Source organism: Amblyomma maculatum, chromosome 6, assembly GCF_055883805.1.
Source record: "Amblyomma maculatum isolate TAMU_Amacu chromosome 6, ASM5588380v1, whole genome shotgun sequence".
NCBI lineage: Eukaryota > Metazoa > Arthropoda > Arachnida > Ixodida > Ixodidae > Amblyomma > Amblyomma maculatum.
The window spans coordinates 53,685,586-53,757,674 of NC_139349.1; the positions used below are offsets into that span (position 1 = coordinate 53,685,586).

The window sequence follows — 72,089 nt, forward strand, 5'->3', positions numbered from 1 at the left end:
ATCGAGGCTTCCTAATTGATATTATATATTTTCTACTCCAACGTGCCCGTTTGGCGCTACTTTTACAGTTGTAGCTCGAAGCAGGGGGTAAAGCACGGAGCGCAAATTGTCATCAGTTAGTTTGCCCAGTAGGTTCAATAATTATGCATATACCGCGCTGCAGCTCGATCCGTGCTACGCTATCTATATCAGGCACCGAGTTTCAGCACCATGCAACCAGCGTGTGGAGAACAAGATGCCGAAAAGGATCAGGCATTCCGTTTCATGTGTGAATATGTTTTTTTTTTTTTTTTTCAGATGGTCATATCTCTTCATCTGTTTTTCTTTTTTTTTTTTGCCAGCTGTATTTCAGCAAAGATTTCCACGTCTCTCAGGGTTCGCCACCACCTTGACCAACTTTCTCATACAATCACCTAAACTTCTCAGACGAACTAGGAAATATCTCTAGTGGCAATATTGAGTTGCGTCGCATCACCGTTCCACGCACCGCACCGCACGGGACGCACTTCGATCTGCGACGCAAGCGGTCATCATGGTTCCCGTTTTGCCAACATTGCCAGGTTGCTAGCCCAAAAGTCACGTGGATAATGTTGGCTACTATGCGCGAAGTATGGCTGCGAATGCGATTAGCAAAAGAGTGGAGAGGACTTACATGGGAGCGCCGTCGTCGCTTTCGCTGTAGTCTTAGTTGTATTAACTCTATGGCTCGAAGGTTACTTGCTTAGTACATGGGGTACGGACACAGAGCATCGTTGAATTCTGCCTAAATGAGATATACATGTCTCAAGCGGCTTTAGCGGACCTCATCTCGTAGCCTCTAATATATATATATATATATATATATATATATATATATATATATATATATATAGCTCAAAAGCAAAATTCAAGAGGACAAAGTTCAAGGCTTTGCATTTCGTCTGTCTGTCAAAACCTCGCAATGGTTTTTTACGTGTTCGTTCTGTGCTTGTCTAATTATTTACATTCCGTTGACTGTTTTTATTCCTGTGTGCCCTGTAATTGTGATGCTCATTAGGCCTGTAATTGCATACTATTGCGCTTACTTATCCCGACTGTTCCGATGTGCTTATGTTTTCGCTCACTTCTTAAGTATATAGCTAGCATAATTTTATTCATTGATATTTTGTACTAAATATGTTGGGGGAGAAAAGGCCCCCTTTGGGCATTTCTGCGCCTTTTGACTCCCCCCTTCCCCTCTCCCCCGCCCCCCGCCCTACACAAGTTATCAGAAATAAACCTTAAATGTGTACTATGGCGCCTGTTAAAAAAAAGTAGCGCAGTGTACTCATCAACCTAAACAACGGTGAAGCTGGGTACTGAACCCATGCAGCTGGCTCAATTAAGCATGACTGGCTGTACGGCCGCGATGCATTTATGACATAATTCAACACTCGTCAATAGTCTCGTCATTTGCACAAGTAACTTGATCGCACACATGTAATACGACCCACGTAGAAAAAAACATCGAATGTACACTTTAGGGCATTCGCCAAAAATTGCACCGCCGTAAGTAATGGTCTCATTAAATTCTCCCCAGATAGACGGAAGGATCTTCCAGATATTACCACCGAATCGAAGCGACTGCTTCGTGGTAGAGCATCCGCCTTGTATTTGGGAAACGCTGGTGCCACGGGGTACCCATCTGTTTTGTACTGCAGTAGCCGTGACTTGTGGAGGAAAAGTTCGTGGTTTTGTGGACACTGGAAATATTTTAGGCAAATCTTACCTGCAGCTGATTACGGCCGTGGTTATCTTCGCGGCAGTGGTGGACAGTAGTAGACCGGTTGTCACTCTTATTACGTACTACAATGAAGACTGCTGCATTTTAATACCAGCTCACAATCGAAGTTGCTTGACCTACAATTGATTCCGAATTACTTTTCATTTCAAAACAGGAAGCTGGAGACATTTATTTCAGTGTATCAAAAAGAACATTAATAATAAAGATATGAAGACCACATTGGCATTGAACAACTTTTATTTTTCATTATAAAATAAGGTATTTACACTCAGCAATGGTTCATCAGCTGGCTAATGTGCGCAATGGATGAGGTCATGGATGAGGTCAATGACAATGAGAAATTTCCAATGAAAGGTCGAATCGCGCAATAGTTCACAACTTCAAGTCAACACTAACAATAAAACAATAAAATATTCTTTCCAAACATCTCGGCACTGCGCGCATAATTATAGCATGCATGATGTCACTATACAGGAGCATTTCAGTACGGACGCAGTAGACGTCAGTGCTGACTCGGCTTACCGCTAACTCGGCTTACCTACCTTGCGCAGTTTACATGAAAAGAAAATGGCGCTTTCTCACGTGCGACATATTATTTGCGTGTTAAAATATTAGGCACCAGAGGCACATGTAATGGATCTGCTGCTTCCAAGTCTATGCTAAGATGTTGGAAGTATAGGTTGCCAAGGTATTCCTTGAAGACCAGTAAACCAGCCAAGTACCTTCGTTGATATGGTTATGAGTGCTTTTTGTACGTTGTCAGCTGATTCACTCAAGAACCCGTAGATTTTTAGACTGATGGTCCTATGGAGGATCTGCTAGCACAAGCGGGCTAGCAAAAAAAGAAATACAATCCGTCTACTTTCACTGCACAGTGAGCAGTAACGCGAAAACATGACCGGAGCAAAAGGAGCAACCTCGAAATATTTCCTAGCCAGATCGTTCTGAGATTGTGTCTTTAAAACAAAGGGCCAATGACTTAACAGAGACTAAAGGATCATATGTGATGTGCCATTATGACAAAAACGTATACACTATGTAGCGTGCTCTCCTTCGATGACCGACTAGGAACAATTCACAAAATAAACAGATATCCTTAAGAAATCATGGCCGCCGCACATACACGCACACAAATGAAGATGAGCGGAAGTAGCCTAATGTTTGAAGTCGTAGAACTCTGCCAGCATACTAACTTTATACGGCGACTATGGTTTTTCGACAGGTTTCTCCGGTAGACACAGTCGACTTGCTCGCGGCCCTTCATTAGGAGATATTGTTTGCATCCACCATGTGTGTTCTTTCCAGTGTTGGTAACAGCGAAGGTGAACGATGACAAACATTTTACATTCCTGTAGTCACGCTTGTCTCCGTTATTGTGCTGCGGCTACGAAACTCGTCTATATCCAGATCATATATTCACGATGAAGAAAATAGCCGGCGCTGCAGGTTACACGTACGCTTTTGTTTCGAACCGCATGTATATATCCGTTTGTACACACAAACATGGGGCCTTCGTGGTGCCTAGTACGGTTCAATTAAACCTTTTGAGGATCATTTGCCTTCCTATCTGGCCGAACTGTAGCCGAGCACAAGAAATGCGATATCTCTGAGAGCTATAAATCAGCAAAGGAACCACATGTGCGGAGAACTTTGCGCCCTCTAATCGCTTGTCGACCTTTTGGAGTACGTAGTTGGGCTGCTTGTAAAGGCACCGCTAAGACTCACATATTCTTTGGGCGAAGTCAAATGTCGTCGGCACATTTTCACTTTGGTGTATGACTGCAGGTTGCGCTTGGTTTAAGTAGAAAATAACGTTTGTCCTCTGCAAGGGTCTGCTACAACTGACTTTATAAAGCGCGGGTGTTTTATTGCGCTGAATGGGCTTGGACTGCGTTGGTTCCGGAAGTCCCATAATAGCATCATTTAGAAATCGTTAGTGCAATTAAAGAGATGAGATATGGAAAACAACTTTAGAGCGGAATTCATTGGTCCACCACGTGTCATGGATGGCGTTGCATTAAACTAGACTAACATAAAAAGAAGAGGTGGGGTCATGCTTGAAGGGTCATGAGCATGGTGTGATAAAAATGTCCAGGAGCGAGGTTCAAGGTAGAGTAAGACGAACCTCGGGGAAAGTCATCGCGATATGACATGAGTCAATGTAAATTACAGGTCCATCTATAATGCAAGCCGGCAACGAGGACACCTGTCACGGTTTCTGTCACATGATGTCTGCAAAACGAGGCGAGCACCTTAAATGATATTGCCTATTTGGTAAACGCGTCTCTCATTAATCCTGTACAGGGTGTATAAAAATCTCCGTCGATAGGTTCTGCCCTCAGTACAAATCAACGCGTACAAAGCGAGGTATACATCAAATGAAGTATATGGTTAAATCACGTCAAATATTAAAATATCACAGTCTTTTTCGGTGCCTACATGGCGGTGTGTTCTGTGCCGTCGTCATTGGTCATGGCGTAGTTCACGTGACCATTTTGATAGTTCATAATCTCATGCGCTTTCTCTGGTTTCTCAGTCGTGCTGTCCTGTAAAATAAGAAAATAATATACTATAAACATAGTCGATTATGAAAGAAGTGATCAAATACAATGCACGAAAGTTTATCATTCTTACTCTTATCACATTTAATATCTTTTCGAGGAACATAAAATTCGCAATATTTCCTCCATAACTCTGCGAATATCATTCGCAGTTATTGCTGCCATATTTGGGACATGAAAAAATAGCGCACTCGAGAGCAGCACGGGTCAGAACAGCGCACAAAAACGACATAGCGATTGAAACAGTATTGTGAAAGCAGCGTGCTTCAAATTATCACACCTGAAGAAACAGTACCGCGATAAAAAAGCAGAGTGAAAGAAGAGCATATAGAGAAAACAAACATTAGGTACGGGGCTTTCTTAAAATGGCCTTTTAGTTGTTACATTTTATCGCCCTAGTTGTGTGGCTATTGCAGCAGCATCAGATTTAACCACGATTAAGGGCACACAACGATAAATGAAGGAGCAGTTGCGCTATCGTCTCAAGAAAATCCGTTCGCCAAAATTTATCTGGGAAGGTGGCTTAGACAGCGGAAGCTGTCCATAGAATAAGCAGGCAGATATCAGGGCAAATTTTATTCCTCGATCTGTTCTATCTGTTGTGCACATTCTGCACATTTAATGCAAAAGAAAACGAGATAATAAAGTCAAGCAGGAGAAGAGTGCTCACAACCATTTGTTTTGCCACACGCACTTCATTAATTAATGAATGAATGAATTTATTAATTCATTCATTCATTCATTCGCTGTTTTGTAATTTTGCATGCATTTTCAGGCTTATTGTTTCTGTGCGTGCCGTTATTTTTTTTTCTTTTCCTGCAGTGTTTGTCATTCTGCTAATTTTTTTTCGTTTCTTTTTTTCCTTTCTTTTTTGCTGTGTGTACTATTATTTCGCGGCTTTCTTGCCACCGCCGTATTTCACTGTACGTTGGGGCGGCCTTTCATAATCGTTACAAAACAATGGATTTCAGGCCAGTGTATACCCCATGATACAGCTCCTCAGAAGCAGTTGCAAAGTAGTCACCTGTCTTGCGCGGAAGGCAGCATTGATTAATTTATTCCCTTTACTTAGCTCCCATGCGAGGAGCGCAATGAGATGACCATGCGCATGATTAATTAGATTACATTAGTCACGTGCATTAAACGTGGCTGTCATACTTGTCAACGAACAATGCGAAGAAACTGCGCATATGTTTAGCCAATAAACTAAGCATTATACTAATCATCACTAAAAATAACGCGATGAAATGACCAATGCCACGATGAGAAGCAGTCGTCTTATGCCTGCTCGCCAAAAATACTTGTCGACGACGCGATCGTTGAGTTTAGATTATAACTTGCTTTCGCATAATTTTTGGCGAGAGTTGAGACTTGATTATTTTAGTGTAGCACGACTCATGAACCTCTTCCGCGATCCGCATGCTCGGACAGCGATTTGCACATTTGCAGATGAACATTTGGACAAGGAGACTTGTGCACGAGCGCGCACCTGCCTGCCACTGAGCAGGGTCTCCGTGTAACGGATCACGGTTGCAGGACACAGGTCGCGCTATGCTGTACCTTGCCCGCACAACGTTATGAAGTTCAGCTCTGTGCACTAACCTCCACTTTCATGGGCACACATTTTTGTTCCTTGGTGCACGACTGTTCTTGCTTAGTCCTTGTGCTCAAGTAGAACTTCCTCATAGCCGGCGTTATTAAGTTGGGGTCAACGTCAGCAGAGTTCTTGAGACCTGCGTACAAACACAGCAACGAACATCACTCGTTACAGCCAAGACGTAGATGCCGCAGTGTTCGACCCCAATGACCCTCTTGGTGCCAAACTTGTTATAGATGGTGAGGCCATCCGCGTGGTTCGCAGGCACCAGACAGTTAAATGACTCCCCCCCCCCCCCCCCCCCCCTAATTGGTTTTCTTTTGTAGACACGATAGCCAGGCAGGCGTATCTGCCAGATTTATTGGGTAAGGTCTTTTTGTTTCATTCCGCCCTGGAATTCTGGATGACATTGAGGGCACTTTATAGCGTTAAACGGGCATTGGGAACAACTCTTTCCAACTGTTGCTGTGAGTAAAATGGGTTCTCTGGCTTACACTGGCAATGGTCACACTTATCTGACAGCAAAAAGAGCCTTTGTAGCCGAGAAATTTTTCATTAAAGAATCTTCTGGCCATTTGACTTAAACTCGTGACGTCATTACCGAAAAGAACACGTAGGCACCGTTTATAGCGAATGGCAGAGTAATATATAGCCTCTGCGATCTCTGTCTGAAAATCAATGCCAGTGAGCGCATTGCCATTTTTTTTGGATATAACTGAAGCCCTCTATTGTTTGTTCTCATTTACATTGTGAATGTATTTTGTATATCGCAAGGAATAATCACTGCGAGTCATATTTTCACACTTTCCACATGCGCTGATGGTCAGAATAGCGCTGCAGGACAGTGTATAAATAAATAAATAAATAAATAAATAAATAAATAAATAAATAAATAAATAAATAAATAAATAAATAAATAAATAAATAAATAAATAAATAAATAAATAAATAAATAAATAAATAAATAAATAAATATCGCTTCCGTAGTCGGTCGGTGATGGCTATATCTATATATGTTTCTTTTTTTATATTATTAGCTAAGCAGTATTGGTAAACTGGCAGTTATCAAACAATTATTACGAAAACAGGAACGCCTGTTAATTTCCAACCGCCACAGCTAGGTTGCTTAATATATTTGATATCAGTTGCAGCTGCATAGCAACATCATTTCCTTCTGTTTTTGTTTGTTCTATGAACACATAACTATTACTATATTTTATACAACAGAAAAAGAAAGTGGGTCGGTACTTTTTGTCTCCTAGAGTACATATTGAAAATGTGCGTGGCAGAAGGTTACCTCTGTGGGTTTGTGGTAATATTGTATGTGTCACAAGGTGCACAAACAATTTATCACAGCGATCTTCATGCGCGCGGTGTAAGCAAGACAGGAACACTCACCAAGCGCGAGTGTTATGAGGATGGCCACGAAAAACGTGACGAAGAAGCTGATGACTGGAATCCACATGTACGATATATGGTACAGATCGTATATGCCCCTGGAAAAGAAGACCGAGCAGAATATCACGTACATGCCGGATTATTTCCCAAGAGTGCATCAACCGAAACCGAAGCAAAGGAACAAAACTGGTTTCAGGCGAGATTGCACGCGCCGGCGTCTCGCCTAGAGCCGTGTTTAATGGCGTAAAGTTGCCTTGCAAATTCTTACGCATGCCAGCACTTCATATTACACATAAAATACAAGACCCGCGTACGCGGCCGCATTTGCGTAAGGTAACTTGTTTATCAGGCGACCGCATAGTTCTGAACGAGGCATCGACCTTCTGAGACGCTCTGTTACAAGGACGGAAGCGCATGTACAGGTGTAAACAGAATGAAAGGGAACATGTGATCGCGTGTCGCGACGGGACGATGGCACGTCTGTAGCTGATCTAAACACTCGAGCCTCGCCTCCACCACCCACGCGTGGTGCCTACGCTAAGTGGGACCGTACTATGCACTGACAATCTCCTTATGCATGCATCTACTGCTGTGTTTGAAACTTGACGCTCTTGTTTTTATTCATTGCTGCCGCTCATGAAGTTTAAAGCGCGAAAGGGTGCCTACAGCTCTTAAAACCTCCACAGGAATGCGGTCAGCCCATATCGGAACAAGGTCGGGTGTGCCCTTTCGTAATGTTTGTTTTAGCTTGCACTATAATGAATAACGCCTCGAAACGACTCCGGCTGTGAACAGAAGCCATAGTTGAGGGCTCTGGATAAATTCGGCCACCGGGGTACTATATCGTACTGGCGTCGCGCAATACACGGGCATCTTGCTTTTAGCCTCCGTCGAAACGCGGTCGTAATGTTCGCTACTGAACGTTTGGCTGCACGTAGCAACCCTTAGTCACCGCCTATGAGAGTTGGAGCTAAGACCGCAGAGGAACATGCATAGAACACTGCCGTATAAATCTGTTGCTAATTTTGTCGCATACAAAGACTCGCAAGCCAGCAACAGTGAAAGTTGCTCTGAGAACAAACGTTTCTGGCATTCTTGCATGAAATGTGCCATCATGCATTATCATGATTGAGATTAAAATAAATTTCGATTATAATTACGATTTTATTTCTGATAAGAAGAAAGAACGTTACAAGCAGGTAAGTTCAGTTTTGCGGGCTGCATCACCGAATTTTTAATGTCAGTTGCTATGCTTCGGATGGCGCTCCATATATTTTCTGCTTGGACGTTGCCATGTGTTATTAAATTAATTTTTTGTTGTCTTTATTTCGTATTAAGCGTGTATTAGTGTGCATATGGAAACAAATATGGCAAGGCTGTCAACGCAGGAGAGCAGAATATAGCAAAAAAGCAACAAAAACAAATACATCGGTGCATGTATATACTCAGTTGCAAGATCACGCTTAATACTTGAATGAAGGGTTACTCGAAATAGAAGCTGCAATGGTCATCAATACTGTTTTGCAAGCGGCTTGCTGTCTCTAAGTGGCCGACAGTGCGTGGGGATGTCATTGTCATAAGTTCCGCTTACCCGGAGTAATATGTCCGTGGGGGAAACACTCTGGTCGTGTAGTTGAAGGTACAATCCTCGAGCGTGGTGCGGGCGGGCACTGGGACGCGTGGGTAAATCATGCCACCAATGGAGACCCAGAAGGCGAGTCCCATGCCAGTGAACATTGACAACAGGGCGGTCTGCAAAGGCAAGAATTAATGATTCACCAACCCGTGTACACCGCATCATGCAGTGCTCACTTCTCGCTATTCGTGTTTACAGAGCATGCACGGTGGCAGTTTGCACCGACTTGTAATCGCAGAAAGCGTATATTAATCATCGCAGATTCAAATGCGCTTATGAAAGAAGCTGCGCTTAAGTCGGGATTGACGCAAAAAGCGTTCAAAGTTTACGTACTTAGACTTCGTCACAGGCGAAATAACTCGCGGGGTGTACTAAATTATTACGGGTTGCTACTACTATGACGTAACCGATAAATGCTCCAGCTGTTTCAGAACCTCAGAATTACAAATTGGTAGGTAATGACCGCATTGTTATTACGGTAATTTACGTTTCAAATTTCCTACACCACGTTCGAAGGCCGCCGTGCGGAAGGGACAGCCACCCATTTGCACGCGGTCAATGCCTCATTTAGTTGAGTAAATGAAAAGAATCGTTTCTTAACCAAGTTTTACAAAGTTTTAATTTTTTCTGCCATTCCTTCTTGAGCAATACGAATGCATTCTTGCGCTCGTCACCACCTCATGTGCGTAAGCGCACGTGTAGAGTTTCTTCCATTTTGCCATCGCGCATCCTGCTTTGAACGTACTGTGCATTGTTCGATGCCTAGGTAAATGAGCGTGAAACGGATGCTGTGCTGCGAAATTTTCGGATGCCACGTGGTACCACGTGGTACCCACGTGGTACCGCGTGCTGCGTGTCTGGGTTTCCGGCGTTCCCACTATGCGCGCTTCTTCGGGCGGGTTGTCCATTGAAGCTGAAGCTGGCCCATGACGCTTGGGCAGGCGATATTTTGTTCAAAAGTATTAACAGATTAGATTACCTCGGGCGTCTGTATCAACCTTTAATTTCCAATTTGGTTGAGGTCGTTTCTTTCCTGAATAAACTGAAATGCAGCTTATATATAGAGAGTATAATGTCTCTGTCAGGCGAGTAAAAAAGAAAGGTGGTTCAGCGCTGAATTGGCTGTGATGAGTGCTTTGAGACGGGAGAGTGTTAAATGGTTGTTTATACCCCGTTTAAGCACCAAGTCACTAAAACTTCATTATCGTCCTCCTGCTACACTCGAGGCTGCAAACCATTATAAGCGTCCCAAAGTACGTTTAAAGGATCGGCACGCCGCACCAAAATTCCAGAATATTTTTGGCAGCAGCCGCTGCAGCAGAAATCTGGAAGTGACGGTAAACTGCGCGAGCTCCAGAACAGGGATGAGATGTTCTCGTTGAACGCGTACCTGCTTACAACGCTACTTGCTAAGAATACCTCGCTTTTATTTTGAGCTGCATGGACGTGCTTGAAGTGTTAAGAGTGGGGGGCAACTCTATCGGATTGTTTATATATGTAGCATGAAAAGGCACAGTAACCGTCTCATTCTCGATGGACACTTGAGCCGCACAGGGAAGGAAAGTGAAGCAGGCGGGAGCGCAACAATGGAAGAAAGAGGCGTGTTACAGTGGGGGGCTCCGGAGCGATTTCGACCACCGGGGATCTTGAACGTAGATTGATATCGCATAGATCACGGCATCTCGGCGCGCGCGGCTGCCGTATTACAACTAGTGCGCTAATGTACAAGGTCGTCCACTTTTAGTTCGAACACTAGTTACCCTATTCAAAGCGTCATTGAACCCGATCTGGCTGCGCACTGAATCCAAGTGGCAGGCCGGGCGAAGCACCGCCTCCAGGTCCCTCTGGGCCCGAGCCACTCTGCTTCGATGTGCCGCCGCATATGAGGTAGTGGCGCTTCGAATAGAGTGAACAGTGTTCGCACTAAAGGTGGAGGACCCTGTACGTTATGCGACGGCCCTTGTCGCACATACGTACTATCGCACTCATAATGACTTGTAACCAGCGAACGTGTGGGCGCATCGATTTCCAGATGCATGGTGGTGTCGCAAGCGGCGCGCTTGGAAACGAAGTGGAAAAGCTGCATCCCCCGCATCGTCTGCTCAACGTAGTCCGAAAGCGTAGGAACCTGACTGCATTGAGCCGAAAATCGAAATCACACAGCGTGTGAAACGTAAGCTACTCTGCTCCCAAACTTGATAAATCACGGGCATAAGATGCGGGCGCGATAAACGCCTATGATAGTATAAACAGCTCAATTGCGGCACGCGCCCTGCATTTTCAAACAGACATCGCCACTGTTACGACCAAGCATCCGCATTTGCGCGCTCTATTGTTCGCCTGTGGGCATGGATAAGTGCTGTGGATATGTGGTGATGGTCCAATGGCTCTAAGTGAGCCTGTTTCCAGGAATCCTGTTTTGTAAGCCTGTTTTGCTTTGTGGAGGCCTGCAAATGCCAAATTGACCCTGTCAAGAGAACGTCTGGAAAAACACAAAGAAACGTCTCCCTGCCGGAAATGCAGGAAGTGCTTTCTTTCTTTTGTTCACCCTTCCAGTCGAGAAGCCCTATCGTCCAGTGAGGAATGTCTACTTTCCAAAGGAGACGACAGAGTGACATGTCCGCTGACGTGCAGGACAAGAAAGGAGCATGACGCATACAGCCATTAAGTGATTTCCCAGGAATGCAGGAAAGATTTGCAATTGTCGAAAACTGACAATGCTGGGAGCGTATGCGGCGCCCACGTGCACTTGGGTTTCTGAGAAGTAAACCCACTTGTCAGAACCAGCCTGTGGTTTCTTTGCTGAAGAATAGAAATGTACCTCCTCTCCTCGCCGTTCCCAAGCTTTTCCCGCCAACAAGTGATCACGCCCAACGAATTAATGCCGGACCAGTCAGTGCTTCAGACCATCAGTGCAGTGATGTGTTCGATTGGATGCCGATACCTGAGGGGCGTGCCCTGGATTTGGTTGGTCAGCATCTTCAGAGAGGGGCTGGACATAGGGGGGTTTTAAGGACGCTGCAGAGCACGAAATGTCGCTCTGAGCCCTGGGTAAACGGCTCATCCAGTCGCTTCTCGCTATGAACTCTTAGCGCTTGTCATTTTGCTGATGTACCCTTCTTTTTCATGTAAATAATCCTGTAAATAAGTTTTCTCAAAGTGCCATTAAACCTGCTTGTAAATATTTTACCAATTTCGAAGATTCAGTCCTTATTCAACCCCGAGTCTCTGCACGCTACCAAGTGAAGGCCGGGACGACGTAGCCCCAGCGTCACGACAACTGGTGACCAGCGTTGGGATCTGAATCTACAAGCTACAACATCTGCTGATTCGAGGTGGGATCTGAATCTACAAGCCACAACATCTGATGACTGGAGGTGGGATCTGAGTCTACAAGCCACAACATCTGGTGATTGGAGGTGGATCTGAAGCTACAAGCCACAACATCTGGTGATCGGAGGTGGCATCTCAAGCAACAAGCAGGCGCAACAATCGGCCAACAAGAGAGCAGCTCGGAACATCGATCGCATGTGTGGGTGAGTGCTTGGCTTTTCTTCTGATGTGGACCAGGTTCTAGAACAGGGTTAGATTTTAGAACTGGTAAAAAGTGTTGAAACGCCTTTAGGTTTGGTAGTTTGCACTGTTGTTTTGGAAGTAGCCGACACTCGGAGCGATCATGGACCTACAAAAGCTGCAGAAACCGGACCTGTTGCTATTGTGTGAGGAATTGGGAATTGATACAAGTGGTTTGGCACGAAAACCCTTGATTATAAAGGCAATCACAGATTTGGGAGCCGATGATGAGGAGCTCAGTGAAGCATGGAACCTCATCGCCCAAAAAAAGGAGGAGCAGCTCAGACAGCAGAAAGAGCGGGAAAAAGAGGAAAAGAGGCGTGAGCGTGAACTTGAGAGGGAAAAAGAGGAAAGGGAGCACGAACGTGAGAAGCTTGAAAGAGAAGCAAAAAAGCTGGACCAATAAATTGAGCTCCGGAAATTAGAACTAGAGTTGAGCAAGAGGTCGGGCAATTGTCCCCAGCTAGCGGTACCTCTTCTCAACAAGGAGGCAGATTTCAAGATGTCAAAGTACATGCAGCCATATGTGATATCAGGGGATATCGGTCTGTATCTGGTTAACTTTGAGCGAACCTGCGAAAAACTGTCCTTCCAGCGAGACACTTGGTCTCAGAGATTATTGACGGTTCTGCCCTTCGAGGCAGCGGAGGTTGTCGCGCGGCTAAGCAAGGAGGACGCGGACAACTATGAGAAGGTCAAAGCTTGCCTTCTGAGAAAGTATAGGCTTAGCGCCGAGGCGTTCAGACGACGTTTTCGGAACGCTACTAAGTCCAGGGACGAGAGTTACCCTGAATTCCTGTACAATTTAAGAGTTAATTTGGGCGAGTGGCTAAAGAGCACTGATTCCTACAGTGATAGGGACGCTGTAGTCGAGCGAATTCTTTTGGAGCAGTTTTATAACTGCCTCCCAGAAAAAGAAAGAAATTGGTTACAGGACCGAGGCGAAATTAAGTCGGCAACTGAAGCTGCCGAACTTATTGAGGAGTATGCTTCGCGCCGACAATTCAGCAACCCAGCAGTGGATAGGCCCCGCAATCCCAAGTTCAGTGTGAAAAACCGTCAGGAAAGACACTTTGCTAGAGTTGGAAACGAAGAAATGAAGGTTTCTTCAGGCAAATTCCCTAGAAAGGACGGCAGTGAGAAAAGTGGGGAAGTGACCAACGTGCAGAACACCAAGAATAAGCTTGAGGCTAGGAAGCCGCTCACATGCTTTAGGTGTAATGAGCAGGGTCACATTGCCGTCAACTGCCGGAAAGAAAAGATTGCTTTCTCGTATGTCAGGGACTGCGATGAAAATATGCAGCTTTTAGAACCCTACCTGCATGACCTAGTAGTCAACGGGAAGCCTTGCAAGGTACTGCGCGATTCGGCCGCAACGATGGATGTTGTCCATCCGGCGTATGTATCGCCTTCCGACTATACAGGACAGTGTGCATGGATCCGACAGGTAGTTGAGGAACAGAGTGTGTGCTTGCCGATCGCGAACGTGGTCATCGAGGGCCCTTTCGGCGAATTAACAACCGAGGCTGCCGTTTCAGGAAAGCTTCCTAAGTGCTATCCGTATTTGTTCTCCAACAAATCGGACATGCTACTGCGAAAGAGGGGCATCCTGTTCGGAGACAGAGTTGTGCAAGCCTTAACACGTTCAAGGGCGCGAGAACTAGCTACACTGCTCATACCAGAAAATTCCACAGCGGAAGAAACGGCAGTTAAAACAGTGGTCGATGTGGAAGATAGCAGGTCAGAAAACTTTGAGAGCGAGGCATCTCAGATATGTCAACTTGATAGTGAGCTTGATGAGACGCGGAATGAGGACGTTCTTGAGAGTAACCTCTTGCCGCCAGTGTCTAGTAATCTCACGAGACTTTTAAGTGGAACCCGAGAGGACTTAGCTATAGAGCAAGCCAATGATCCCAAGATACAGGAGATAAGGGAGCGCCACCGCGCCACTAAGACAGCAAACAATATTTCTTTCGAGATGAGAAAGGGAGTGCTGTATCGCTTATTCAAGGATAAGCGCGGAGTAGAGCGGGACCAATTAGTTGTTCCCCAAAAGTACCGCGGAGACTTACTGCGACTTTCCCATGGCAGCTCGTGGTCATGTCACCTTGGAATAAAGAAAACAAAGCAGAGGCTGTTGCAAGAATACTATTGGCCTGGATGTTTTAAGGACACGGAAAATTTTGTACGGTCATGCGACACGTGCCAGCGGGTTGGAAAGGCGCAAGATAAGTGGAAAGCGCCGATGGTGTTAGTACCAATCATTACCGAGCCGTTTCACCGGTTAGTAATAGATGTAGTTGGGCCACTTCCTGTGACAGAGTCAGGGTACCGTTATATCCTCACTATGTTATGCCCAGCCACAAAGTTTCCAGAGGCTGTTCCGCTGCGCGAGGTGACGTCCGAGAGTGTAGTGGATTCGCTGCTGTCAGTGTTTGCACGAGTTGGATTCCCTTCTGAGGTCCAAAGTGATCAGGGTAGCGTTTTCACGAGTGTCCTCACCACCTCATTTCTCGAGCGATGCGGCATTAAGGTAGTGCATAGCTCGATCCATCATCCGCAGAGCAACAGCGTAGAAAGATGGCACTCTGTTCTCAAACGAGTCCTGAGGGGACTGTGCTATGAAAACAAGCGCGAATGGGATACCTGCCTGCCTGCAGCGCTTTTCGCTTTGCGGTCAGTGCCGCACGAATCCACTGGATTTAGCCCAGCCGAGTTGGTGTACGGAAGGTCACTGCGCTCACCTTTGCGAATGGTGCGCGAAGCCTGGGAGGGGCGCGGAGAAGACCCAACAGTAGTAGAATTCATTCTGAACCTCTTGAATCGCTTACATAACACTAAGGAACTCGTTGAGGCCAGCATGAAGTCAGCCCAGGCTCGTTCCAAGGTGTACTATGATAAGACAGCCCGTCAAAGGACGTTTTGTATCGGGGACCAGGTGATGTTGCTGAGAAGTTCAAGGCAGAATAAGCTCGAAGTACAGTGGGAAGGACCGGCTGAAGTCGTTGCAAAGCTTTCTAACACTAACTACGCAGTGAAAATTCCCGGTAGGCGTAAAGAAGTGCGCATTTATCATTGCAATCTTATGAAGCCTTATGTGCAGAGGGAAGCCGTGGTAAATCTAACGTTAAACCTTCCCGAGGAGATGGGGGACAACTTGATTTGCCTCAGCGGAAAAGGAAGCAACGCTCAGGAGCTTCTCAAAAAGACGGAGCAGAGAGGAGAACTAAAGAAATCCCAGCTGTCCGATCTGGGCGAGATAATAACAGAGTTTGAGGCCTGCTTCGTGGACAGGCCAGGCAGAACTGATTTGACTGAGCACGATATTGAGCTGACTTCAGACGTGCCAGTGCGATCAAGGTGCTACCGATTTTCTCCAAGGCAAAGAGAAATTCTGGATAGGGAAGTAACTCGCATGCTGGAATTGGGAGTAATAAAACCCTCGGAAAGCGATTATGCTTCGCCTATGATCTTAGTAGAAGCTCCAGGTAAAGACCCTAGGCCTGTGGTAGACTACCGAAAGCTAAATTCTCTCACCAGGGATCAAGTGTATCCTATTCCGAATATTGAGGAGAGAGTAGAACAGGTCAGTAGAGCGGCATATGTGACTACGCTGGACCTTACTCGAGGATACTGGCAAGTACCGCTCACTGAACGCGCCAGCAGATACGCGGCTTTCGTCACTCCGACGGGCAGCTACCAGCCAACAATGATGAGTTTCGGGCTCAAAAATGCTCCATTTTGTTTTTCCCGACTCATGGATAGGGTTTTAAAGGGGTGTGAAACATTCGCGGTGCCTTATTTAGATGACATTGCGGTTTTTTCCGACTCATGGGCGGACCATATGGTACATTTAAGAGCTGTACTGAGCCTTTTGCGTCAAGCTGGACTAACCGTAAAGGCCGAGAAATGTTGCCTGGCAAGGGCGACCGTGGACTACTTGGGTCACAATGTAGGTCAAGGTTTCAGGAAACCCAGCGAGATTAAGATTTCTGCGGTAGCAGACTACCCGCGGCCGAGCACGAAGACGGAAATTCGAGCATTCCTAGGTCTGACTGGATACTACAATCACTACATCCCTAACTATTCAGCTTTGGCCAGCCCTCTGACCGACGCTCTCCGCAAGACAGAACCGACAAATGTAGTCTGGGACGAACAAAAGGAAGCCTCCTTCGTAAACCTGAAGGCTGTGCTGATTAGCCGTCCGGTATTGCGAGCTCCAGACTATGACCGAGAATTCACGGTCTAGTGTGATGCCAGTGATCGAGGGTTAGGTGCTGTTCTCTGCCAGAGAGATGACGACGGTAATGAGCACCCCGTGCTCTACCTGAGCAGAAAACTGAGTTCTAGAGAGAGAGCTTATTGCGCGTCAGAGAAAGAGTGCGCTTGCATTGTATGGGCCATTCAAAAATTGCAGTGCTATCTTGGAGGGACCAAATTCACCGTAGAGACGGACCATTGTCCCCTGGCTTGGCTGCAAACTGCGACATCGAAAAACAGTCGCCTTCTTAGGTGGAGCTTGATTTTACAGCAATACAATTTTCAAATAAGATACAAAAAGGGGAAGTTAAATGGGAATGCGGACGCGCTTAGCCGCTCTTTCTAAGCGGTCCGAGATGTTCCTCACCATGTATCGAAATTGATAATCAGGTTTTTTTTTTTTTCGTGCGCTTGTATATGTGTGGCTATGTAAAGCAGCACGTTTGGTTTTCTAGGAATACGTGGGTCCTGAACGTCTTGAGAGTGGGCTTTTCTCGAACAACAATGGCAGTTTTCTTTTAACCTGGTCGCTTCAGACGGGAGCCGAGTGCTTGCTTCGACATGTGGTTGAGTTTCAGACAGCTCGAGCAATTTGGCCTACAACAATCAAGACAACGCGACAAGCAACAGCGAGCTTCAAGCGTTCACGTGCAGGCCATTAAGTCGTCTCTTCATGCAGCAGCTGGGACTGCTGCCCTCCGAGACTCTTCTGGCGGGGGAGGAGGCTGTTACGACCAAGCATCCGCATTTGCGCGCTCTATTGTTCGCCTGTGGGCATGGATAAGTGCTGTGGATATGTGGTGATGGTCCAATGGCTCTAAGTGAGCCTGTTTCCAGGAATCCTGTTTTGTAAGCCTGTTTTGCTTTGTGGAGGCCTGCAAATGCCAAATTGACCCTGTCAAGAGAACGTCTGGAAAAACACAAAGAAACGTCTCCCTGCCGGAAATGCAGGAAGTGCTTTCTTTCTTTTGTTCACCCTTCCAGTCGAGAAGCCCTATCGTCCAGTGAGGAATGTCTACTTTCCAAAGGAGACGACAGAGTGACATGTCCGCTGACGTGCAGGACAAGAAAGGAGCATGACGCATACAGCCATTAAGTGATTTCCCAGGAATGCAGGAAAGATTTGCAATTGTCGAAAACTGACAATGCTGGGAGCGTATGCGGCGCCCACGTGCACTTGGGTTTCTGAGAAGTAAACCCACTTGTCAGAACCAGCCTGTGGTTTCTTTGCTGAAGAATAGAAATGTACCTCCTCTCCTCGCCGTTCCCAAGCTTTTCCCGCCAACAAGTGATCACGCCCAACGAATTAATGCCGGACCAGTCAGTGCTTCAGACCATCAGTGCAGTGATGTGTTCGATTGGATGCCGATACCTGAGGGGCGTGCCCTGGATTTGGTTGGTCAGCATCTTCAGAGAGGGGCTGGACATAGGGGGGTTTTAAGGACGCTGCAGAGCACGAAATGTCGCTCTGAGCCCTGGGTAAACGGCTCATCCAGTCGCTTCTCGCTATGAACTCTTAACGCTTGTCATTTTGCTGATGTACCCTTCTTTTTCATGTAAATAATCCTGTAAATAAGTTTTCTCAAAGTGCCATTAAACCTGCTTGTAAATATTTTACCAACTTCGAAGATTCAGTCCTTATTCAACCCCGAGTCTCTGCACGCTACCAAGTGAAGGCCGGGACGACGTAGCCCCAGCGTCACGACACCACGGAGGAGCTGGTGATGTGATGATAGAGGGTTTTAGCTTACCGTGATCCGCGATCCGCTACCGTGATCCGCCACCGCGCGTTCCACTGCGCATGCCCAGACCCCCCTTGACGCCGATAGATGGCGCCACATACTGGATGTCGGCACATAGACCTGCCGCATCGGGACCAATCAGGTTGCCCACGCGCGGTAGAGAGTCACGGTGGCGGATCGCGGTAAGCTAAATCTCTCTAATGCTTGAACAGTACGGTACATTGGGTACGTTCGATTTTCAGTACCGAGTAGTCCCGGACTGCTTGCTGACGGATGTCCGGCATTCTATTTTACTCGAGTATCCAGAAGCTCCTCTCACCAGTAGGACAACATACGGGCCGGCGGCCATGTTGAGCTTGACTCCGAGCTTATTCTGAGTACTTTTCGTGTTGCTGCAGACGATATCATACGCTAACAATGGCATAAGCTCCATAGCTGGTCTCTAAGCAGCTGCAAGACGTTTAAATCTTGTATCTTCGCTTTCTTGTCCTGAATTTCACTACGCACGGAAGCGTCCAGAGCCTCGAGCCCGGATTGTTTGTTCATGCTGTCCACAAGTTCTTCACCAGTTACCTTTTCAGCGCGCAGGTCTGAAAGCGTCGCAAGAGAATTGCTGTCTGCTGGAGCGGCTAACGCCTGTTGCAATTGCTTTTGCAAACGCTTTCGTCTGCTTTCGAACGCAGCTGGGCCTATGGAAAAACTTCGCCAGCAACATTCGAAAGCAAACCCTGCCAAACTGAGTTCTGTAAGACACTTGGCTGTCGCGCTAAGTTCTTGAAAAGTACCGATTGATTAGCGCCTCTGCTATCTATCTTTAGTATTACATGTATGCCAAAAGATAAACGTGCGCGCGGCGCCAGCGTGAAAGAACTGAGTCGCGGTGACTGATGTATGGCATTATCTGATAAAATCAAGCGATGGAGGGAGCTTGCAAGGTCATAAGACCATTACGATCGGGGGAGTTTGCAAGGCCTTGTGACCATCTACTTCCTGTCAGAACGGAAGCCAACACCTGTCAACAGCCAAGAAGATGCGCATGAGTGTTTGCTGCGCTGGCCTTTGTATCCCTTTGATGAGGAAACGTGGAATGCTATTGGAGAAAAAAAACAACTACGGAAATTCAGAAAAATTGGAAGTAGTTAATGCGGTTGGCTTAGCGCATATATAGGAAGAGTGGGACTCCTGCCTGCTTCGTCTATATTCAATGCCGCAGGCAGCTACGGTTACTATAACCTTGTATGTTTACTAGCCTGGCTTGTTCTGTACAAATATAAACACATAAAAAAAAAAACGAAAAACAAAAGCAGTAACCCCGAATCAGCAAGTCTAAAGCACCGTACAGTCTGGGAGCATATTATTTCCAATCTTTGATTACAAATCTTTAGACATCGTTCACTTCCAAGAGAGCTTTTTTCCATCGATTCTGAAAAACCAAACCGCAAAATACTCTCATATACATTATTCCCTCACGATGCCTGTGAAAAACAACTTGTCTAGCGCTTAAAGGTCAGCTCCGGTGGTTTTTTCATCATTTTGTGTTTTCGGTTGAATTACATTCCTCGGCACGTCCTGACTCCAAACAAAAAACGGTTTTTCGAAATTCCAATTAGAAGTATTTTTAAAAAGGAAAAACAGCAAATCGAAACCGAAACTGCTTTCACGGCCAGAAACGACGTCCCACTTGACAAAATGGTGACGTCACACTCAGTATTAGAAAAACACACGTACGCGCGTTGGATGGTGAAAATAACGTATGGAAATCATGAAGCATTGCATAAAATGTCTGAGGTAGTTCAATATAAGCCTCACAATTTCATAATCATGCGGGAAGTGGACAGTAATGCCGGTATACTGTTTGTGACGTCAGAAACTCAGTGTTGCCGGCAGAAATAGTCTCAATTTAAGCCATGAAAACAGCATATTTTAAAGTCGTGTTGCGCGTGAAGGAATTATTGTACGGCGGCCAAATTTTGTAGAATGCGTCAGTACCGAGAGGAGAATCTACAGTAAAATTTTTATTTGAATATTCGAATGTCGAAAAAACCTCCGGAGTTGCCCTTTAAGAAGAAAAACATTTTGAGATATATCTCTGCGACCTCGGAGCAGTCTTCCGCGTTCATCCTCTGTTCATTTATTTTTCCTCTTCAAGCACGAATACACATGCCCTCACGTGCCCACACTTAAAAGGAAGAAAATCAGCGATGCATGCAGGCATATGCACGCTCCGAGCTCTCACCTGGCTGCCACACCAGGGAAAGAGGAGGCCTAGGAAGAAGATGGCCCCCGAAGCGCCTCCAAATGAACCAGTCGTGATGAAAGTCGCCTGCGGACAGGACGGAAGCTTAGTTTGTGCAGCAGGCGTTTCGATTCAACAGCACATGGAAATTGACAAGCTGAGCGCTGTGCCATTATACAGGAACGTTCGGGATTCTGGCACTCACGCATGCACGTGCACAAACTCAGCAGTGCTTGTGTGTTGTATGTGATGGCTGTTTGTGAATGCCTCACATGACTAATACTTTTTGACTGCGCAGATATTAGAGCCTAGGCAGCCTTTCGTTTTACTAATTGTCACATGGTTTATTAATGTGTACGATGCAGCATTAAGGTGGAATGGCGCCTAAGAGAAGTGAAAATGTTCCTTCGCGTTGCTTCTCAAGGCACACTAAAGTTGCGCAGTTTAAACAACAACAACCACGAAGAAACGCCAATTTAGTGCCTGGTGTCATATATTAGAAAAGAATAAAAACAGTAGCATGCGTAAAAGAAAAACAATAGTCTTCGGAGGGTTTTAGCATAACATCAAACGCTAAGCACTATCCCGATCTCACAGGCGCAAGCGCACACCTTCCACGTGCGCACAGGCAGTTTGTTCCCCACTCAAGTAAGCAGCATAAAGGGCGTCGAGGTTGTCTAAACTCGTTAATTACTGTTGTCATGCTATACAGTCCTGACTAAAATCAAGGGTTAAACAGCGTTGTCTCACCTGAAGGATGGAAGGCAAGCTGCCCGCTAGAAACGCGATCACCACAGTGAGAAGACCGTACGCAGCAGCTGGAACAGAAGAGCAGTGCTGCTGATTATAACCAAGTTGACAGACGTGCAAAGCAGCGTGAAGCACGCCGTTTCTCTCAAGCTACGACATCAAAAAAGGTTTCCAAGAATTTGGGATAACAGAGGGTAACAGAGGTAATTTGTAGTACAGTTGTGATATTGCGAGAGAAAGGATTGCATCTGCTTCCTTCTTCAGAAGCTTAACAGGAAGAGGTGAGAATTGCAGGAGTTTGCCATCGGGGTGCTTTATTTGTGAATCTAAAAAACTGTTATTTTGCCAGTTTGTCCGCGCCAAAAATGCGAGGTTAGAAGGGATTTAATCTGTTGGGGTGAATGTGTAATTCAGGGCCCGCTATTTGGCCCTATAGAGTGAGCGCATTTTGTACTCCTGTGTCACTGGCACATTAAGTGCGATTCTTGTGCCATTACAAATTGAGTAAGAGTAATAGTAATGCCGGCACTCACCAATTGCCTTTGTTGTCCACATGACGGCTTTCGGAGACAGCTTTAACCTAGGCTTTAGGAAATCTTCCCATGTGATGGCAGCCAAGGCGTTGTAGCCGGAGGACATCGTGCTGAAGCCACGAACGTAGAACGATTAGAGCGCATCGTCGCTGGCGTCGGCATAATTTCATGAGTAGCTATGTTCTCTTTCCACTGGTTGTACTTGGCCAGCTGGCAAAAGTCACGCCACAGACTTGTGGAGTTCAGAACTTGGTGCTATTATCGCTAGCGTTAAAAATTTTGGGAGACACTTAAGCTTCCCTTTTAAGGGTGTGAAGCGATAGCGCAGGCTGCCACCCCACATATAAAGCCCCGCTTTAACCAAGCCATTTGAACGTGCCTGCGTGACATATGGGTAACTGAATTCAAGGGAACTGGCAGGCTGATTCTGATATCACCCTCCCAAACGAAAGGAGCTCCTGCCAAGCGTAATGCCAGGCAGCCCTACGTCCATTCAGTGCGTGGCCATGACACATGGCAGCTACAACCTGCCAGCGTTATGCTCTTGATTTTTCACTCACAACACCGAAAACGACGCCAGATCTTCTGGTGAACGGCACCTTGAACGCTATCGCGTTAATAATTCCAAAATGTTCCATCCGGCGTCGAATGTGTATATTTGGTCGCTAACCGCGCTAGTAATATAACACTCTGCAAGTCTTACCTGAGAGATCCACTGTAGACAGCTGTGACGAAGAGCCCAGTCAAGCCTGGCAGGTGACCCATCGAGTCCATAACGAAATACGGCATCAGCTGCGACCAGAAGAGTTCAGTTATCATCATTGCATTGCTGATGGAACTTATTTTAAATTTGAGGTTATTATGAAAACGTCGGCAGTGTTTCTTTTCTTGCACATCGTTAAAGAAATAATTTGCGCTAGTTTATGAGCTCGGGCGCTCGGCTTCATAATCAAGTTAGTGACTTAGTGTCGTCACAGAATTCCTATAAGGTGACGCTGCTGCTACGCTTAAAACTGGCCGCGAGATCTCAGGACGTCCAGCGCTGGCCATAGTATATATATATATATATATATATATATATATATATATATATATTACGAGCGTCCGTTCACTATTCCCAATTACTATTTTCGTTCGAGATTGCGAAAGACAAGCTAATGTTGCCGCCGGTATAATGCGGCTGTAAGTGTAGGTTCCTTGCTGTTTCATGAACTTCAAAAAGGAGTGTCTTCAAAAGGGACTGTTACCGGTTAACCTCCCTGCCTGGCTTCCTCATCTTCCTCCTCCTAAAAAGAGACTGTAATTCTCTCACACTGCAGGTTCTGGCTATACTAGGAAGCCGCCTTCGGACAACAGACTAAAAAGCAAAGGGAGTGAAATCGCAGGCAACTTATCATCAGCGGCAGCACCAGCAGCCAAAGTACTGCAGTGAAAATGCCTCTTACATTTCCGCCCTAGTTAAACACGTCCTGTGAAAACTGCTGTCACCTTCCGCCGCAAAATTCCCATCACTGAGAAATATTTGCAGCAATACTGTCCCCTCTAGGGAAGCGTTATAACCCCTTCACACATTTCTCTCCCCGGGACCCAGGATCTCGATTATTAACCACATCGTGGTACTGTTAAACATCAAAGAAGGCAAAAAAAAAAAAAGCTGTTTTTCACTTGCCTCGTCGTACTTGTTAATGATGGAAGCCTTGACCGGATCGCACTGATGATACAACGCAAAAAGCACCAGGCCGCAGAAGGAGGCGAACGTAAGTGTTCCTGCAACACCCACCATGTTGATGTACAGCGCCCTGCGGATAAGAGCCCGAGGGATGGGCAGTGTTTCACAAATTTCGTACGTGACTAGCCCCGGCGTAGTACCTAACTACACATTCCGCTCAATACTAAAGTGCGAAGAATTCTGAAGAAGGTGTCTTCGAACTGATGAGATGTGAAAGAGGGCTTTATACGTGGTAAACGGGCGTTTCTGAGTAGCACGGGGCAAAAACAAAACAGAACATAGTAAACGACAAATGAGTGATTCCTGCAAGCAGCACGGGGAATGCTAATCGTTAAATGGTTGAGTCACTGTATTCCTGTTGTGATAAGTGCATCGCATGAAACATTAAGTCAACGTCGTAGAACATTAACTCGTTACATAGCCGGGGCATTTGCTAGAGAAAGCCACCCCATCTGCAGGCCTCACTATTTGTGGACAGGCGTTGGCAGGTTTGCGGACGAGCCGATCCTGCTGTGGACAGTAAACGAGACAGAGTATTTTTGTTGCATTTCATTACGTGGTTGTGATACTGTCTTACGGCGCGCTTTATTGTGTTTCATATGTTCGTAGAGGGAGAGGACAACACGCCGTCACAACACACACACACACACACACACACACACACACACACACACACACACACACACACACACACACACACACACACACACACACACACACACACACACACACACACACACACACACACACACACACACACACACACACACACACACACACACACACACACACACACACACACACACACACACACACACACACACACACACACACACACACACACACACACACTCGCACACGCACACGCACACGCACACGCACACGCACGCACACGCGCACACACGCAAGTACGCGCATATTCTAGCTGGTCTGCTGAAAAAGTACTTGCAAAGTTTTAAAACGGTTATTATAAGTAAGCATTTATAATTATTCAACATTTTGCTGTGAACTAAGGTTTTGCCCCTTATTCACATATGTATGTTTAGAAACGGTGATGGTTGACGTCTCTCAGGCATTGTATAACAAGCCGTATTATTCTGGAAAGAGCTGAGGGTGGAAGCATTGCGATTTTATCAAATGCGCCACCTAACAGTGGTACAGGAAGACAGTAGCGATGCCTTCAAATAAACAAAATCCTTAATTCACGTGACTTAGCAGTGCATTTCATAACAAGGTCATTGGGGATCTCGATTTTGAGAGCTTATGTTAACTACACCTGCGCACACTCTGTTGCATACCGATGGAGCACATGTCCAGGGAGCAAGTTCATGAACTCCACGAGCTTCTGACGTCATACGGGGTCGCAACAACGAGCAAAACCGTGGAATGCAAGTGCTACATCTACCTGGAGACATGCAGTAGTTTTAGAGTCTAGCAGAAGCTGGCTGCAGTCAGTTAAGGCGGAACGATGCTCTCAAGCAACATGGCGTTAAGCGTAAGAGGGCTTATCGAGTATGGACTTACACGCGAGCTTTGCGGATGGAGCCGAGGCTGCAGTATCGCTGGATCATGGTCTGGTTAGTGCAGAATCCCATTGTCCAGGTGACTGTGGACCCGACGACCACGCTCCAGAAGGTGAACGTCTTCTGCATGTCGAAGCTCATGCTTGCCGTCGGAAGCAGCGCAGGAGAAGACGTTAGCGTAGGTTCTTGCCGCAGCCATCACCGCGTTCGCGTAGGCACGAACACGCGGCTAATTCACTTCGTGCTCGTAATTCGGTTTATATATATATATATATATATATATATATATATATATATATATATATATATATATATATATATATATATATATCATCATCATCAGCCTGATTATACCCACTGCAGGGCGAAGGCCTCTCCCATATCTCTCCACTTAACCCGGTTCTGTGCTAGCTGCATCCACTTGACCCCTGCGAACTTCTTAATCTCAACCGCCCACCTAACTTTCTGCCGCCCCCTGCTACGCTTTCCTTCCCTTGGAATCCAGTTTGTTACCCTCAGCGACCATCGGTTATCCTCTCTTCGCACTACATGTCCTGCCCATGTCCATTTCTTCTTCTTAATTTCCACTAGAATGTCGTTAACTTGAGTTATTTCTCTGACCCACTCTGCACGCTTTCTATCTCTTAATGTTACCCCTACCATTTTTCGTTCCATAGCCCTCTGGGTTGTCCTCAACTTAAATAGAACTCTCTTGGTTAGCCTCCACGTTTCAGCCCCATAGGTGAGTACAGGCAAGATGCAACTGTTGTATACTTTCCTCTTTAGCGATACCGGTAAGCTGCTAGTCATAATCTGCGAGTGCTTGCCAAATGCGCTCCATCCCAATCTTATTCTTCTTGTTATTTCCTTTTCATGGTCCGGATCTGCGGTTACTACCTGTCCTAAGTAGATATATTCGCCTACTACTTCCAGTATTTCGCTACCTAATGTAAACTCCTGTTCCTTCCCGAGGCTGTTGAACATTACCTTAGTCTTCTGCATATTGATTTTCAAGCCTACCTTTCTACTTTTCCTGTCTAGGTCATCAATCATTATTTGCAGTTCATCTCCCGAGTTGCTTAGCAAGGCAATGTCATCAGCAAATCGCAGATTACTGAGGTATTCTCCATCTAGCCTTATCCCTAACTGCTCCCATTCCAAGTCTCTGAATACTTCCTCTAAACAAGCTGTGAATAGTACTGGGGAGATTGTGTCTCCTTGCCTAACACCTTTCTTTATGGGAATTTTGTTACTTTCTTTATGCAGAACTATGGTTGCTGTGCAGCCACTATATATATCTTCCAGCACTTTCACGTACGGCTCGTCTACCCCCTGATTTCGCAATGCCTGCATCACCGCCGAGGTTTCAACTGAGTCAAATGCTTTTTCGTAACCAATTATTGCTATGTATAAGGGCTGGTTATATTCCGCGCATTTTTCTATCACCTGATTGATGGTATGGATATGATCGATAGTAGAGTACCGTTTCCGAAACCCTGCTTGATCCTTTGCTTGATTGCAGTCTAAGGTTGTCCTGATTCTATTAGCGATTACCTTAGTAAATACCTTATACGTAACAGACAGTAAGCTGATTGGTCTGTAATTTTTAAGGTCCTTAGAGTCCCCTTTCTTGTGAATGAGGATAATGTTTGCATTCTTCCATGCTTCCGGTACCGTCGATGACACCAGGCACTGCGTATACAGGGTGGCCAGTTTTTCTAGCACGATATCCCCCCCGTCCTTCAGCAAATCTGTAGTTATCTGATCCTCTCCAGCTGATTTCCCCCTTTTCATAGTTTCTAGTGCTTTCTTGACCTCGTCCTTCGTCACTGGTGGAACGTCTGACTGTTTTTCCCTGACGCCAATCTCATTACGGTCCTGACTACTTTGGCTACTGTAGAGATCTGTATAGAACTCCTCGGCTACTTTGACTATCTTGTCCATATTAGTGATGACGTTGCCCGCCTTGTCCCTTATCGCATGCATCTGGTTTTTGCCTATGCCCAATTTCTTCTTTACCGCTTTAAGGCTTCCCCCGTTCTTTACAGCATGCTCAATTTTCTCCATGTTATACTTCCTTATATCGGCCACCTTGCGCTTATTGATTAGCTTTGATATCTCGGCCAATTCGATCTGGTCTGTTGGATTGGAAGCTTTCATACTCTGCCGTTTCTTAATCAAATATTTCGTCTCCTTAGACAGCTTACCGGTATCCTCTCTAACTATCCTACCGCCTACTTCTACCGCGCACTCAGTAATGATATCTCTGAAATTATTGTTCCTTGCCTCCAGGGTAATGTCGCCATCCTCAGTTAGAGCTGAATACCTATTCTGTAGCGAGATCCTGAACTCTTCTGCCCTCCCCCTCACCGCTAATTCGTTGATGGGTTTCTTTCTTACTAATCTATTGCGTTCCTTCTTCAGATTTAGGTTAATTCGGGACCTCACCATCCTGTGGTCACTACATCGAACTTTCCCGATTACCTCTACATCCTGCACAATGGCGAGGGTTGAACACATTATGAAGTCGATTTCATTTTTAGTCTCTCCGTTAGGACTTTTCCATGTCCATTTTCGGTTCTTCCGTTTGCTGAAGAAGGTATTCATGATTCGTAAGTTATTGCGCTCTGCAAACTCAACTAGTAACTCCCCCCTGCTATTCCTAGAACCAATGCCATAGTCACCTACTGCCTTGCCTCCTGCCTGTTTTTTTCCCTACCTTGGCATTGAAGTCGCCCATTAGTACAGTATACTGCGTCTTTACTTTTCGCATTGCCGATTCTACATCTTCATAGAAGCTTTCAACTGCCTGGTCATCATAACTACATGTAGGTGCATAGGCCTGTACAACCTTCAGTTTATACCGCTTATTAAGCCTAATTATGATGCCTGCAACCCTCTCATTAATACTATAGAATTCATCTATATTACCCGCTATATACTTATTGACAAGGAAACCTACTCCTAGTTGTCGCCTCTCTGGTAAACCTCGATAACACAGTACATGCCCATCCTTCAGTACAGTATATGCCTCATTCGGCCTCCTAACCTCACTAAGCCCTATGACATCCCATTTCATGCCCTCTAGTTCCTCTAACAGCACTGCTAAACTAGCTTCACTAGCTAGGGTTCTAGCATTAAACGTTGCCAGGGTCAGTTTCCAATGGCGGCCTGTCCAGCGGAGCCAGGCTTTCTTAGCACCCCCTGCTGCGTCACAGGTCTGACCGCCGCCGTGGTCGGTTGTTCCGCAGCCGCTGGTGACTGAGGGCCGAGGTTTTATGGAGCTTATCATAGGAGGTTGTGGCCAATTACTGCACCAGGGTGGCCAACTCCTGTTCTGGTGAGGGTTCACCGGCATCAGGTCGCACCCCAAACCTGTATATGCAATTCCATCGACACGCGGATTTTTTTTTTTTTTTTTTTTTGTCATCCGGTGGAGAATTGCGCGGCACCGGGATTTGAACCCCGGTCCTCTTGCATGCGAGGCGGATGTTCTACCGCTACGCCACCGCTATATATATATATATATATATATATATATATATATATATATATATATATATATATATATATATATATATATATATATATATATATATATATATATATATATATATATATATATATATATATATATATATATATATATATATATATATATATATATATATTCTATTGCGATCAGATTTAATATAATTCCCACTATAGCGAGACCTTACTCATCTGTTTGGACAACAATGACAAATCATTTTGAGTTGTAATACTTTTCATCTCTGCTTTCTGTTAGACAAGTGTTTCTGCATGTTCCTGCTAGGTAGCGAAGCAGCATTAGCTATATACAGATCAGATATTTACGCACCCAATTTTATAAGACTCTTAGCAAAAGTGTTGCCACCTACGCTGTGTATATACATGTTATGCTGTTCAGGCTCTCTATTTATTGGTGTCATTTGCTTATGGTTTCGGTGAAGTTAACTGCCAAGGTAGCTTAAAAAAAAAGAAATACAGACATCCTAACGGCGCTCATGTGTGGGCCGCCAGGTCCTATTATGTAAGCTCTGCAATCTCTGTTCATTACGTAAGTTGCGGCAGCGATTTGATCATTTGAACCTAGTAAATATTATATAAACGTACACCCAATACGCCGAGCATCGTCGTGCTACGCTAAGAGGGCAGAACGTTACTTATAGCACAATGGTTACTCGTTAGAAAACAAGGCTTGCTATTTTCATCCTAGGTAACACAACTCCTCAGATGCTGATATCAAGCGGAAATTTTTTGTACGGAAACAAGACATCTTGCAAGGTTGTTTCCTTTAAAATAGTTTATGCCTTTTACAAATAGATGCTGATGGCTGTCCTGTACAACAAAAGCCGAGAAAAAGCAATGAGTGATACTGTATACAGACACGCTAATTTCTTCAATTAAATGTTACGCGTTTAACTTTAAATTGTTATTTTCTTTGTAGTATACGCTACACTGTTCTGGTATCTTAAAACAAGGGCAGCTCTCGTTTTTTATTTTGTTTTTCGCTGCTCGTATCCCTACAGAAGCAAGAACGACTGCACAAAATGTAATTGTTCCAGCACTGGGACAAACAGCCAGACAGGTAATGTTTCTGAGGCGAGACGCTTAGCAACCATGCTTTAATTATTAAATGACTTTGATTAGGTGCATTGCTTTTATAACGTCTTGTAGTATGAAAATTTTCGAATAGCTTGAAGTGATTAGTCGCCTTCCAATGTCCATTGTGCGATCCTTCTTGGAATAATGTCACATAAACCACGCTACCGAGTTAGAATCAAGAATAATCATTACGTTCATAAAGTGTTGAACAAAGTGCTGCGGTGTTATATGCGGTGCGCATTTATAGTACAGTGGTGCTCTTCGTGCCGTTCTAATTATTTACTGATAGCCCCTAGCGCATCGGTATTGAGTACTCATGATCATAATAATTGTACGACGCGCATTCAAACCGTGCAGTGGTCACCATAAACATCTAGAATTATTTTATACCTTCAAAGGATCCGCGAGAAGTGGTGCGTATATGTACCTACTCAAAAAACTCCAGCAGTCCATGCTTATCGACAGCGCTGTAAACCGCACTGGGCCCACCAATCATGATCAAGCCCTGCAAAACGAAACAGACACGCACAACAATTATCTCTTCGAATACGTAACAAGTGTTATGAGAAACCATTCAGCACTAGAACGCGCAGAGCCTTGCAAAGTTAAACCAGTGAAATAAAAGGCCACGATTAGACAAAAAACAGCGCTACAACGGAGACAAGAGAGAAGAAGACGGGACCAGCGGGACAAAAGGCCACGACCAAGGAAGGAATGGCCGATAGCGCCTCCCTCCATGTGACTCACGATCATTGTTTCATAAGCCGTGCGAAATTTCACTCCTTATAGAGGTATTTCACTATTTGCAATCCAAGCCCCCCATAATGCGCTACGCTATTACTGCAGCTAAACTCGAACAGTCGCACATGTACGCTTCAGATGGTTGGTACTTAATTGCTTTAGATATTTTCGTCTATGGATCATATTTGGATCAAAACACAATTAATACACTTGAATTTATACTTGAAATGCAGACCAATAGACGTTCTTATAGGGATAAAACACAGCGTTTTCCGACGTATTCAAACGTGCACTACGTTAAACAGAAGGGCCTTCTTTGTCTTTCTGCGCACGAAGCGGCAAGTTTAGGTCGTGTCATTGGAATTATTTCGGTGCATTTTTTACAGTGTTTGCTCTTTCTGAAAATGAGTCCAACATTAGGAATGAATATCGCTGCAGAATAAAAAATCTCAGCTCTGGTGCTATAGGCAGCACTTCGCAAGTGAAAGACTACTTTGGCTGAAATGCACAAGTGGCATTGACAAGGTGTAATTAAAAAAAAATCACAAATAGCAAATAGACACTACAGACTACAATGACCTTAGCTCTTCGATATGTATTTCAGGGAAAAGGGAACAATGGTCTGACTGACAGCTTATTGATGTGCTTGTTTCGAGGTCTATCAACATGGCTCACTGACACTAATAATCGAATAATCTGCCATTGTGTACGAGCGAAGCCTCGGTTTCCATCATGTCTTGAGTGCGGCTGAACTTCGGTCACAGTAAGGACCGATTAGATGGTCGTATTCTTTCAATACAACAGAAGTGCTTTTCCAGAAACTTATGTAGGGCATGTACTAAATACGGTGCCTTTTTTTAGCAGGCATTCACGTCAGGCACGGGAGCGATTTTAAAGCTGTAGTGTTAAGGGTGCCCGCTCCGCGGAAAATCCAGCGTTGGAGTTGGGAGTGAAAAATCACAAGCATACCACTGGCAAGGTGACATGAAGGTGACATGGCTGGGCACTCATCGGTCGGTTCGTTGTGTGACATCACACAACTTATCAAGCGAGTAGAAAAGTGTGTGTATGCGAACAAAGAATCACAGTGGGAGCCACATACGAAAGTCATAAACGCTGCTACGCCCTTAAAGGTGGAGTTCGTGTGTTCACAAGATTTATCGTCATGTCTATGTATGCCATTACTGTGTCATCGCTGCGTACTCCCTTAATAAAGACATAATAGCGCACACATGTGGGTTCGTGCAGTGAAATCAGCTTCTTTATAAAAAAAAAAAAAGAAAAATTACGCAATTTTCAACGCAACCCCGCGCAATTAAACTACTCCTTCTAAAAGGAGGTACTCTTTTCCGCTTGTAAAACTATTGCTGCTGCTGCTACAAAAAAAAAAGTTCAAAGAGCGCAGGATGAATTTATTTCCACAGGTCGTAGAATTGAGGGCTTCAGCTGAACGGTACTGCAAACTACAATGCTCGCTTTTTTTTTTTTTTTTTGATGAAACACAGGTCAAGGAAACGAGTCGCATGAGTATGTTTACAAACGGGTCACGTTTATCATCTGGCGTGCAGTGCTGATGTAGTGTTTATTTTCATATAGACAAGGGCTTTGCGGAGAGATAATGCGCCCGAGTTCGTTATCAGAAAATAACGAAACTGGCCCTCCGTGCGTATCTTGTACCTATTCTTGTGAGCCAGTGAAAGAATTTGGGACAGCAGAAATTATCTTTCTCTAGCTGTATGTAGTACATGCTGTCTTCACAATAGAGGGCCTAACTCATATTTAATTGTAGTGGTTGTACTTACACAAAGCACAGCTACAGTTACACAGCTATCAGATAGTCTAGCTGCTCCTAATATTCAGCCTTGACCTTTACAGATATTTGCAGTCCTCAGACAATACAGATATCCTGATGCCTTCTGAGTGACCCTGATTGACGTAGCGCAAGATAAAAATCACTGTTAAGGCACTCTGTCAAATGCGCAAATGGAATCTCTGACGCACACACAAAAAGAGGCCTCGCGTGCATAATCTCATTACAGTCCTACTATTCATAAAAGCCACATGCGACTGATTTTTGATGACAGTATCGACACTATTGTCGCTTGGAATTTAGAAATATCGCTCGATCAAAGATGGCATTTAAACAGATTATTATGGCTCCCAAGTAGAGAAATCAGCAACGTCATCTTTCATTCAAACCTTTTGTTCATATTTTACCACTCTTATTAAGAATAGATCACGTAGAAGGGAAACACTAAATTCGGATTTCTGTATTAAATGAAATCAATCTATTTGGCAAAAAGAAAGGGGGGGGTTGAAAACCCGACGTGATCTGGAGTAAAAGGCACACCACTAAGCCATCTAACTTTTTCATTTTTTCATTCCCTTATACCACAGTACGTCATTTGAAAACTTATCAAAAAATCATTAGAAAGGAACTAGCGAAGTTTTGGTACGGGGTTGCGGGCCGTTAAAAATTGCGTTCGTGCTCTAATTCCACACACTATTTGAAACATTTTCAATGCATTATTATTTTTCCTGGCTAATCCCATATAGCTTTATTCCTAAGTCCTTCGACAATATCGGCTCGAAACAGTGTGTGTCTCGTCCGTTTTGGCCAAATGATTGCGAGCGAACATATTTAGCAGTTAATACATGCATATTTGTGCTAAATTCTAGCACACAGAACGTTTAGGTGCACCATAAGGTGAACATTCATCACGAAATTAATTTTTATCGGGTCTGGTTTTAAACCAATTGCCATGAAAACAACAAAAAGTGTTATGGTGCGCGTTCGTTCACAAACCCATTTTCATCGCGTAATGCATTTTTTTTACTACAAGCCAATTAAATTGCGCTCGGATTCATGCTTTTCTAGCAGGTATTCCGTGACATCACAAGTTTTCATTGTGAGGTCGAGCGCTTGTTCTCCATCTTGTCACAGCTTGGAGCTACCAGCAGCTACGACAGCGGTGTGCGGATAAAACTGGTGTACCTTGATGGCGACAATGAAAAATCCGGAGACCATCAGCACCATCTGTATTACGTCGGTCCAAACGACAGCTTTGATGCCTCCCTGCAAAAAAAAAAAAAGTATGCCATTGTCATATGCGCAGCTGCAGCCACATTCCGTGGGCAAGAACGATAGGTCCGGCGTATGACATTTCTATTGCTCCGCGAATGTAGGAACATTAAATTTTAGTGTTTTCTTTAATCACAGATGCAAACGTGCTCTAGACATCTAGGAGAACATATCAAATTCTTATGTTCTTGCATTCACACAGCCCAGCCAGAGGTCTATATGTGTGCGTATTCACGGGTACATATGCTTGTGAATAATGTGAAGAAGTCAGCGCAAAATACGAAAGCAAGACAGAAGGGAGGACATATAGGAGAGTCACGAGTGAACACAGCGCTCATGACTGTATACGTGCCCCCCCCCCCCCCCCCCCCCCCCGCCCTTGTTTTTCGTCCGTATTGTGCGCCAACTTCTTCACACTATGCAATCCCAACTAGCCCGGCAGCTTGCTCTTCTGAGGCGTGTGTTTGGCAGACATAAAATTGGAAATGTACTCGTATCGCCACTTCTTAGCGGGGTATTTCTCACGCCTCAGAACAGTACGAACGGAATGTGTGAAAAGGGGGTAGAAATTGGATAGTAAACATCTAGTGCACAAGAAGTTTAGACTAACCTGCGCACTTCAAATGAATTTTCTTTATGATTTACCGCATATTTTGGACATTTTATTTATGCATATTTGAATGGTTATCACGAGTGATAATTAATCGCGAAGCAAATCACGAGGTGTCTCCAACCAGCACTGGCCCTAATGTTGTCCAAAGGCAACAGCTTGATGCAGCTAAGTTACCGGTTAGGGTGCTTGTCTATAGGGCGAGAGATCTGAACTAGTGATGGTCAAGGGGAAAATGCGATTATGTCAGACTAATAAAGTACTTACATGCCCTTAGGCAAAAACACAGAGGCTGCAGTGTTTGGCAGTAACACTGCTCTGAGCGTGTCTTTTCCAGCAAACCGCCACTGCCTGTAATCATTCTCATTTGTGGCATTTTCATTAGCTGATTATATAAATCTAAGTGCATTATTTTGCCAGTTTGGTTTGCAGTGACCTTGGTTGTTTGCTCATGATAATTTCAGTGTAAGTTAGGGCTCTTCGCGTATCAAAGTCCAGCGCGCGACACAATATTTTCCGGAAGGCTTCAACAGCGTCATCTTCCCGTCTCGGGGAAGCCTTCCGGCAAATAGTAAGTGTCGCGCGCTGGACTTTGATTGGCGCAAAGCCCTAACTTGCACTGAAATGATCATGAGCAAACAACCAAGGTCACTGCAAACCAAATTGGCAAAACAATGCGTCATCGTTCCGTTTCTCCGAAAAGGGAAGATGACGCTGTTAAATTTCTCAGCTTTCATGCTTGTCACCAGTTCTTTAACAGCCTTCACGATGTATGGCTTGCCACTGCCACAGTATACAGCATTCACTGTGTACCTACAGACATCAATGATCTGATCACTCGATGAACCGAAAATAATGCAAAGCAGTGCTTACGATCGTCGTGTAGAAGGCGCAGACAGTCCCGTTGAGCACTATAGAAAGCCACACCGGGAGACCAGTCACTGCGTACATGTGAAAAAAAAAAAAAAAAAAAAAAAAATGAGGCGCTCTTTATACCACTAATTCCGAGTACTTTTGTAAGCCGTGATATGCCACCTTATCTCAAAAACTTGCACATATGTTGCTCTTAGTGCAAGCAGTGAAGAATAAAGAAGAGAATGTGCCGAGTATAACTGCAACTTATTTATTATTGTTCTTTTTTTTTTTTTTTTTTTGCTGAAACGCAGAAATGTGTAAGAAGCATTCCCTGGTGTCAACAGAAAACCTCACAACTCTGCTGCCCTTAATGCAAGCAGAGAAACTCTGATACGGAACTGCGCAGAATGTAATCTCAATTTAATTCATTTATTTATTCCACTTTAGTTCATGCTGGTCGCACATGAATAAGGAACGTCAGCGTATTTCAGCAACTCACGACTCTGCTACGCTAAGTGTAAACAAAGAGTGTTAAAGAACAAAATGCGCAGGGCATAATTGCAATTTCTTTCTTTGCTGCAACTGCGGCAATTAATCAAAAATTCTCCCTGTATCAGCAAAAACCTTACAACTCTGCTGCTATCAGTGCAACTAGAAAACCTGAAAATAGAAATGCGCATAGAAAAAAAAAGCGTTTTATTTATTTGTTTAACCTACCACAGATGAGCCAGGAAGGTCACCTTTTTCAACGGCTGACGCCCGTGCTGAGTGAGCTCAGTGAAAACAGAGAATAAGGCCGTGGTAGGCAGAGTTATATCATAATTTTTTTTAGCTTCTTAACCGACAGTTCCTGCAACCACAAATGAGTAAGAAATGCCAGCTTGCTTAAACACAGCGCACCTTCACTGCCCTGAGTAATGCTAAAAAAGGCACCACGCAGATTAGAATAGGCCCCCAAAAAGCGTGTAGAGTGCATAGTAAAAAAATGAATAAGCACGAAGCCGAAATACCGAGAGAAGGACAAAACAAATTTCCTTTTCATAGAACAGCGTTAAAGGCAGCTATGTCGATGCACTCAGCGTGGCCAACGCTACGAAGCAGCGGACTCGGAACACTCACCGGACCCAAGAGCCAAAGACGGACCGTACAGCACGACGCCCATGTAGAAACACTGAAAGGCAAATGATTATAAGATTAGCGTTGCTCAAAGTACATGCGGCAGGATGCGTGAAATATTACCATTTGGAATATAGTCATTGCAGAAGCCACCTTTCGAAGCAACACGGATTTGAACCGCCTCTCCAGATACTGCACAAAGAAAGGCAAGCAACTTAATATCTTTAGCAACGCGACTTCTGTCTCGATAATATGTCACATTTGCAGTACTTGCAGAGAAGCTGCAGGTGCTGAGCTCCTAATTCTTTAACTAAACTCAAAATTTAGCAAATGATGTAAGGAACTTCAGAAAATAGTCATTCACAAGGGCCATTTTGCAGAAGAACCTAAAATATACAATAATTAAATACGAGAAAGTTGGCCTAATTTCAATTCTTTAGGAGCAAATAATATTTGCATAGCTATTAAACCTATGAAAGTTTTCCACCCTGCCAGACAGAACTGCCAGGATTCTAGACTGAAATGTCTCCACGCACCGATGGAATAAATGTCAAACTGAGCGTATTTTGGGTATTTCTTCGGTTTTACTCTGCGCTTATGCTACTTGTCAATATATTTTTAAATTAGTGAAGTGGCAAACTAAAGATATTTTTGTGCTCCCCTTTAACCCGATTCTGCGTATGTCTTACCTGGTTCACACTGATCATGTCGATCTCGTAATACACGGGCAGGAAAACATTAGCTGCCAGGAAGATGCCAATGATGACGCCGATGAAGTTGACCATGTACTGGGAGCCATTGACGAAACTTTCTGAAGGAACACCTAAGATGGCTATTGCGGACAAGAAACTGGCCATCATGGACAAGGTCACAGGAAACACCTGTTCAGACAAGAGAAGAGAGAGAGAGATATATCAAAAATTGAATTCTAGGCATAAGACGCTCGGCTACCGACCGGAATACCCGGGCGCCAACCCGGCCGCGGAGAGCGCGTTTCGATAGAGGCGAAGCGCAAAATGGTGGGGGTTCAAGCATGACTTGGACCTATAGGTATAGAAGCGAAATCTCTGTTAAGCATGGTTTAGTAACGTTTTACACGGTTTGACGGTGTGAATTATGGCGATGCTCAAGCTTCGCCTTAGAGTAGACGCGACAGCGCCTTTAACAACGCCTATTCATTCCACAATTTTTCCTAGCATTTTATTTTAATCTCTGGGGAAAGCAAGGCGCACTACCTGCCCCAGTTTTTGATGGACCCCTACACTTAATTGGGTCAAGGTCATTCAGTCCCAGTGAGCTGAAATCCGAAGTTAAGAAGTTGCGTTGTAGAGCTTACGCTCTATAACGATTCTAAAACTAGCAGGTTATCTCACTGACATCCAACGCTGCATTGTTCTTTAAGCCTTCCGGCGTAGCGGCCATAAGGACACCAGAATAGCGTATATATAGGTATAACCCTTTCTATACAGCACAACCAGGCATAGCTCAGTAAATGAAATGCATTTGATGTTGTCAGAATGAAACCCGTAGCACACAAATAGACTTACCATCTCTATTTAATACACCATATAAGTTGGTTTGCTGAAAAAGCAAGATGATTTTACTGACCAGCATTTATGATGTTTAAAATATTTAGAAGAATTAAGATAAATAAAAAATACTGATGGGGTGCGCGAATGACATTTGCGCTCTCCAGCAGCTAAATATTGCATCTGCCACAAATCCAAGTGTACATATTAATATAAAAGCCCTGCTATGTTTTGTACGGTGGTTTTTCAACCATTTTCAGACTGTTCTAACGTCTATCTTAATTCGCCTTCTTACAACAAATCACGAAGCAGCCCTCAAGGTTGAGAAATTAACTATACAAAGCCTAACACAGGGTCATCTTCATAACGCGAGTATCAGTCACACTACATGGAACCCTTTTTCGTGGTAAATGTGTCTGTGAAAGGTATTCATACCCCTTAAGTAATTTTAAAATGACTACGACAGACATAATGCTATCGCGAATGAAATACGATGACCGAGGTGTGTACAAAGAAAACAGAGAATGCAAGGAGTGTTGCAAAACTATTTTATGCTTTACGCTCACAAATAAGGAAATGCGATTGTGCAATATTCTATATTGTGATGGAGCAGCTATTGCAGAAAAATTATTGTTTTCCCCTATTCACACTCTTCTCTTTGATTTTCCTTCTTGTGCACTTAATTGTGGGGATGATCTGTGAAGGTTACAAAAATTGCAGGTCCTTGAAAAGGCTTACCGCAAAAAGGATAGCTCGTGAATGACGAAACGAAACAAAAGGATTCATAGATGTGGCCGCTGCAATAACGGTCGCGGACAGGAAATTGCTGCGACATCCAAGGTCCACACTGCTCGCACACTTAGAGAATGCGTGCAACCTAATGCGAAACCTGACTTCATCTTTAGTCCTTGCTCGCCCCATCAATCTTGCTGCTCACACGTTGATTTCACCTCGAGGACGTTGTGATATATATCGCACCCCTAACGGCGAAATTATTCCAGGTTTATTGCTGCCGTTATCATTAGTACGCAGTCAATCTTCGCAGGTTCCTTCGTGCCTTGTTATGTTCGATGGATGTCATTCGCGGATTCGCGCTCCCGAACTCGTTGTGGGGCCAGATTGTCCGGCGTAATGGCTAAATTATGCTGCGAGAGTATGAAGGCGTAGCGAGCACTCCATTTGTTTTGAGCGATGATTTGCTTTATTGCGTACCGCAGCAAGAACTCGTGGTCGTTGCTTTCCTTGTAAACATTCGGCCAGCATTGTTCACGGCCTGAAAATAGCGTTGTTCTGCGGTGCTGGCGCAGTACTGTTTTGCAAGCAAACGAGTTACTACCAAGGAAAGACGAGCAGAAGGGGAGCCGTTGCGACACAACACGCGGGGAAGTGCGTGTACAGTAACGCAGATTCTGCTGCCATAGCTACCTGCTTTGAGTGCAGCGTTTGAGGGCTGATTTTGGGTGCGTTTGGGAAGCATCCGGTTAATACAAACTGTATACAGGGCGCCTCGCAGGTAGCCAAGAATCCCACAAAGTCAGCACGCTTGTTGCTAGTTAGAAGCGTCCTCTTAGAAATAGAACGATGGCGGGTGCCACCGTTCCCGATTTTTTATTATGCTCATCGTACAGATCTGTCCACTTTAGTGGTTCTACTCTATGTATATATAAAAAAAAATCAAAACATGAAGCGACTTTTCGTTTCCATCTGTAATGCACGCGTGTATTTGCGTTTCTTTGACAAAGAGCCTTTGAACGTAAATTTTTCATAATCATTTATGACCATGCTGAAGCAATCAATATGTCTAACGGGACTGCAGGATCACACGAATAAATAAATAAATAAATAAATAAATAAATAAATAAATAAATAAATAAATAAATAAATAAATAAATAAATAAATAAATAAATAAATAAATAAATAAATAAATAAATAAATAAATAAATGGGTGGTAAAACAAACAAAAATGTATCACTTTCTAAGAAAGGTGAGATTAAAACTTCGAATAAAAACAAAAACCCGCTCGAAATTTCTCGTTTGCGCGGTCAACGAAAATCATAACAACAAACAACACCCCACGCGAGCAGCGATTGCTTCATACAAAGGCTAAGCTGCTATATAAAATGAGGGCTTATTGCAGCTTTTAACTTCATACAGTATTGAGCAAAAAAAGAAGCCTTTCTTGCTTTTTGCAGGCAAACATCCATCAGTAGATCTGTACAGGCCTGTAAATAAACGGATTCAGGCCGATATATAAAAAAAAAAAAAAAAAAAACATGCTTTACACAACACTCAAATTTAGCAATATATTCTCATTTATTTTTACGCACATCCAACTCATGCGTATACGCGTCTGAAATGCGCTGCACTGACATTCAAATTTTGCTTCGATTTCATCGCAAGATGCCTTTTCACATAAACTGTCATGAGCACCTCGAAACATTCATACAAACGATACAAGACTACGTGTGCTGAAGTAACCGCACATTAAACTCGATCAATACACCATTATTCTGAAGACTGGCACTCTTTCATGTGACCATACATGGAACTTTGCTGTGCGTGATAGGGGAACAGAAAAGCGGTTTATACAGGGTGTTCCGCATTGCGTGAACCAAGGATTAAAAAAAAAAAAAAAAAGTGGTACAGCGAAGCTTGGTGAAACCAGAAGCATACTGTTTGCCGGAGTGCAGCCCTCCTCGAAATGTTTTTACATTCCGACCAATTAGTTAATTACCTGAATTAACTGAACTGCAAATCGTTTATTATTCAGCTTGGGGCTAAGTGCGTTTCATAAAGTTGTAAAGGGGTTCGGAAACAGCGTATCCAGCGTTTTTTCTACCGATGTTCCTCCGACGTTCCGGCGCTTGAAAAAAGCTCTCAAATATGGAAAAACAAAAAGATTGTCACGTGATTGCGCTTGGGCGTTCTAATAATACAGCACTCCCAACAACAAACCTGTGTTCTGTCCTCATGGAAGTGAGTAGCCGCCACTCACGCCGCTCACTTCGAGTTGTTTCAGTGCTTTTTCTTCTTTTTTGTGTTTTTCGGAGTCATCATCATCATCATCAGCCTGACTATACCCACTGCAGGGCGAAGGCCTCTCCCATATTTCTCCAATTAACCCGGTTCTGTGCTAGCTGCATCCACTTGATCCCTGCGAACTTCTTAACCTCATCCGCCCACCTAACTTTCTGCCGCCCCCTGCTACGCTTTCCTTCCCTTGAAATCCAGTTTGTTGCCCTAAGCGACCATCGGTTATCCTCTCTTCGCACTACATGTCCTGCCCATGCCCATTTCTTCTTCTTTATTTCCACCAGAATGTCAGTGCTTGAGTTATTTCTCTGACCCGGTCTGCACGCTTCCTATCTCTTAATGTTACCCCTACCATTTTTTGTTCCATAGCCGTTCCATTTTTCGGAGTAATAGCTCGATAAGAGCTCCGTCCGAATTGGCTTTCAGTGGCCTGCCCATTGCTTATCGCTAGTCGTAGTTCGGTGTTTCCATTCGAAGGCAGAACGTGCTGACGCAGTTTTGAGACTATGCTGACAGTGGCGTCGGCCGCTCGTTTTGAGACGGCGAGTGTGCACGCATTGATTCAAAACGCGCTTGGCAGCGCTACAATGCGGTGGCGCAAGAAAACAGTCACGCGGTATTTTTTTTTTATATTCCTCGCGCTTTCTTCAAACGCTAAAAAAAAAATAAATAAATAAAAACGGTTATGCAGGAGGTACAACCTCTGTCCAAAGTATAAAGTCCAGGGGCTCTACTTCTGGGCCGTGTAGTGACACTAATTTAGCAGTAGTGGAAGTACTTCCCATTAGAGTGTAGGACAAAAAATCTTTTCTACCATCAAGAGATTCGGAGCACTGGAAATGCATTACAAGCCTCACGAAGTGACTCAGAAGCAGATCCTCTGGGCTCCACACTTAATTCTGACAAAGATTGTAAGTCGTTGGGTTGCTTATATCTGAACACCCTCTACAACACAATGAAATGCATTGGCCCTGAATTGAATATAAATTATTATGCATAATTTATCTTGGTTAATAACAAGTTGAATGAAATATAAAAAGATATATTCTGAGGGAAAATACATGACGACAAAAAAATATGCAGTTGGTTTCAACCAGTTACAATGCTCCGCGGATGGCGAAAGCACATGATGTTTCACTCCACAAAGCTGCGTGCGGGTTACGAGAGACACCAAAGGGGAGTGCTTAGGATCGATACCGCCCCATAAACTCTTTCACGGACACTGGCTTGGCACAGAGCGCGGGAGGTTTTGCATTGAATCTCTATCGTAATGCGGTTGCTGTGGGTGTTATCGAGCCCCCGTTGTCGGGCTCAGCAGCCAAACGCACTCAGGCCGGACAGTGTCATTACTAATATAAACAAGATATTGGAATTAGCCGAGGAGTCCTATACTGTAACCAAAGTAGTCAGGACAATAATGAGATTGGCAGCGGTGAAAAAGAAACACACGTTTTTCCAGCCATGAAGGAAGAGATTTAGAAAGTTATAAAAGCTATGAAAAAGCGAAAAGCAGCTGAGCAGGATCATGCAACTACAAGTTTGTTGAAATACGGTGAGGATATCGTGCTACAAAAACTGGCCAGCCTTATACGCAATGTCTGATGACATCGATGGTATCGGAATCTTCGAGGAAAGCTAACATATCTTAAATCATAAGAAAGGGGACGCTAAGGGCTTGAAAAATTACAAACCAGTCAGCCTACGCTACGCGCAAGGCATTTACTAAGGTAATCGCTAACAGAATCAGGGCAACTTTAGACTTCAATCAATCAAAAAAATAAAGCAGGTTTTCGGAAAGAGTACTCGCGCAGGTAGTGGGGCTGGCTTATCGAAATAATTTTCTGCCACGTAATATTATGACACTAATATATAACTCCCTATATTCATCTCGGCTTAACTACTGCGGCTTAGTTTGGGGTTCAACCACTAAAGAAAACACGCAAAAAGTTTATGTGTTACAAAAGCAATTTCTTCGGATTATTGAAAATGTCCCACGTTGTTTTCATACTCATGATCTCTTTAAAGAATACAATATTATGCCAGTTACTAAAGCTTACGCCTATCGACTATGTAAGTCACTTAAACGAGATTTCATAAATAATTCTAGATTTCTGCAGTCACTAGCTGAACTGAAAGCAAACGACAGAACGTACGCTACACGCAAAAATGAACAATGGAAGGTACACACATACAGAACAAACTATGGTCTCCAAACATTACACAACATACTGCCACGAACATTAAACGATCTGTATAGAAAACACATTAAACTTGAATCAATCACTTATAAAGAGCTTAGAAAACATTTTTTGTCCGTTTAGAGGTGTGCATTATTATTTTCCTATGCTAGAAGTCTGCACTAGTGATGTATTAGTTTTTTTTTCTCTCATTCTATTTCCCCCCCCCCCCCCCCCCTTGTGAAGAATGTTGTCTGTTGCAACGTTATGTTAATTTTAGTGTGTATACTTTGTGATTGTATATTTTCTGCGCTGCCGATGTGAAGCTGTCATTGTTATTGTTTCGGGGGCCTGCGGCCTTGTCAAGTTGTCATTACGACAACTTTTTCTGCTGTGCTGCCTCATCCTATGTACACATTAGGTGTAAATAAAACATTATTATTATTATTATTATTATTATTATTATTATTATTATTATTATTATTATTATTATTATTATTATTATTATTATTATTATTATTATTATTATTATTATTATTATTATCGATCATATCTGTGCTATCAACCAGGTGACAGAAAAATGCTTGGAATATAACCAGTCCCTATACATAGCATTAATTGATTACAACAAAGAATTTCACTCAGTCAAAATCTTAGCAGTCATAGAGGCATTGCGAAATAAGGGTGCAGATGAGCGACATGTGAAAGTACTGGAAGATGTCTACGGTGGCTGCACAATAACCGTAGCTCTGCACGAAAAAAACAAACATGTAAAATTCCAACAAACAAGGTTGTTCGGCAAGGAGATATGATCTCACTATTCATAGCTTGCTTAGAGGAAGCATTCAGAGACTTGGAATGGGGGCTGTTAGGCATAAGGGTTGATGGAGGATATCTCAGTAATCTGCGATTCGCTGATGATATTGCCTTGCTAAGTGACTCAGGGGACGAATTGCAAAGAATGACTGAGGACCCAGACAGGAAAAGTAGAAAGGTATGCCTAAAATTAATATGCAGAAGGCTAACGTAATATTGAAGATCCTCAGAAAGGAACAGCAGTTCACCGAAGCACTGGAAGTGGCTGGAGAATATGTCTGCTTAGGACAGGTAGCAACAGCAGATCTTGACTACGAAAGGGAAATTTAAAGGCGAATAAGATTGGGATGAAGTGCATATGGGCAGTACTCGCAGATTATGACTAGAAGCCTACCGATATCGTTCAAGAGGAAATTATATAAGAGTTGCATCTTATCGGTACTCACATAAGGTGATGAAATGTGAAGGCTAACGAAAAGGGTTCCACTTAAGTTGAGGACAACGCAGTGGGCTATGGAACGAATAATGGTAGGTGTAACGTTAATAGGTAGGAAGTTGTAGCCAGGAGTGGCAGAAAGAATTAGGTGGACGGATAAAGTTTAAAAAATTTTGCAGGGGTTAAGCGGATGCGGCTTTAGCACAGCTCCGGGTTAATCGGAGGAGTATGGGAGAGGCATTCGCGTTGCAGCGAGTATAGTCCGGCTGATGATTATGATGATGATGATGGCTTTGACAGCTTTGAGTTCTATATTCGCACTCGTGAGGACTGTTACGAAAATTTCTCCGTAGTAATCCCTGGTTCTTGGTAAAGCGTAAAATTGTGATACCAATAAATGTTATTGCATTTCAGATACGTGACGCGCATGAAAGGTATTGCTTTCGTTTCTTATCGTTCAACTTCTTAGTGTGTCCACTTCACCACTTAACAGCACGATCATTTGACCAGTATCATCATGGTTCATGGGTTAAGTCCCTTAATTATCACATTAGATTGTGTTATCTCGCCTCAAGGTGGGCACTGCCTATTTCTGCGGCCAGCTCAGGGCAGAGCCAAGTACATCTACCTTGTATTTCGTATTCGAGACAGAAGGCAATACTGCAGCCATAATTTCCAACCATGCACACATCCACGGAAATGCACTGCAGCTTTTTGCTTTAATCCGTATAAACTGTAGCTATTTATGCAGTTCCTTGATGGTCGCGCCATCCTTTCTGCTCTGAGTTATTCCGTACGTATATATAACAGTACGTATGATCTAACTCAACAATCTTAAAAGCAGTGCTATGTCGTTTTTCTTTCTATCTTCTCTCGCTCTCCACTTTTTTTTCCCTGGTGCGTGTGAGGCAGCGCTCTATTCGATATGCGTTATCTCATACATGCGGCGCCGAAAACAGCTCCCCGTAGAATTAATTCGAGTTCTATCATTGTTTTGAAGTGGACCGAAACGCCCTGAAAGCTAACTGATTAAGACTTTGAAAATAAACTGCGCAGGTCGCTGTGTGCCGGTTTTCTGCAAAGTGCATTTCTTTATGCCCAGCCTAACTGGCCGGCCTTCTTCACGTTTCCACTTTTTCCGCTCGTGCATGTGCGTTTGATTTTCCGACTGTTGCTCATGAATAGATAAATAATTAAAGGAAAGCGGACGGGAGGCGCTGGCCTCCCTCCGTGACCTGTTTTTGAGGCGAGAATTCTTGCCTTGAAAGACCCCTCCGGCCTTTCCTATTTCTGCAAATATAAAACGCGTAGTTCCTATATATTGTCAACGCCCATAGGTTCTAAAGGGATGAGTTATGACCAAACCACGTATGCGAGCTGAGTGGTTGCCGGTCGCATCTTACCGAAAAACAACCATTGTGAACCTAGCCACAACCCGTTTAGCACGCTTAGAGCCTATAACAAATCCTATAACAAATACAAAACCTGCGACACAAGCAGAAAGGCTTCCACGTGTTTACTATTGTTCGCGCTTTATTCAGGGCACGTTGTGTGATTTATCCTCAATTGGCGTAAAAGTAGAGAAAATGTTAGGCGCTGGGAACCTGACCAGAATTTGTAATCCTCCGAACGCTTGCTAATGCGCAATATTCCCTCTACAGAATTATCTTACATAAAGCCTTTGCGAAAAAAAAAAAAAAAGAAGCTTGTTGAAAGAGTCCTAGTATTACGAAGATTATAACCCGGTATTGTTTTCGAAAGAAAAAAAAAGGAGTGATTTTCAGGTTTTACTCAGAAATGATAGAAAGAAATTACTTCTCAGAAGAAGTTACGTTAAAGGCGATATACAGATATTTTTTTCGTCCTCGAAGGTTTACAAGGCACAATAAATGCGCGGCATTCTGACAAAACGGAATTAGCATAAGTACGGATGCTATTCAGTTGTGGGTTTCAAATGACCGGGGCTGATGATGGCAACCAGTGCAAAAGTTGCATTGCAAATACTACCATTGTGCTATGTTCTCATACCGAATTGTTGAAGAATAATAACATGTACCGAAAGATTCTCTTGAGGATTAAAAAAAAAAATCTCTTCTACATCAAGAACTGGCTCGTTGAAATTCAGCCTTGGCGGAATTAAAAATCTTGGATTGCAGGCGAGCACACACGTCACGTTAGAAGCGCCATGCCACAGTCCAGCCCTTCCACTATAGGATTAAGCAGAAAGGACAATGCGTAAGAATAAACTACAGAAGTAATCATTTCAGGCAAGTCGTAACCGGGCGGAGTGTGCGAAACGGATTCCGGTAAAATTTGCGAGATAGGTTTTCGGCTGCCGCCGGCTTGTCAGGGGGGAATTTAGTGTCACTGACTTTATTGATCTTGCATTACATATTATTTTATTGCTTTAGCTTGGATATTGTTCAGAATTATTGCTGCTACCGTTTCCTACCCCCCCCCCCCCCCCCTCTTAATGTTTTTTTTTTTTTTTTTAAATTTTGCAAGGGCCCTCAAGGACCTGCAGTATTCTGTAAATAAATAATAAAAATAAATAAATATAAGGCATAGAATGCATTTTCTCGTGGCGAGCTGTATGCTTATGCGACGCTTTCATCTGTCGGCTTGGAAGCGACCGAAGTTCATACCAAAAAGAAAGTTATGGCACCGAGGACATAGTGACAGCTCCTCGCCTTCGCTTTCTTCGTGGAGGAAAGAGCGCACTGACCACCAGCTTCGCTAGGCGGATGCTTGGAGCGATATGCTTTAGGGTGACCATTGTTCGCACCCTGTTAAGGCTCGGCTTGATCTCCATCGCCTCTGAAACTATAGCAGAAATTCCACACCGTCGTCTCAGGAAGAGTTGAACATCAGGTCTGCGAGGTTGTTTTAGTGACGACTTCTGTATTTGGCGGTTCCCCAGGACTCGCCGAGCTGGTTATAGCCAATATTATCCAGCCGATTAGACCTCTTTTGATGTTTGCTTAATTAGCTGCGCAACTGGGTACGACGCACTCGGTAAATAAACTAGCGGTATGGGATGTCTCCGCAGCGCTTTCTGCACTGCCTGTAATAATGTCAGACATTCGAAGATTCCAGGACCCAAATGATGGTTACATCTATTCACAAAGTTAAGAAAGGATGCAATAAAATGCACAATTTTTTGCCGATGTGAATTCTGAACATTCATTCTTAGAGAAGCTTCTTGCAGTGAGCACATTTTTTTTTCTAAAGGCCGCTTCCTGAGGGACCTGTTTTTCAGGCGGGGAAGACGGTTTTTACCTACAGCTGTGAAAACCACTACACTGAAAGGGCAATTCCAGTAGGTCCTTTGAAGTCGTGTACCCTAAGAAACATGTGCCCTATGAAACATTTATGCAGGTTTTTATCTACTTCTGATAATATTTGCCAATTCTGGGAATCTTGCGGCCATCTGTTACTGCGCAAATCTGTTTTGAATTTAGCCGTTTTTGTGGCCTCAGTTCTGACGATTGCTGAAGGCAACACTGCGTTTGCGACGTCGCAAACACTGCGCGCTGCGCGCGTGAAGAACCGATTTTGGGGATTATGTTAAAACAGCGCTAGGGACAGATAGAAAGACAAGCACACATTGTACTGTCAGCGCAATGATTTGTTTGTCTTTCTATCTGTCTGTGTTTCTAGCGCTGTTTTAACATAATGTCCAACCAACTCGCTCAGCAATCCACCTTGCTAGATTTTGGGGCTTGTATTAGGTGATCAGACGCAGTTTGCGAACCGAGTTCTCGTTTCCAGTCGCTATTTCAGCCATTCAACGCGCCCATGAGTGCTTCTCCGGTCGAATTATATATGTGACGTCATCGCTTTGTCAACCAGAGCATACGCCCAGACCACGAAACGAGCTTCGGTTAGAACTTGCTATTTTTGCCGCTTCAAAATCATTCTACAGAGGACTTCAACCAATGTGATGCAATCATTCATTCAAAATGTTGCAAGAAGAAACCCAATTTTTCTTTTTAACGCGCAATCGCTTGGAACAGACCCATCTGCGAAGCTGCAGTGGAAGACAAAAAAGTCTAAAGATGTTAAGGAAATCAGTTTTTCAGGAATCAGGTTGGTCGACACAACTATTAGCCCCTAAGTAAGCATCGCTGTTACTCCTTTATAGAAAAACTGCAAACAATATCGGTGTCCTGACGAGTTCGCACTCTTCGTAAGCGTACGTCGTGTATTTACCCCATGTTCTATCCATGTTTACCTAGGAAAGCGTCGAAACGACAAGAACTCGAGTTTCACGTTTGATGCTGCAAACATTTATCAAGCTCAGGAATATATTGGTAGAATGCACGCCACGGCGTACTGACCGTTCAGTCTGTCGGGAGACAGACGTACGTGCCAATTGTTTCGCATTCTGCACATAGCAGTAACGTGAAGCGCGGCTTCTCTCCGGTGTAGAATGACAGAAGGCAGAGAAGCTATTATTCAGTCGAGAGTTTTCGCCGTATTTTACATGTGCATATGCTTTGACGCATTTTCTGCGTTGCCTTCCTTGTGATGGAATTTCTTCACGGCGCTTGTCGCCTCCCTGTCGGTATAAGCTAGCGGGCAAGCCCTTAAACCAACTTCTTTTCGCTAGTGGCCGGAAATCGGAGTTTAAGAAGAAGCTGGTTTCTATGAATGCCAAAAGTATTTAAAATATAGACAATATTATCAGCAACGCCGGCAGCCACACACACACACACACACACACACACACACACACACACACACACACACACACACACACACACACACACACACACACACACACACACACACACACACACACACACACACACACACACACACACACACACACACACACACACACACACACACACACACACACACACACACACACACACACACACACACACACACACACACACACACACACACACACACACACACACACACACACACACACACACACACACACACACACACACACACACACACACACACACACACACACACACACACACACACACACACACACACACACACACACACACACACACACACACACACACACACACACACACACACACACACACACACACACACACACACACACACACACACACACACACACACACACACACACACACACACACACACACACACACACACACACACACACACACACACACACACACACACACACACACACACACACACACACACACACACACACACACACACACACACACACACACACACACACACACACACACACACACACACACACACACACACACACACACACACACACACACACACACACACACACACACACACACACACACACACACACACACACACACACACACACACACACACACACACACACACACACACACACACACACACACACACACACACACACACACACACACACACACACACACACACACACACACACACACACACACACACACACACACACACACACACACACACACACACACACACACACACACACACACACACACACACACACACACACACACACACACACACACACACACACACACACACACACACACACACACACACACACACACACACACACACACACACACACACACACACACACACACACACACACACACACACACACACACACACACACACACACACACACACACACACACACAAAAAAGGAAAAGAGCTTATAAAGCCACCAGTCCCATACATTAAAGCACATACATCATTTGTATTCACTTTGCGAGATCAGCAAAGAAGCAGACGCAGAGAAAGCAATCTCAAAGAAAAAAAAACATAGCACCATTAGGAAAATAAGACTTTCCTATTTAGATGGCGTTAAAGTAAGCTGTACATGCCGCTTTAAGCGAAGCAAGTTGAGAGGTTTGAAGGGAAGAACAGACTAAACCAAGCTGTTGTAGTTTGAAAAACACTTTCTTTTTTCATTAAGTAAAAACAATGAAGGGGGAGCAGAAAGCTTTCTCTGCATTCTCGTTGCGCGCAGAATTGATTCTGCCCAGATTGAATACTGCTATAAGCCCATCTTTGGAATAACTGAGTAACTAACATATAGGATTTATAGCATGCCGCAATTCGCATAACTTCTTGGTTTGACGTCCGAAAAAATGTTTCCGTTTACTAAATCAACAACCCTTAACGCTACACTCTTAATCTCGTTCCACATAGATTCCAGTTATAAGTGGAACTTTCACAAAAGTTCCGCTTAATAAGTGGAACGTTTTTAAAAGTTCCACTTATAAGCGGAACGTATGTGGAACCAGATTAAGAGTGTAGCAACAGAGGCTCAACTTTATAGGTTTATATTTAAGTTATAGTTCGCATTTATTGAGAATAAATGACGCTGAAATGATGACCACAATAAATAAACTGAAGCTCAAGTCATCTGTTTACGGAAGACGTACTAGTACGCACTTCAAAGTGTCCTTTGGGATCTCCGGCTGACTAGCATATCTACACTCGTTGGTCGATGGCCGGAGATCTATGTAATCAAACTTTTACAGGCGTGCAGCAAGCGACATACAGTGTAAGCAAAAATTAAAAAAAAAAAGATACATAAAAAAAGTAAAGAATACGAAACCTTGCTTGTATGAGGTGTAAGATGCATGGAGAACGGGCACTAAGTAGGGCCCTTTACACCCGGCCACCCATAAGTCAATCAGTCTTCCCTTCGAAATGTGAGTATGGCGTGTTGACGACCTTTGAAGGAAAGACTGAGGGTGAACAGCTGCCTTGGAAACCCTACAAACGCACATAGAGACGTGTTATCAGTGAGAACATGTTTCGACGGGGCCGCCATGTGTAAACGACTACGTTTCTGTTTTTCCACAGAACCGGGTCGATAGACCAGACTAAATGTCACTCAAACACACCCTGCAGTACGTGGTCTCCACTTGCGTGACAGTAGGATGGAGAAGGTGCGTGAAGGCTAAATGTTCGTGTGTGCGCGCCACAAAACACTTGCTGTGCATAAGTGCTTGCACAATAGATAAGGCTAACCACTGCGCTGGCATCAACCAGTTCCGACGACCGCAGAAAGTAAGCGGGCTACAACGAGCAATCGAAATTCCCGCAGATATTTTGGACGTTCAGCGCAGCGATGCATGTGGTGGCAGCCCCTTTCTCCTAATTCCCCGGGAATAGATAAGTATGTAGTAGACATGTCCGCACTAGCGTGAATGATAATTTCTATTTTCTTTTTTGCTGATGCGGTTGTGAAAAAACCTTTTTTTCTAGGGACAGCATTGTGATAAAAACTGGCCGATAAGGGCGTAGTAGGGATCAAAGAAACAAAATACGTTTCTTTATCGGACACCACAGTGTTTTCTTCATGTGCTGCAGCATACCACGCGAAGGCTATCTGAGGTTCACTATAGTTCTTAACTCCACTTTGAGACAGATATGGAACCAGTCTCTACCGAAATGGCGCCCCTACGTTCGAAGCATCTTTATTCGCGGTCGCTTCCTGCAACTGTTCAAGGCATTTTTCATCCTATTCATGCTCGGACACTTAAGTTATGGCGAAATACATAGTGATCTCACACACGTGGGCAGAAATTTTAGGTGGCACTGTGTGTGTGTGTGTGTGTGTGTGTGTGTGTGTGTGTGTGTGTGTGTGTGTGTGTGTGTGTGTGTGTGTGTGTGTGTGTGTGTGTGTGTGTGTGTGTGTGTGTGTGTGTGTGTGTGTGTGTGTGTGTGTGTGTGTGTGTGTGTGTGTGTGTGTGTGTGTGTGTGTGTGTGTGTGTGTGTGTGTGTGTGTGTGTGTGTGTGTGTGTGTGTGTGTGTGTGTGTGTGTGTGTGTGTGTGTGTGTGTGTGTGTGTGTGTGTGTGTGTGTGTGTGTGTGTGTGTGTGTGTGTGTGTGTGTGTGTGTGTGTGTGTGTGTGTGTGTGTGTGTGCGTGTGCGTGCGTGCGTGCGTGCGTGCGTGCGTGCGTGCGTGCGTGCGTGCGTGCGTGCGTGCGTGCGTGCGTGCGTGCGTGCGTGCGTGCGTGCGTGCGTGCGTGCGTGCGTGCGTGCGTGCGTGCGTGCGTGCGTGCGTGCGTGCGTGCGTGCGTGCGTGCGTGCGTGTGTGTGTGTGTGTGTGTGTGTGTGTGTGTGTGTGTGTGTGTGTGTGTGTGTGTGTGTGTGTGTGTGTGTGTGTGTGTGTGTGTGTGTGTGTGTGTGTGTGTGTGTGTGTGTGTGTGTGTGTGTGTGTGTGTGTGTGTGTGTGTGTGTGTGTGTGTGTGTGTGTGTGTGTGTGTGTGTGTGTGCGTGCGTGCGTGCACGCAGTTAATATATATCTATGCAAGCGTGTGGTAAACGATGCGTGAACGTATGAGATAATTTTATGCTGAACATTATAAGCATAGCCCTCAGATGACAGTCATTTTTATGACGTTGGCATAGTGACGGAAGCTTCAAACTTTGCACTGTCATGTGTTTTTTTTTTCTTCTTAGTTAAATGGCAAGTGCTGCTCGTAAACGCAGAAGGCCATGCGCAGAGACAGCCCGGGGAAAAAAAAAAAAGAAGCTGTTTTTTGCAAAGAAGGGCAGTAACTTTTTTCGTATATAATTTTATGGTCGAAGGTAGAGAAACGTGAAATATATATATATATATATATATATATATATATATATATATATATATATATATATATATATATATATATATATATATATATATATATATATATATATATATATATATATATATATATATATTGTGGAAGAAGGCTAGGTCAGGCTTGAGGGCTTGGAGCTCCTCCCGGATGATGGCTCGAATCAGTGCCCGTAGATCCAGGTCAGCATAGGTCGGGCCTGTAGCAATGCTGGGCTGCAATCGGGAGGACTGCAGCTGGTCGATGCGTTGGCAGGTCGCAATAATGGCGTCAACAGTAGAAGGATTCTGGGCAATCAGGGTATTATAAGCCACAGAATTAATTCCTTTTAAGATGTGGTGTACGCGTTCAGGTTCCGGCATGGTGGGACTAACACGCCGGCAGAGTGCAAGTATGGCCTCTATATAAGACGCGTACGACTCATCGGGACCTTGGAGGCGAGAGGCGAGCTTGTTCTTCGCGACCTCAGTGCGAACTGCTGGGTCGGCGAAATATTGGCGGAACTGCTGCTTGAATGTTGTCCAGTTAGTGGTGTGGGGTTCGCGGTTAATAAACCAGGTTCTGGCGACCTCAATGAGGTAGAAAGAAACGTTCAGAAATTTTAGAGCGTCGTCCCACCGGTTGTAGTTACTGCAGCGTTCATAGGTGTCCAGCCAGTCATCGACGTCTTCGTCGCGACGACCAGCGAACAGCGGCGGGTCGCGTTGTCGTGCGGGCATAGTCGGAGGGGGTGGTGCAGCCGAGGTAGAGGGTCCTGCCGAATCGTGGGTGCTCTCGGTAGACATAACGATGGTGGCAGGCGGTAAACAGCGACCGGAACGTAGCTCCAGCGAGAGGCAGGGCACAAAACAGCAAGGGGATCAATTCTCACCTCCACCACTTGTGGAAGAAGGCTAGGTCAAGACGGCGAGGTCGTAGCGGCAAGGACAGCGAAGCCTTGTCCAGCGTTTTAATCCGGTCACCAACCCAGGCACGCGCCAGCGCCGGCGCCGCGGGACGATGATGATGGTATGTACAAATGAAAGAAGATGATGATGGCATGTACAAATGAAAGAAGGTCCACAGAAGGCTCACAATATATATATATATATATATATATAAGAAAACAGAAATGTTCAGAGCTGTTACGTTCGCTTTTGCATTTTTTTTTCGGTTGGGAAAGCAATACAGCTTAAGCCGCCACATCCCAAAAAAGACCAAGTTGCAGCAGTTATTCGCAAGGTTATGCGCATCAATATATATTGATCGGCGAGGTTGTTTGACATATACCAAAGCGTAATAGCGCACCCGCAGGAATGCAAGTGAAGAACATAGGCGACAGCAGTGTGTGTCTCGCCTCTTCTCGCTCGTCCTTGTGTTGGTGCGCTGCATTTCCTTAGTTGAGTGCACGCGCTCGATCCCACACTATTGACTCCAGTTAACCATTCGATTAGGATAATCTCCCCGCCGTATATACGTGCAAGGCCATCACCGTTCTTCGTTGCAGACATGGGGAAAAATGATTTTAATTCGAAATAATTACTAGCCCCATTAGGCCAAAATTCGTCGGAAGCTATTGTTGTTGACGTTGTGAAAACTCCAAATTTGCCTAATAGCTGGTTTAAGTGTCTAACTAATGGATCCTTCAAAACTGAAGGCAAAACAGTAGCAGAGAAAATCTCATTGCCATTTTGGGCAAGAATTTACTTTGAAAAACTAAAGCAAAATAAAGCGGCAGATGTATAGAGCCCCTTCTCGGAAACTTGTGTGGCTTGTACTCGTACTACGCAACGCTACAGGTGATACCAACGTTAATTATTCATTTGTTGGCATGTGAAAAAGAGGGAACGTATTCTTTACTACTGCCTTAACCGTTTCACCATTGACGATGCATTGGAGGTCTGAAATACCGTGCCCGACACTAAATTCTCTCTTTCTTAATCAACGAAGATTTAAATCTTCTGCGAGGCGAGGCTCAATTCATTTCTTTTGACAACAGAATCCGATAGCCTTCAACCTTTTCTATACTATCGCACTTGCCACTTCAGTAAAAGGATCTGCAGAACTGTTCTTATTGAACCCCTTTTATGAGACATTTGCTATAGATGTCACCTATCATTTTGCTGGTACGCAGAAAGCTTTGATGAACTGGAGGGAATATCCCGACATTAAAACGACTAACTTGCCTTCAGTCCTTTTCGTACCTTATTTCAAGCCTTGCTGCTGCTTTCACGGCTGACAAACACAGTGGAATAACTGGAAAAATTCGATATAAATTGAGCGCCAATGCTTTCACCAATATTGTAAATTTTATCTAGCAAATAAAACTGCCTCACGATATATTGGTAACCTGGCGATGGGCACATGCACTTGGCCTATGCACGGGACTACGTTATACTGAGTCCGCCACTGCACCTGGCAGAATTGGACGTGTCCATGCTTTTATTTCGAATGCAGCATATACGTCATGGTAGCTGCGGGTAGGAGAGTTACGAGGCAAGACAAAGGTGGTTTGGTGTCACAAAAACAGAAAGAGCAACGAACATAATTCGCTGTCATTGTTCAGAACAGTGGGCCGATCGCGTCATCCTCACGTTTGACAGACCTGCCATCTCTGACCTCACCCGGCCTTTGATTTTTGATATTAGCTCAAATCCTTTGATATTGCAGTAAAATTCGATGTTACCTAGCCAAAGCTTTGACAGTTTATGATACGTGCAAAATAATGTATTTTCCGCACAGAGGCAATCGTCTTTTCGTGTCCCACTGTTCCCTTTGTCATGAGATAACAGAATTCTTGTGTCCTCTGGTCCCCAATTTTTCTATGCACCTTTTACTCAGTGCCGAGAATGGAGCAGTTAAGAATGCGGCCCAATTTTCTAATAGATAAGTACTGGGCAGCAAGGTTTGATAGCACGGAATAGGAAACAATCAAAATAGTTTCTGGGGACCATAATGCATTATTGCGGGTGACAAGGTTAATTGTTAGTGCAGGCTGTAACGACGTTAGCTTTATCGATTAGGTGACGATAATGAAGGTTATGTAAATCATTTATTTTTGGAGAAGACGTTTACCATGTCCAGGAAAAGGCCCTCAATCCAGGTTTTCCGTATCAGTTGCCGCGAGCCGGCCCGGTCTACCAGATTGCGCTCATCCAGGTCCGAGTTGGGCAGCATGACTTATCAATGCGGGGGTGGGGTAGGGGACTGCTCTCGCCTTGAGGTGGCACGCCCAGGTGGTGTGGTATGTGGAATGGTATTCGTTACAATGCGAGTATAAGTTAAGGTAGAGTGTGGAATGCAGTTTCCTCAGGAGGCTCAGTATAATTTTGGGATTCCGCTCGCATACCTCTTTTCAAGACGTATATCTCCTATAACTGTACGAGCGATTCTCGAGCAAATCACTCCCGAAACCCCCGAGCTATGCCGACGCTTGAACTGAAGGGGGCGGGGCTTTCGACAATGTCACCAATGACCTCTTTTTAAGAACACGGTGTTTACGCATTGCGGAAAGCGCACATAAAACTACACACAAACCTTCATCCAAGACACTGCGCGCTCCGCGTACAAAGCACTTCTCATGACGAAGCGAGGAACACAACTAGGATCCTTCCTCTGGCCACCTCTATTCAACCTTGCCATGCGAAAGTTTCCCGCCTAGCTGGAATTGATCCCAGGTGGCTTACCCTGATGACATCCCATTTTGTGCCACGCCAAACTCTTACGACGTCATGCAAGATGCCCTACAAACTCCCGCCGATCTTGTCCTTGAGTCCGCATGTGGGCAGAAGCAACGGTGCCATTTCGAACTACTTTACTCTTGTGTTCCCTATAACTAGTGTTATAGGGAGCGCGGCGCGGTAGCTTATAGACGCACATCCTCTGAACATCTAACCCAAGCAGTTTTGAATAAAATTTGCACGCGAATGATTGCGCAGTGTCCAGCCTCTTGGTGGCAAATAGACAGAGAACAGCTTAGGTGAGACCAAACCAAAAGAAAGCTGCAGGTGCCTTCTTGTGGCGTATAACACAGTATCAAAAGCCCAGAAAAGAGCGCCGACCGGACGATTTCTAACATGGGTATATTTGTCAAGTTTTCTGCAAATGTATACCTATTCTAATACGATGAGTACGTCGATAGTTTGACATGTGCGTTATAACACTGGCTGGTAGCTGCGCAAATCATCACAGAGTGAGAATGTTAGCTTTGTATAGACATAGAATGCAGAAATGTAATATTTTTTTTATATTTACGCTGTTATTTCTTGGTGAGAAGGGCTCCAAGAACCAGCCTGAATGCATAGGTTCGCTTCCTTCATGTAATACAGTCAGCTCAGAACAGGGCAGCTCCTATGCCTACAGTGAAAGGAGAGTGCTATATATATATAGTGTTCGGAAGAGTGCATAGTTGACGGCTTGGGCAGCGAAAATTGAGTGAATATCTTCAGATGGCGAGCACCAGCACTTATTAGTTTGGTATTACTTTTGTTCCTGCCGTAAACACCGGTCGAAATTTCTGTGCGCGTTATCAGGGATCACAAATCCATGTGCAGTCTCAACTCCTCAATCAGAGCAAAAAATGACATCCTACCACTGCGATCCTGCGCTTTTTCGACTTGCACATTTCCGGGAGCTGAATAAATAATTGTAAGAACGATGACCCAGGAACAAAGAGGTCTGCTATACATTTTTCAGAATAAACCGGTGCTTTGATAGCGTGAAAAGAATGAATTGATGGTTTAACGCCCTGTAGTAACACATTGACTGCGAAGGATGGTAAGTGAGGGTTCCGCATTTATTTACGCCACCCGGGGTCGCATAACACACGAACGTTGAAAACTGCATTGGTAAAGAGGAACGCAAAAAGGCGACAACGAAAAGCGAGCTTTGTATTATGTTTTGAAATCAAGACACTATTTCACCACTCCGCGACGTCCGAGTTGAACCGCCGCTTGAGTATAGCAACCTCGCCAAAGTTGACGTTGCCCTTTCGGATGCGCTTCGTGCCTTGCACATTGGCAGCCAGGCTCCTATGAGCATGAATGGCAATAACAAAGCAAAATAACACCGACAATAATGGGGACCACATTGCTGGGCGGCTTCGGGTTTAAGTCCGGCCACAGAATCAGCGAGGACACTTAGGTTTAAATCAGTCACCTTTTAAGACAATTTTCAGTCGCGTTCGGTGTCCTTTGGTATTTAGCTATTCTCGCTTTGATGCCTCACTTCGTCTCCCACGGATGCACAGCATCGCCATATACACAAGCAACAGCAGTGCTCCACATTCAGTGCATCGAGAAAATCACCGATGTGTGATGTGCTCACCTGGAGCTGCCTGTTTCCCACGAGAAACTCCTTGCTGTTGGTGCTGCGCCGGTCCTTCCAGGCGAAGTAGACGCCGATGAGCGATGACACTCCGAGAACAGCCACCAGCACGCAGTAATCGGCCGCGTCGAAGTACCGCACGGCCATGGTGAAACACACGATGCACCACCACCGCTGTCACAAACCGACGCTTTTTTTCCACAGCAACGTAGCCTCCCACTGCCGTGCGCAGCTGGGTACTCGTCACCACGCAGTGAGCTGCGAAATGCAGAGAGCGCCGTAGAAAAAGAGTTTTTTTATTTCCCTTCTCTCTCCGCTTTCGCTGCACCAGGTGCGTTAAGAGCGACGACGGCGGCAAGAACGAAGCAATCGGAGAGATAGATACAGTTCCTGCCTCCTTCCAGAGGGACCGTTGTCGTCAGAGGCTGGGTGTTCCCTTTCCACTGCTCGTCACACAATCCCGGCTTGGCGCGGGGGCGCGTGCACGCGAGCGCGCGAGCGCGCTCTGCGGTTCTCTCGTCTTTCGAAACGGAGGCCGCGGTGGCAATACGGGGCTGTGTCATCTGTACCGCCAGGGTCGTTTAATAAAGGGAAGTCAAGGAGAGAGCTCGGGGAGTACCCGTCGCGGAATAGGTGTCACAATCGTGGAAGATTTCTACACCATTGCATCTCGCACGGAGAACGTGCTCAGCTGTTTTAACCATCGGTAAAGAGAACATAAGCAAAGCGCTGAGCACCATTGCTGCATCACCAGGGATCTCGGAAGTCACCGTGCAGCCATCGAGTTACGTACTCGACGTGAGCTGTCTGTCAAATAATTTGTCCAAGCTTGCGTCCTGCTCATGTCGTCGAATAAGGCGAGATAAGCCTCTTCAAAGCTCAGTTAAATAAATATTCTGTCACAGTACGAACCTAAATAAACAACAAATGATGCTAAATAAATAAATACAAAAATGACGCTGCCACCACATTACGAATGCAGGAAGGCCTACAGTGTAGATGTATAGTATAAATCGCAATGAAAACTTGTAGGCCTACGCTATAAAGTATCCCCCCCCCCCCCACACACACACACACACTTGAAGAAAGGGACCATATATACGCTCACAAACGTCACTTTTCTTCAAGCCTTGCTCAAGGCGCTCACCTCCGCAGATATATTGCGCTGGAGATTATCACAAAACAGCGAACACGCGTCCGGACACGAGGCAATGACTTTGGTTGTTCGACCCGGCGTTCGAACGCGACGCTCAGCTCTCGATGACTGCGAAATGCAGGAAACATACCCACGATTACTCAACAGCCACGAGAAAAGTCCATCTGGAAAGAGGGTGGTGACGTCGGCCGCGATGACGCAGCCGTGACCGCTGCCCGTGACGTGAACTCCCCATGAAAGAACGACCGGCTTCGGAAAGCACCATTGTCGTAGCGTGTGCTGTGTCCTTGCCCGTGACGTTCAAGGCCAACTGTCATTCACGGTTCCAGCTTCAGGCGCTGCCACTTCGGCGACACGTCGTAGATATGCTAGCCAGCACACCTCGTGCTCACATCGTTCTTCCCGTTTGCGAGCAGGGGTCGGGCTCGAACGGAGAGATTTTTGTCCGAGTCGGTTGTGCATCCAGTGAGAAATGGCTGAGGAATGACGGCGCCGAAGTCGCTAATCTAATTGTCAGATTTCCCATGTCGTTACATAGACAAGCCAACTTTATCTGGACCGCGCACAGAGGGTAGAGATACGCTAATAGAGCAAGAGCAGTGCTGGGGCGCTCAGAATATTTCAAATAACTTTTAGGTCAAGTCGCGGTGCAAGCGATACGGTCACTGGACTGCAAACAATGCACAGCGGTAAGCCAGTCGCTTTCGAAAAAAATGTCTGATGCGGTCAGGTTTCAGAAGAATACAACGTGACAGAAGTCCTACTGGATGCTTTATTTTTCTTCGCTCGTTATCACACAAACTCAGTGTCAGTGCACAACTATAGCCCGCCCAGAATTTCCTATCATTTCCGCGAAATATAAAATATAAACAAGGCATTACGTGTGTTTACGTTTGTCTACAATATATGATTGTCGGTCCTGCTATTTGCCGCTTACCATTGTAAGAACTAAAATCGTCAGCACTCACATAAACTTCCTTTCAGGCAGTTTTAACTATAATATGATAATAAGGACTACTTACTGTTGCGCATTATTGCGCATTACTCACCGATTGGTGCCAGTTTGTGGGCACTAAGAACGAAGGTTTCTCTGCGGTAATGATAAGCTAAACATGTTATACCAAAGCCTAACAATTTTAGCGAGCAGTGAACTAATGATAGATTTCAGAATGGCAGACCTTTGTAGCCATGCTCAAAAGTGACATCGCGCTCATCCTTAACCAAGCCAGTACAAATAGTATATCTGGCTAGGTTGCGCGTTGTAGCAAGCAGCACGAAGACTATAAATGGCGCTATACCACACAGTGACCATTGCAGGACGGTTTTTCTCTATACATTAGAGAGATTTGAGTCGTTTTCCGGAGCACCTAAACCGTAAAACGATGGCTCGGTAGGCTACAACACCGAGAGAGATGGAGAACGCTTCGCAAAGTTTAACAAGGTAGAACATTGCATGCGCCCAAGGTGCTCGACACCGCCCAAAGTAAGAAAAAAAAAATCATTTTCTTATCGCACCCGTAAAAACCCATAGAATTACTAACCGCGTAAAACTGGCAGTAGGTGAGGCATTTATCGGTTCCCATGTGTAGGCTACGTACGGTCTGTCGCGGTCTACTTCTTTCTAAAAGTTTCGAACACACCGCAGTTGTTGGCATTTCTATTAGCATTTCAGATAAACTGGATTCTTTTCTCATTGATCTCACGTTAGCTATTACTTTCAATACAAACTGGCAGGTACTGGCTAAGTTAGGCTCAGTTTGCTCACATTTAGCCATGTTACTTGAGATTAAGTGAGACAATTGTTTGATTTTCAGAAATGCCGATTACAACGTTAGCCTGACATAGATAAAGGGAAGCTATCGCCAGTCGTCGCGCCGACGCCTCACGTGGGTAACAGCTAGGGAGAGCTGTTAACGTACTCCGCAGTCTTGGGACACGTCCGTCTCCACGTTTCTCTGGACCCCGAAACCCGCTGAATAGTTAATGGTCTTAACCTTACAATGAAGTGTTTAAAAAGTAAGCGCGACTACTATAGAAAAAGGAGGAAGACAAGGCGACAGGATAAACGATAAGAAAAACAGCCAGCAGCTAACTGTATCAAAAGAAAGTCAGCAGACTCGATTTCGTGGTGAGACCTCCTGGTAGTTATGACGCCACAAGTGCGACGTCAGTTTATTTACCACGTTTTTATTCAAGAAATGCCTTTTACTCTTGTGGGCGTGCCGCCGGGGAAAACACCACGCCGAACCAGAGGGGAACACCGAGGCGAATCTAGACGCTAAACTAAATGTAGTTTAGTATGTCACCCTTGATGCCTATATGTTGCACTGACTCTGCAGTTGCGCACGAGTCGTCTTTCTGCACATCGCGTTGGTTTCGTGGCGAAAAATTGAGAAGGCGCCAAACTCTGAACTCTCTCACTTACTGGCGGACACCTCAACGCCCCTGCTTGATCCTATATACTTCCTGTGCTGCCCCCAGAAAAGCACATGCGTCAACACGTGTCTTCCTTCACTTCAAAACTAATGCTGATGTTAATTTCCCTACAAGGCGAACTATTTTGTTGGAACACAAAAAAAAGTTGCAGCTTGGCAACGGTTGCACGTTGATAAAATAAGATGCAGATAATACGGAAATAACTTCAGTGAAAATTGTGGAGCTAATTAAGTCCGATTTTTTTTTTAAAGTTTATTTCTGCCTCGGTTCAGAATTAATCGGACAGAAGCTAGCGGGAACCAGATTTGTAGCACACACAAAGGTCATCGCACGCTCTCTAAGGCCAAAAAAGAACCGTGAGAGCAAAAGCGAACAGCACAAAGAAAGAACATCCACTTTTCTTATTAGAATATGCCTGAAAGCAACAAGAGGAAAGAGACCTCAAATAACATAGAATACCAACAAACGCTGCTACAGCTCAGGTACACGTGGAAACCACTCTGACATGTAATCAGGAAATGCAAATTAATTTAAGAGATGTTGTTCGGCGGTTTCGAAATATTGGTTTAGTCTATATTTTTCTCTTTCGTATGGCTGCCTTCGGCGCCATTTATTTCACTGCTTGTCATGAAGTTATCACAGCAGCCCTCCTTTCGGCCTGCTGCTTTCATAGTACATACACGTATTTGAAACTTTCCGGTGTGGAAAATGACAGCAATATAACCGCATAATTTAAATCGTGCTGGCCTTCTTCCGTTCAGACTAGTTACAAGTAGCGCAAGTTGCTTCGAAACCCAGCCACTCAGCTGAGCTCGTTGCCACTATTGCTTATAAGTACAATAGTAGTAGCCCCCCATGTCATGTTTCCCATATAGAAATAACAAACAGATTATATCGAAGCCTCCATGCCAGCCGTCGGCAATGAATCGAAAAATGTTCGGCATTTACGAGTGGGAAGGAACTCCTTGTTTTTCCATGCGCAGACCCCTCAACTGTGTTGATGAATAAGAAGATCCACGATGTGAAAGAAGGAAGATGTAGTCGTGTTCAGAGTAGGTCTCATGACTACCCGCTGGCACGGGCAATGCCAGGACGTCTGCAGAAGCACACTGCGTGACCGATATCCTATTGTTCGTCTCCTATATATCCACACAGAACATGTTATTGTGTGTGCGGAAAAATGCCAGCGCGAGAAAAAGATAGTGTCGCCCAGTTTTGTTGCCTCCTCGTCTTGGAGAGCCTAACAAAGAGAAAGATTAGCCGCTAGAGGACCAGTAACAAAACGCACACAGACAAACAAAAAAAAAAAAAACCATAACGCGGGTGTAGAGCGTTCGCGTGTAACTCGTGGCCGAGCTAGAAATCAAACCCCAGGTGGTCGAAATTTTCGGAGTCCTCCACTACGGCGTCTCTCATAGCCTACGTCGCTTTGGGACGTTAAACCCCACAAACCGACCAATAGTTTTCTCCTTATCAAAAAAAAAAAAAAAATAGCTGCTTAAAATACCGTGGCTGAGGACAAAACAGGCTCTTTGCACCGAGTATCCCTCGTATTCCGAAGACGAATAAGTAGCTCGCATTTCCATTGTTGCAACTTCCTGATTAGTCAGTTCGACCGCGCGCGCCTTTTGATCAAGTGTACACCTATCTTATCTGCGATTTAAAGGAGACGATATCTGAGAAGCGACATATTTACTGCACACGAGGGAACTGTTAAGAATACGAAATATTAAAAGGCGCCGCCGCGGGTGGCCTCATGGATACAGCGCTCTACTACAGAGCCGAGGGGCCTGGGTTCGTTCCCGGAGGCGGCGGCGGCCGCATTTCATTGGATGCGGAAAGCAAGGAGTCCGTCTACTGTGCGTTTGTCAGTGCGCGTGAAATAATTCTTTGTCATTTTTTTTTGTATATCCGTTGTTTTACTGCTGTTCTTTGTTTTTCCGGTTCTGTTTCCTGTTTTTGTCTTGTTTTGCAAGTCTGGATGCTACCTTCTCGGGTTTGTTCGTTTTTTCTTCTTTTCTTCTTTAGATCATCGTAGACCGCAAGTCGGACTAAGTTTTTTTCTCTCTCTCTTTTTTTTTATTGTTATTATGATTATTTCTATTTCACTGTTTAAAAAAGGTTCTTTTTTTTTTAAATCATGTGCTTTTGCTCTCTTTTATTTTTAATTGCCTTCAAGTCTGGCAAAGCTTTTGCTGGTCCGGGCTCCCCCTCCTCCTTTTTTTTTTTTTTTTGTTGTTCGAGAGGAGAAATAAAATGGGTGAAGATGGGATTTTCCGCAGCCCTCCACTAATGACGTTTTTGATTTTCCATTTTTTTTCTTATTATATATCGGGTGTTTCAGCGAAAGTACACCACAATTTTTAAAAACATTTTTTTAGATATCACTATAGCTTCATCAGCGTTACGATACCAAAGTTGGTTGACATAAGAAAACAGGTGAGCCATGCTCACTAGTAAGCTGACTAAAACTCTTCGCTTAAGTTCAAGCAGGCCACAAAAAAAAAAAAAAAAAAAAAAGCGGGCTACAAATCTTCAATAACATTCAAGCCCCTAAATGTAATAGGTAGTATAAAAATAATAAGGTAAGTTAATAGGTGTTTATTCATTCTTTTTACGCTCAAGAAACATTGTATCTATACATTGCTCCACGAGGCTATAAATAGTGAAGTCGTCAGCACGCCTGTCTAGAGCGCTCGAACACTAATCTGTAGCATAAAGAAAGTGATATTTTTGAGCAGGGGTCCGGTTCTAGGGATAATGATGACGCCAGAACGAAGGCACGTAGGCATATTTGCAGCGACAGCTGCACTGTCAATATTTCGCCTTGTTTTCTCTGTTGCACACATCTCCTGCGTTCGATACAGCCGTTCTGACGACTGTATAACCCGCTACTTTCAATTACGTATGCTGGCTCGAAGCGACTACACATTTAAGAAGCATTCTTGGAAGTCTGCGCCGTGTTTACGCGTCGGCCTTTTGCTTGTTTCTCGTGTGGCATAGCGGACCATCCATAAACCAACAGATGCTCGCCGTTGACACGAAAAGGGCACCTGAATCGAGCAGTGGCCGCAATGCCGCATGCAGCTGCGCAGAAACATTACCCACTCAGAGGCACTGTTCGCGCGATTTCGCGGGCACTTTCATACAGTTTTCTTATTTGTAGGATGGGCGTTATGCATGGGTGTGTGGTATGCGTATTCACTGTCTCATAAGTGACGCACTGCAGTTCTTTGTTTTGTAGCGAAAGCTACGCTAGGCTAGTCAGCAGCGCATTTCGGGGAAGTGTCGCTAGTCGCTACTGCGCATGCGCCGTAGCCATGGCAACTATTTGCTCCGAAGTATAAAAAGAAGAAGAAGGAAGAGGGAGAAGAAGAATAAGCCGGTCAAATCAGGGTCAAATGGAGCAAGAAGATTCGGAATACGCCAAGGGCGCACCGAATCGCCAATCACACTATGCTTTGTAGCCAATGCACCGGCTACGAGAACGTTAGAGTCGGAATTAGTGAACAATCCGGATGGTAGCGTTGGCTACGCATATCTAGGCTTAACCAGGTTGCGCCATCGATTTTTTTTTCTTTACTTTCCTTTTCTCTCTCTCTCTCTCTCTCTCTCTCTCTCTCTCTCTCTCTCTCTCTCTCTCTCTCTCTCTCTCTTTTTTTTTATTTTTTTGCAGTGCAATCTCTTATTGCCTCGTTTTTCCGTTTCGCATCGTCGTCGGCGTCCGCAGTGCCACCTGTCAGCTGCATCGGATAGCCGAAAACTGTCCCCTTTCATTGGAGATAAGAGAAAGAAAAGTAGAATGGGAGGAAGGAAAGCGGGATGTAGGCGATGGGTGGCAACTTTCTCCCCAGCGAATAGCATCAGCTCACTCCGCATTAGAAGTGCCTTCAGAAGTTTCGCGGATCTCGCTCTAGAATATTATACTATTGCAGAAATATTGAAGTTATTAGACGAAAGCCCTACATCATGCGTGCAGACGCAACCAGGAATGTTGTGGCTTGCACAAAATTGAGGTTGACATTGGCCAGCCTAGCATAGCAACAGCCCACTCATAACCAAGCCACATACAGTCTAGCGCGATTTAAAGGTTATCGCGCAAGCGTCGACTATAGTGAATTTCTAGTAGACTATAGCGTCGACCGAGAACATGAACAGCGCCATGGCCCAAAAATCTCTCCTCTGGCGAAGGAGGTATCAGGTCAGCTTTCCTCACTCTCTTTACTGTTCCTTAGGCAGCCGCCACTCCCTCCTGGGCAAGCAGCTTTTTATTTTTATTTTTGCTTTAGCGAACAGGCAGTTATCGTATTGCGCGTGACGTATTTCCACCAATTTTTGTTATCGTCCGTGAAGAGGTAACCAAGTCCGTACTTTATCGCAACGAATAGGAAGCTTAAAATAGAAATAAATGGGGCCAAAGAAAGGACGTTGAATTCGTCGCGGGATGATGGTTGTAGCACGGAACAGCGAGCGATCAAAAGAAGAATGCGAAATCGTGATATCCCCTGTTCCGAAACCAGCCGCTAGGCGCATGGAACGCTAGGCTGGTCGACGCTCGCGCGATAACCTTCTAATCGCACTAGCCTGTACAGATAGCGTACTCCTGCTCAGCCATGGTGACATTCTACTTCTACCCTTTCAGTACTAATGCTAGAAATTAGTGGTGCACTTAAGTCTACTTTGGTGCAGTAATGCAAAAGCATTGCGATTTCTGTCATACCGCCTCGTGGATTCGACCGACATTACACTCGCGGACTTCGGCCGCACTTGGGCAGATAGCGTACGTGTATTAAGTGTTTACCTGGTTTGAATAAAGGAGCAGCGAAGATGGAAATTCATAAAGACGACAATATGTTTAATGCACGGCACGACAGTGTGTTTCAGTTGGAACCTGATGAAGACGACGATGTTTACAGCACAGCGCTACAGCGGATCTAGCCACTTTAACAACTTGAAGGTGTGTTGCAGTTTGCATGGTCTGTTCGTTCTGACGCGACCTTGAAACTGAGTCGCGACAATGTCTTTTTTTTTGCTGGTAGTTCGTGCAAACACGCTCTGTTCACAATTCCTGCCCGCGACACTCATGAGTCATGAGTCATGAAAGGTTTTCCCATGAATACTAGGTGTTTTCCCTAGACGATAATCTCGTTGGTATCAGCAGTCACGAACATAAGCACGTTTACTAGGTTTAACCACGTTACAATGCTGCTGCTTTTCATACTGCAATACTAGCCATTGCAGCGTCTGCATGATGATGACTGAATCGCGTGTCAGCCATTCTGCAAAGCATAGGCGTTCCGCGTTGATCCGACATAGCCAGACACTGATTGATGGGTGGGTTGTGCCAGTGACTTTACGCACACGACATGGTCGAGTTGGCAGGAGCTGGCATGTGAAAATGAGATGGGAATCGAAGCCTCTGGGACTCTTGGATCTCGAATCAAGCACTACTTCAAGGTCGCACAGGCACGTTCTTGCAGCTTGGTCAAATCTGGGCTTCATACGTCAGGTGGCCTTTCACATGCAGTGCCAGTTTGTGACTGTATGATAATGACTATGTGTGAGATAACAGATACATACATTAAGGGATTATTGATTAAGTGAGTAGCAAACGGCGCTTAAGGAGTACGTGGATCCGCAATATAAGCCACCGACGGCAGGAATGACTGTGTCACGTCATAAATACGAGACCAAAATTGTGTGTGTGATAATTAATGATTTTCTCAGATAAGGTGTGATGATGATTGTAACATTCTTTTTTTTTTTTTTTTACTAGCAAAGGTTTCAGTACTATACTCCAACTTTGAAGCTCAGTTTGTTTTAGGCTGAAAAAAATGTTTTGGGAATAACAAATTCTTCCAAAATGAATAACAGATGTTATGTTGCGTGCACCAGGTAAGCCGGTCGGTGATACTGAGAGTATTTCCACCGGTCCATATGTAATTAATAGAAAAAATTCTGTCGAAGCACTTGAAGTTTTCTTTCTTTCTGAGCATATGTTTTGGAACCGTCATGTCCATCATTTTTGCTCAAAACTACGTGTAGGCATGCTGAAGAAATTCATCAATTTCTTTTTTCGCGACAGTGCTATAAAGCTTCTATATATTTCTCCGTTAAATACGCGCTGCTCTCATATTGTGCACTTACATGAAAAATCATTAGAAAGCTCATAATGAATATAGACAGCCGTGCATCCAGTGACGTCATGCTTCCCAGGTGGCATGTAGAATGCTCCCCACGAAAATTATATATATATATATATATATATATATATATATATATATATATATACACAGCAGCCTCCATTTAAAGGCTTAAAATGTGCCTCCGTTTTCTTGCTTGCTTGTTTGTTTCCTTCCAGACTGCTCGGAAGTCATACTTAAATTAAAATCCCATTTGTCTCTACAGCTCCTCGAACCTTTCCACTAGTTAAGGGCAGATAACCGGAATCTTTTGGTTCACTGCATCGGTCTCTCTTCACCTCACCAGCTCTCTATCCCTTGTCCTGTAGCACTTTTTCTATTTCCCGTTTCCTTTTTTAAAACTCGGCTCGAACTGCAGCTCGTCTTCTGATTGCTCGTCTCCTAGAGCGTTTTCATACGCTCTACACATCTAGACGAGTGATATGTGCAATGTATGCCAAATGGGTCCGGCGGACCAATGGCACATCATGTGGGACTGTGCCAGGTTCCCGACCGAAGCTGCATCCAGGACATACCCGCCGGAACTTCAAAGTGCTGCGCAGAATACAGACAAGGACATTCAACTATGGGCCGTCCATGCAGGCCCGGGGTGCGCTCGAAAAGCACGAGCCTCACAACCCACCACAAACGGGCCAAATGAGGTAGTGCAGAGTAGAGCTTAACCCCGGGTAGACGCTTGGCCAGCGTCACGACGCTTTAACCCGTCGTTTGCCGGCTCCCTATTAAAGTTATACATACATAACCTATATCTAACCATGCATACAACCCTACCCTGCTCAAAAGCCGATACTGCCGCTCAACTGTTGTTGACAAGGCGGCTTCTCGTACGACGAAGGATTTCCATCGATTGTCATGTCTTTTACGCTGCCAGGAATTTAACAAAATGGCGTTCTGAACCGGTCACGTGATAGTAGAAATACGAAAAAACGCACGTCAACAGGCGTAACCATTCGACTCTCGTGACGAACGCGTGGAATATGTTGAAAAACAGTCCCTCTGCATTCTCTGCTCGTGCAATGCCGCGGGAAGATGGAGCTTCCCGGTCGCACTCCGAGGTTACAGAAGCGTACAGAGCATGTAAACGTGCTTGCAGCAGCAGCAGCGCTGCAACACGGGAAGTAGTCATTGGCCGTGTTTGATTCAATTTCCCTGCGGCGATGACGGCTGCGAAGACATGTCCACACACTGATCTGTCTTCAAGGCACGCGCACACGGCGACAAACACCGCGCAAATCGTTGCGCCGGCGGACGGTGCGGAAACTCTCCCCAGATGAGCTACACTAACATACTCAGCGATTTTTGGTACTGTTTTAAAGCACATTTTCAAATTCGTCCATATCGGCGCAGCCATACTGCCACTGGACACTGGAAGCAGCGTTTCGATTGGCTGCTTTCGTTGAGGCAGCTCGTGGTGCGATAAGAAGCAACATTTTGCTTCTGAAGTTTGTCATGCGCGCGCTCACAGTGAGGTTTTAATGCTGCCATAGGGAGCCAGTGGTGCGTGCTTTTTGAAGTAAGTATAGAAACAAACTGCTATTCTGCAGAGGGAGGATCGGCGGATGCATTGATTGTTATGGTGGAGTTATGTAGAAAAATTATCTTCAAAAACCCTTTCCCAAAATTTGTCCAAAACACCTGGGTGTGGGAGTTCTACTTAAGTTGAGGACAACCCAGAGGGCTATGGAACGAAAAATGGTAGGGGTAACATTAAGAGATAGAAAGCGTGCAGAGTGGGTCAGAGAAATAACTCAAGTTACCGACATTCTAGTGGAAATTAAGAAGAAGAAATGGACATGGGCAGGACATGTAGGGCGAAGAGAGGATAACCGATGGTCGCTGAGGGTAACAAACTGGATTCCAAGGGAAGGAAAGCGTAGCAGGGGGCGGCAGAAAGTTAGGTGGGCGGATGAGATTAAGAAGTTCGCAGGGGTCAAGTGGATGCAGCTAGCACAGAACCGGGTTAAGTGGAGAAATATGGGAGAGGCCTTCGCCCTGCAGTGGGTATAATCAGGCTGATGAAAAAAATAAAAGAAAGTTCCGAGAGCACTGCGGAATTTGCAATGAAAAATGCGAAAGCCTGAGCATTACTGCTGCACACGACACATCGCGCGCCCCGTGTCGAACACAACCAGCTTCTGGTTGTGTTCAATAATTGATCAATCGGTGTTCAATAATTGGTTTGCAGGAAAGGAAATGAGCAGTATTTGTCACTCGCTGAATCTCGCTGACATATCTCGCTGACAAATCTCGCCGACTCGAGATCTTCACCATCAGCCTAGAAAGGATATCGCCTTAATAATGGATTCTAATAGTGACTTTAGCTCGCCATCTTGGTTGGCGTTTGCCCCTTCGTTGTTCTAATAGGCTTGAATGTCTGAAATTTGGCAGAGCTACAGGGCTGCTTAGCAACGCCTCACAGTATGAAGGTACTCGGTTCGAAGCTCGGCCCACCACGGAGACAGCAATAGGTTTCCTAATACGACCAACCCTGTTTCGGCCATGTGCGCAGTTAATTAAGGAGTCAAATGTTGGAAGATATCCCAATGAATATCCAAGCGAATCCTTGCGTCGCAACCTAAACATGATCCGTGAGCTAACTTCAACCGCGGAAACCTTTTTCAAGGGTCAGAGTGCGTCTATATGATGGACGGGAAATACTCCTAGTTGACGAAGAGGATTTAGCTGCACTTGCAGTTGGAGCAAGCGCTCGTTAAATACGAAGGGCACCGCTTGATATAAGCGGATGCATTATTAGAGTTTCGAAGGTGGACATGACGACAGCGATGATGGACCTGCGGAAAGAACGGAACTGTTCCGAGAAGAAAACGGGGGGAAATATGACGCGAGCTGGCACCGCGCACCCACCTTTCGGACCGAGCTTGCTGGATGCATGTCACATGACGTCAAGAAGTTTTCCGTCAAGTTTCGTCACTGTGTCTGTCAGTGGATGCTCCGTCAAAAGAAGATATGTGAGAGGAGAAATGTTTTGGGCATTGATTTATTAACACCGATCCTGGCGCAACTTGACTAGAGTTGTTCGACATTAAACGTACGGAGAAGGGCGCGTCAAGTGTTTTTTTCGTCACGGTATGAACACCGTCCAACAAGGCCACGCGGACGAGAAGGCCGCCATTGCGGACACGGCCAGTAGCCAGTTCGCCGGGAAGCCCGACAGTCTTTCTCGTCCCTAGACAAGTATATGAAATATTGGAGTTGGCCGCATCGCTTCAACGCTCGGCTGCCGGTAGACGACACAAACGCCATGCCCCGAAACAATAAAGACGGAATAGAGAGAACAAAAAAAAAAAAAGAGAACTGTCCGAGACGTGACTCGCCTCAGCGCGACCGCAGGAGGAAGTGATCCGGCTCGTGCAGCGGAGGACGCTCGGAATAGGTTTGTAAATGTGTGAGTTTTTCTTTGTTTCGTAGTTACCCCTTGCCCGGGTGTGACGTTGAGGCGCTGTGAAAGAATAGAGACAGTTCAAGCCCCAATGGTTTCGTCTATATACATATACGGTCACCCTAACGACCGAACTTACACGTTGGGTGGCAACTGGCACCGCTTCTCGAACGCGGTTAATTCCAGCGGCACATTATGGCCGTACTGCCGGAGTTTTATTCTCCTTCCTTGATCTGTGAGGAAAGCCCTCCACTGGGTTTGACCACCCTGAGACATCCGGTGCGCACGTGCACGGAGTTGTGGACGTGCACGGGGTTGTAGCTGTACAATATCTTAGCCAGCAACATTACACACACAAGTCGCTAGTTAGTTTGAACATTCTGGGTACACTGCCGGTCACAAAGCTTGGTGATTAGAGATCAGAAAGAAGAAAATGTGTGGTCTGGTTACTTTTACGGGCTATCTTCCTTGATAGCGCCACGTCCTCGTGACTCAAACCCGAGATCTATGTAATAGGAGCATTGAGCCTTCACAGTGGTTAGCCTTGGTAAAAGTTACAACAATTACAGGTCTAGCAAAAGCGTACACGTGCATTTCTGTACGCCTCCACCAAGAAAAGTGCATACAGATCGGAGGAATCTTAAAGAAAAC

The 72,089-nt window shown here is 44.8% G+C and overlaps 1 protein-coding gene across 1 annotated transcript; it reads right to left on the reverse strand.

Annotated features, from left to right (window-relative positions):
* Positions 1–1,987: 1,987 nt before the first annotated feature.
* On the reverse strand, positions 1,988–58,499 carry LOC146185760 (sodium-coupled monocarboxylate transporter 1-like). Its single transcript, XM_084606681.1, has 17 exons — positions 58,244–58,499; positions 37,020–37,211; positions 36,454–36,522; positions 36,334–36,385; positions 35,233–35,300; positions 33,663–33,743; positions 30,358–30,431; positions 25,302–25,442; positions 23,718–23,847; positions 22,752–22,840; positions 22,049–22,158; positions 21,516–21,583; positions 20,766–20,852; positions 8,910–9,070; positions 7,319–7,416; positions 5,926–6,056; positions 1,988–4,308 (listed from the first exon to the last, which is right to left on the reverse strand). Exons 1-17 carry the CDS (start codon positions 58,388–58,390, stop codon positions 4,198–4,200), a joined length of 1,809 nt encoding a protein of 602 aa, XP_084462807.1. The 5' UTR covers positions 58,391–58,499; the 3' UTR covers positions 1,988–4,197.
* Between the last annotated feature and the right edge of the window lie 13,590 nt (positions 58,500–72,089).

Excerpts from the sequence above, each read along its gene's own strand:
- LOC146185760 (XM_084606681.1), bottom strand. The coding sequence starts at position 58,390 with ATGGCCGTGCGGTACTTCGACGCGGCCGATTACTGCGTGCTGGTGGCT. Across the intron at positions 33,744-35,232 it reads GCGCCTTCTACACGACGATC|GGAGGCATCAAAGCTGTCGT; the intron begins GTAAGCACTGCT and ends TTTTTTTTGCAG. Across the intron at positions 9,071-20,765 it reads TTCCCTGGTGTGGCAGCCAG|ACCGCCCTGTTGTCAATGTT; the intron begins GTGAGAGCTCGG and ends TTGCCTTTGCAG.